The sequence below is a fragment of the Notechis scutatus genome, unplaced genomic scaffold, assembly GCF_049901735.1.
Source record: "Notechis scutatus isolate UNSWTSFEM ecotype Mainland unplaced genomic scaffold, rNotScu1.2 NSCUSCF75, whole genome shotgun sequence".
Taxonomy (NCBI): domain Eukaryota; kingdom Metazoa; phylum Chordata; class Lepidosauria; order Squamata; family Elapidae; genus Notechis; species Notechis scutatus.
In genome coordinates this window covers 45,369-110,927 of record NW_028263175.1, presented here as the reverse complement: position 1 = coordinate 110,927, position 65,559 = coordinate 45,369, and the positions used below count along the sequence as shown (strand labels likewise).

At 45.7% G+C, this 65,559-nt stretch overlaps 1 protein-coding gene across 7 annotated transcripts; it reads left to right on the top strand.

Annotated features, from left to right (window-relative positions):
* Positions 1 to 14,780: 14,780 nt before the first annotated feature.
* On the top strand, positions 14,781 to 45,578 carry LOC148128439 (vomeronasal type-2 receptor 26-like). 7 transcript variants are annotated; one of them, XM_087949092.1, is made up of 7 exons: positions 14,781 to 15,347; positions 15,490 to 15,655; positions 16,167 to 16,455; positions 17,532 to 18,326; positions 28,596 to 28,808; positions 42,917 to 43,043; positions 43,897 to 45,334. In XM_087949092.1, the coding sequence occupies exons 2-7, from the start codon at positions 15,510 to 15,512 to the stop codon at positions 43,989 to 43,991; spliced, it is 1,665 nt and encodes a 554-aa protein (XP_087805218.1). In that variant the 5' UTR covers positions 14,781 to 15,347; positions 15,490 to 15,509; the 3' UTR covers positions 43,992 to 45,334. The 7 variants fall into 7 exon arrangements, 6 of the variants coding, with proteins under 6 accessions (XP_087805218.1, XP_087805216.1, XP_087805217.1 ...); XM_087949090.1 differs by having other exon boundaries at positions 15,490 to 15,731; XM_087949091.1 differs by having other exon boundaries at positions 15,484 to 15,655.
* Positions 45,579 to 65,559: the final 19,981 nt, after the last annotated feature.

The following is a 65,559-nucleotide window of genomic DNA, read 5'->3' as shown; positions in this document are numbered from 1 at the left end:
CTAAAGGGCTTTGAGGTCGGATGACCTGGAGCGGCCGAGATCCGAGTGAGCATTGCACCACAGGTTCACCTGATCGACCACTTCTTTGGTGTTGGCTTTACGGAGTCGCAGCGTGAGGTCTGGGCTGACATGTGACAGCAGTGCCTTTAGCTGTGCTCGCTTGTAAGTGTCCAAATAATCTGGTGAAGACACCGGAGGAGTCACTCAGGTAGACCTCCCCATCCGCAGTCTTCCTCCTGCACAAAAAGGCCATTCCCTGAGCTAAGAAGGCAAGGAGCTGCGCCTCGACTCACCCAATTCCTAGGACTACCCCAAATGGTCGCAATTCGGCACGAGAGGGCAGCTCCCCCTGGCAGTTCCCCTTTCCCTCAGTGCTCTGACTTCCTGTGGCTCGCCTCCAGCCTGAACACCAGGTTGGACCACCAGAAGGCCACTTCCCTGCTTCTCAATGGCGCTCCTGTGCCGGCCACTGCAGGACTCTCCATCTCTTTCCCAAATTCTCCCTCAACTTCGAAATGACGACACCTGTTGCCGACATGGGTACGACTGGGCTGCCGGTCACCTTTACCCCCCACCCCACTTGCCTTTTGCCGCTGCCACCTGGACCCCTAACCCCCAGCAGGTAAGGCCCAGCACCTGCGGTGAATCCCAGCTAAATTTCACTGTACCGGAGGACATGTGGAGAGGCTCATGTTCTCCTGCTGCTGGGAAAGCAAGAGAGTCTTTCCTGGCACAGCGAAAAGTTTGCAACTCCCCTCCAATAGGGAAATGGGTGGCTCTGGGCAGCAGAGAAGTAGCCAGCTTGAATCCTGTTTCTCTCTGCCGCCCGGAGCTGTGCCGGGAAAGACTCTCTTGCTCTCCCAGCAGTAGGAGGACACGAGCCTCTCCACATGTCTTCCAGTACAGCGAAATGTAGCTCGGGTCCCCACCAGTCTGCATCTGGCCCCCCGCCTGGATTCACCACAGATACTGGGCCTTACCTGCTGGGGGTTAGGGCGGTGGGTGGTGGCAGCAAAAAGCAAGTGGGATGGGGGGGGGTAAAGGTGACCGGCAGTGGCAGGTAGGCGACTGGGCCCCAGAGCTTGCAGAGCCTCACTCACCCAGGGAAGATCAGGCAGGGCCACAGCGGAAGGCATGCAGCAATGGCTGGACTGGCGAGTGGGCAAAAGCAGGCTGCAGGCGATGCCGCACATGCACGATAAGGACTGACTGGGAGCGGAGGGGAGGGGCAGGCAGAGAGGGGCGGGGCCAGTTAGTGGTGCAATTTGCTGGTTCTCTGAACTGCGCAGAATCATAACAACTGGTTCTATAGAACTGGACAGAACCAGTAGAATCTCACCACTGGTTCCATCTCTCCAGACTTTTCTATTTAATAAAGTCCTGTTTTTTTTGGGCAATGTGAGATGCCAAAAGCAAAAGAGAGGAACTAAAGGAAAAATCTTCCAGAAGTTATATCTCCAACCATTTGTAATTAGTGAGAGATTTTGTATTTACTTAAGTGAAGACCAGAGGCTAATATCTAATATCTTGTCTTATATCCATTTTTACCTCCATTTTCCATGGACGGAGAGTCCTAACACATTTCCTTTGGCAATCCTATTTTTTTTCTGCTCAGTCCTTTCCTCAATCTGAATGTGTGGAAAGTTGTCGTCCTGGATTTGTCAAGAGGGCTCGAGAAGGAGAGCCAGTTTGCTGTTACGACTGCGTTCCTTGTCCGGACGGGACCTTCTCCGTTCAGAAAGGTCGGTAACACCAGAGTAAAAATGGGAGGCCTGGTGGAACTGGATCCATCGAGAGAATTGTCATGAAAGTGTGAATTAAAACACACTTTTAAGCTTAATTGGTTTCTGGTTTATTTTCAAAATGCCTCATTTCTTATCTAAACAGAAGAGCAAAAAGACTGTGAAGGAAGGGCTGGATAGAGAGAGGTGGCTGTGGCAGATTGGACAAGCTTTACTACTGCCAGAGAAAATATTTCTTCTTTTTACCTTGGATGTGTCCTTCCTTCCACATTTATTTCTCTAGGAACACCTGAGTTCCTTGAAACACGAGGAATGGTTTTAGGTCCACCTCCTGAAAGGAGGATTGCAATGCAGTCTACATGGGTTCCCTTTGAGGAACACTGAAAAGGTGTTGCTGATGTACGAGATACACAATATGGTGGCATGGATAGTTATGCCTGTATGTGTCTGCACCCATATCACCACTGCTCCAATGGCCATTCCAAATTATTTGCAACAGTCACTTGATCTGCCAGCCACCTCTTAGGCAAGTATGACAAGAATTGCCATCTTGCACGTAAGTTTCTCTAGAAAGATTAATCGATTCATTATTTTCCTTTAGTAATGGAGGTTCCTATCAATATTCTGAACATTACAAAGGAAATCTTTCACGTCCAAAGCTTCCCTCAATTTCACAGCCTATCAAAAATATACTGTAGCTATATTTTTTTTAAAAAAAGTGATAATACTTATTTTTTGTCTCTGGAGATATTAAGAAATCCATCCCGGAAAATGCTCCTGATAATCACTTGTTCCCAAAGAATGTACAATATATCTTGAAATGCAAAGGAAAAAGAAATATGGGGTTGGTTGTTTTTTTTCTCAGATACAGAAAAATGCACCAAATGTCCGGATGATAAATTCCCAAATAAAAAAAGAGTCCAATGTATCCCCAAAGTTATAACCTTCCTGTCTTATGAAGAACTTCTGGGCATCATCCTGGTTTCTTTTGCCCTATTCTTGTTCCTAACAACAGGCCTTGTTTTAATCGTCTTCATTAAATACCAAGAAACTCCCCTTGTCAAAGCCAACAACCGGGACCTCTCCTACATCCTCCTGGTCTCCCTCCTGCTTTGCTTCTTCTCTCCTTCTCTCTTCATTGGTCAACCAAGGAAAGCCACCTGCCTTCTCCGACAAACAGTCTTCAGCATCATCTTCTCAGTTGCCGTTTCTTCTCTCTTGGCCAAAACCATCATGGTGGTGCTGGTTTTCCTGGCCACAAAACCAGGAAACCGAGCAAAGAGATGTTTGGGGAAGAGCTTGGCCAACTCCATCATCCTGTCTTCTTCTGGTGTCCAAGTTATCATCTGCTCCATCTGGCTGGGAGTTTCTCCCCCTTCCCTGACTCTGACCTCCTCTCCCAACCTGAAGAGATCATCCTGCAATGCAACCAAGGGGCCGTTGTCATGTTCTACGTCACCCTCAGCTACATGGGCTTCTTGGCTGCCGTCTGCTTCACGGTGGCTTTCCTGGCCAGGAATCTGCCTGGGGCCTTCAACGAAGCCAAACTGATCACCTTCAGCATGCTGGTCTTCTGCAGTGTCTGGGTGACTTTTGTGCCCACCTACCTCAGCACCAAAGGGAAACACATGGTGGCTGTGCAGGTCTTCTCCATCCTGGCCTCCAGTGCTGGCCTGCTGGGCTGCATCTTCATCCCCAAGTGCTACATTATCCTTCTGAGGCCAGAGCTGAACACAAAGGAGCATCTCACAGCCAGAACAAATGTAAAAACATGAGATATAACATCATTATGATAGTGGAAGAATTGTTCATGTTTCTTTTATTTGATTTCCATTTTGATAGTATGCAGGAGTCAAAGAAAATGATATCTATATGTTTCAAAATGGGGAATTGTTGAACGACTGGAATTCTCCCCTTTCAATAAATATTGCTAAAGAGACCGCTGTAAAATTCAGAGGAATTCAGCTGTTCAGCAACAGCTACTGAACACGATACCTTATGAAAAACTATTGACGCACTTGTTCCCACTGACAGCAGCTAAACATGTGGGTGGGTGGTGAGAGAATGTGTAGGAAAAGAGGTCAGGAGGAAGCTGTGGGAACCAAACACCAGCCTGGTTGCCTGATCCTCTCCCTAAAAAGGCCAGAATGATGTGAAATGCCATGCTTGACTGGCTCCCAGCTGAGGAGGGGAATCTTCATCCCTCTTATATGAGTCTTTCTTGATTTCCTGATAAAACCTCCTTTGCAGAAAGAATTCAGCAGAACAGCTGTCTGGGATTTCAGTTTGGGATTGTATATACTTCACAGCAAAAAAAAAAAAGGAAATAAAAAAATGAAGTGTGTAAAGAAATTTCCACTGTATATTTTTTTTTCTTTCATCAACCAGAGAAATAAAATAGCCGTTTTCAGGCTCTTTAATTTTCCACTCTACAATTTGTACCTAAAGCATTCCTCTGCTCCTCCTCCAAGCCTGTCTCATCTGTGAAGGGCTGGAGAAGATGTCCAGAGAAAGGGGACCTTGGGACTCTTCCCAGGAGGAGGTTGCAGGGATCCTGTCTCAAGGCAGCTGCATCATTGACCAGGTCACAAACCTCCAATGCTGCATAATGTTCATCCAGGTCCAAGAAGGGGCTGAATAAGTGGGGGGGACTTCTAGGTTTCTAGGAAGAGGCACCCATGGAAGCTGCTCTGCTCTCCAACCACAGAGATTGCTGATCAATTGGGAATCAATTTTTATGTCCCATAAAGGCTCCTAACTGTGAATAGGATCCCTTTGCAAATTCCATTTTAAGGAGATAAGAAAAGCTCTGGTGGATCAGAAGAAGGTCAGTCTAAGATTCACACAAATCCCTCTGGTTCTTGCTCAAGCAGTAGAAGGAGGCCGAGACTTGTGGCTTTGTGCCACATGGATGAGGGGTTTATCCAGAGGTGGAATTCAGTAGGTTTTGACCAGTTGTGGAGAACCAGTAGTTGAAATTTTGAGTGGTTCGGAAAACTGGCAAATACTGCCTCTGACTGGCCTCACCCCCATCTCTTCTCTGCCTCCCACTGAGTCCCAGCTGATCGGCTGGATTGGTTGCCCTGCACAGGAGAACGGAGCTGGAAAGCAGGTTAGTCGGGAGAGGAAGGAATGGGCTTTTGAAGTAACTTTCCACTGCCATGCCCACAAAGCCCCGCCCACAAAGCCATGCCCACAGAACCAGTAGTAAAAAAATTTGATCCCCACCACAGCGATTATCCCACAATTTCACTTTCCTCCATCACTTCCCACAACATTGGACACTTGGCCATCTCACTCTCTAGGAATCTCCAATTTTAGTATCTCACATTAATCTGAGAAAATGTTTCCAAATTTCCCACCCCAAATTCAATAAGAACTAAGGCAGGACTGGAATTCAAAAGTCTCCTGGTGATCCGCTCAAAGTCCCCCAGGAAGTTTTCCTGCCTGAGGGAGGATTAGAACTCAAAGCCTCCCGAATCTTGGCCGATACAACCAACAAGTTCTAAATCAATTATTGTCAGGAAGCTCACTCAAATTGACCGGCAATTCATGCAAAAATTTAGGCTGTGCGTTTCCCAGAAGATGGGTAGGCTCCATAAACAATGCCATTGTTTCATTTGAGGAATGAAGGCGGAGATGGAAGGCTCTGGAAACGCCATTTTACAGGATGCACCTTCTTTAGGCCCGACTGCCCCTGTTTTTCTTTGTACAACACCTGAGCTAAGGAATCTCTGAAACATTGTCTTGGGTTTAGGTCCAGGGGCCACAGGAGAAGTCTCCCATCCTAAAACGTATCCTGATCCCTTTCTATTTTGAGTACACCATGGTGGGTCTGTCCCCATTCTTGGGAAGGGGACATATTGTGTGGGTGTGTTTGCTGTGTATATTGACAACACGCAAGTTTTAGGGGAACCTTTGAAAGTGAGCTCAATCTGCTCCTAAACTGTGAGCCCTATCTGACCATCACAACACCCGAAGGACATCCAGATATACACAAAGCCTTGTTTTTCTATGCTTCAAGCATGGACCTCAATCTGATCGTCGGTCCACTCATATTTTATCTTTTTGGAATGTGCAGTATGTTTAACACATACTAAATCTCACACGTGGTCATTTTGCCATTCTAGGCCCTTTTTCTTTTTTTCTATCAGCTGCCTGTTGTCTTTCCGCCTTATTCCTTGGATGGCTCCAAAGATCACAAAGCTAGAACTTCTTGGAAAAATCTATCACTTGTTTATACCAAGAACAATCCAAGTTCATTTGCTTAATTTTCATGGTCCAACTCTGCCCTTTTCATCCCAGTTTCATGGTGGGCAACACCCATTCAGCAAGGAGATGGTGTAGCCACTGGATGCAGATGTTTGCTTGTTATGATACAAGAGTGTTGCGCTGGTCTGGCATGAGTGAGCAAAGAGATGGGATTCCCCTGTTTCCCCCCTAAAATATTTTGAAATAAATACTTTTCTTCCTTATCTGCATGATTGGCCTTCAGTGGACATGATTGTAGATGACCAGGGAAGATTTCCAGGTTTATGCAGTAATCCTCAGATGTAGCTTTGCTTTCGCTGTGACCACTTGACTTTAGTGAAAGCATACCTTTTACTAGATGCAACTCGACTGCAAATGGAGATGAGTCTTTCTTTCCTGAAGGTCCAAGCTGGGCCGGTCCTGATAACGGCTCACCCGCTTGGCTTCAATGCCTTCTCTTTGGCTGTGGGTGGTTCTCTTGTGGATGTCCATGCATCTGGGAAGGGTGAGGAGATGGCTGCTGCAGCTTTTGAGCAAAGGGCCATAGGGGACAGGATATCAGAATATCTCGACTGGGCCCAGGAGTTTCTGGACAAAGCCGCTTGCCACTCATTGCCTCTTCCTTCTTCTTCTGAAAACATCGTCAGAAAACTCAAAAGGCCGACTTCCAGTTTGAGCCTCTTTGCGGACAGACCGAAACCATGATTGTGCGCTGCTTCGATCTGTGCTCTCCGCTGGAGCGCCCCAAGCCAGCTGGTTTTGGGGCTGAGCCACCCCGTAGAGATGGTGAAGAGGGGGGAGACTGCCAGCAGGGTTGAGGAGAGCCGCATTTCTCCTCCTCAGCTGGCCATTACTCCCTTTCCTGAAGGCGGTTGCAGTGGTGGTCAGAAATGGCCACCTCAAAGAAGAACTTGACTGGAAAAGAATGTGCAGGAGGAAGATAAGAAGAGAAAGTTTTGGCTAACCGGGTTAAACTGCAAAAGCAACAACTAAGGAACCCTGGAATTTAAACTAAAAAAAAGTAACATTGTTCCCAAAGAAGACCTTGAAGCAGCGAAGGAGAGAGAAAAAGGAAAGGATTTGGGTTTTTTTTTTCTCTCCCTTTCCCTATACTGACAGCTAAGAGATTTAAATCAGAAATCAGAAAAAAAATCCACTTTGACATCAATAGGCATTTAAGCTGAAAATAAAATGTCAAAGGGATAATAAAGATTGCTGGATATTTAAAACCTTTTAGAAGCAGGAAATGAGAGAAAAAAAATAAAAGGCCAGGATCTGGAAAAAAAGAGGAGACTGCCTGGAATTAAAAGGAATTTTGTAGTAAAACCTCAACAAGACTTCTAAAAGATACATTTTAACTGAAACTTGGCAACAAAATAGTAGAACCCCAGGAAGAGAAAGTGGAAAAAAGAAGCATGAAGAAACAGCTTGGGAGTATTTGGATTATTTGGTGATCTCTGGATTTTTGGTTATTGCATTTGAATGACTAAAATCAATTGAGTGGCTGTTTAAAAGTGTTTAAAATGGCACTACATTTAGTTGAACTGAAAATGGAACTTAAAAAGTACAAAGAAGATGCACAAGAAGGGAGAGGTTCTTTTGGCTTCATATTTCAATTCTTAGAAATGGAGATCTGGAACTATGAGAAACAACAAGAAACGCTTGCAGAAGGGACAAAGAAGAAGCCATCTTTAATGAACAAATAATTTTATGTGGGGGGGGGGGAAGGAAAGGGGGGAAAGAGAATGAAAATTTTAAGATTTGAAAAAACGACCAAGAAAAGGAAGAATAGCTTGAAAAATAAGTATAATATTAGAAAGCAACAGAAGAGGGGAATACAGAAGAGAGAATTAGAAGTAGAGAGACAAGGGGGTAAAAAGGGGAGGGAGAAGAAGAGAGGGAAGAATGAAAGGAAAAGAAGTTATAAAGGACCAAAACAACATATGGAGAAACAGGGCCTATTTAGAGATAATGGGTGAAAATTTAATTAAAAAAGGGATTCTGCAAAAGTACATAAGATAGAATTGTTATATTAGAAATAGAAATAATTTTAGAAAATATGAAACAATGTATGATTAAAATGAGGGATAAAATAGTTAGTGTAATCTAGTGAAATGTTTCTTAATAAATAAATGAAATAAAATGAATGAGAAAATTGAATTAGGAAAGGATGGGAACATTTTAATTATTTAATGTCTTATAAAATATAAGGGAAGAGAAATAGGGGAAAACAAAACTAATTACAGAAAGCTTATAAGTGTTCCCAAGGAAGTATGATATTTAATTGAAAAGTAATGTTAAAGATGTTAAGACTTTAATGAATATTAATTATAGAACTGAATTGGAATGGAATGAGTGTTTTAATTACATATATTTATAATCACTTTTTAAGAATATAGTGTGTATTTTAAGAATGTACCAAGCAGAATTCGATTGGAAGTTATGTATTATATTGAATGTTATAACCTCAAGGTATATATTGAAGCTTAACTAAGAGTTGAATGGATAAAATTAAAAGATATAAAGGTGTCATACTCCAATTAGCAACTACAGGAGAAAATTTGTTTAATGAGAAAAGAAAATATGAAATTGAAACAGGACAGACAAAAGTATAATTATAATGATTTGAATTGATATGAGATAATTAAAATAAAATTGAGAAAATTAAGAGAGGAGAAAAACTATGAAGAAAATGTAAAACAGTAATAAGATATGGAATTGAACATAAAAGTGAGCATGAAATTGAGTTTGTGTCTGTATGAAGAAGTGTAAACCGGGACCATGCTATTTTCAAAAAAAGATGTTTTATTTGTATTATGTTTGTTCTTTTTGTGAAAACTCAAATAATTTTTTTTTTTTTAAAAAAAGGAAATTCAAAAGGCCAACAGTAACAATGATTTGGGTCTTATTTACCAGAGCTGGGGAGGAGAGAGATGACTGGAGAATATTGGAGGGCCTCTTCTAGAGGAAAGGATGAAAACAAACAAACAGAAAGAAAAGTGAAAGCTTTCAGGCTTTCTACCACCCACCTCTTCATTTGTGGCCCAAAATGTCTTCATCATCAACGTTTGCTAGGCCAGCCCCTTTTGGCACCCCAGGGACCCCCACAGTTGCATTCAGCAGGCAACTTGAAGAAGAAGAAGAGGGTGTAAGTCCATGAACGGAGATTGGACAGCCACTTGTCTGACATGGTATAGGGCAGGGGTGGGATTCAAATGTGGGTGTGGCTGGGTGGGTGTGGATTCTTTTTTGCAGCACCCCCCTTGTTTTTGGGCCCCCTGGACCTCAGGGAAGCCTCCTGGGGGGCGTTTTTGCTCCCAGAAGTCTTCCCTGGGGCCCAAGAAGGCACAAAACGGAGCACAGGGTGGGGCGCGCAGCATACATACACACCCCACACCCCCTTTTGCCTCCTGGGCCTCAGGGAAGCGTCCTGGGCAAAGCAGTAAGACAGCGAGGGAGATCCCAGCACAGCTGATCATCGGGAAGGGAAAAAGAACCCGAAAAGATTCCTTCAGGAGTGACTGGGTGGGGAAGGACGCAGTCAGTGATGTCGGGCAGGCGCAATAAAGACTGACTGGGAGGGGAGGGTGGAGAGGGGCGGGGCCAGCCAGGGGCACGATTTGCTGGCTCTCCGAACTGTGCAGAATCATAACAACCAGTTCTATAGAACCGGTCCGAACCGGTAGAATCCCACCCCCAGTATAGGGTCTCCTGCTTGAGCAGGGAGTTGGACTAGAAGACCTCCAAGGCCCCTTCCAGCTCTATTCTGATTGGTTAATAAAGGGCCAAGTCCAGCAAAAGGAGCTGGAGACTCACCGAGAATTCCAATCCCATCAAGGAGTGTCCAGAAGACTCCACGGCTTTGATCCCCAACCTGTGTCCCCTGAGCATTGACAGTCTTCCCTCTCCTAAAGATAGGATTTCTCCTCCTCTCTTCTACAACCCAACGCCTGGCTCTTAACACAGCAATGGCAGAGCCAGGAGCAAAAAAGAAAGAAAGAAAGAAAGAAAGAAAGAAAGAAAGAAAGAAAGAAAGAAAGAAAGAAAGAAAGAAAGAAAGAAAGAAAGAAAGAAAGAAAGAAAGAAAGAAAGAAAGAAGAAAGGAAGAAGAAGAAGAAAGAAAGAAGCACAGTCCCACCTAAAAGTCTCAACCAGAATTCCTCTCGTTCCTGAGGTTTTCTTTTGCACAAAATGTTCCCTTTCCTTCCTTCTCTTTATTTATATTTGTATCCCTTTCATTCTACCACAACACACACAACACACAACACACACACACACACACCTCTGTTCTTACCTTCTATTCCCGGGCTTGCTTTTTGCTAGTCATCTTGTACAACTTATGTACTTTCTTGGTGTTAAATTCAGTAAACTTGGAGGCAAATACCCATAGATTCCTGAAAGGAGGTGAACAGCTATTTTAATTTTCTCTTTTTAGGAGCTGGGCCAGAAGCCCAGATTTTTCATGCTGGAGGAAAGAGATGCCCCAAAGAAGCAGTGATAGAGAGATGCTTTCTTCTGGGGCCCAAAAGTTCCCTCTTACACAAAAATGTCTTACTTCAAACTTGAGTGATGAAGACTCCCAAGATAAAGTCTGCAGAGTTTGATGCAAGCATGGCATGACCAGTCTGCTACTTTTCTTGACTACTGCAAATGCCGGTATTGTGGTTTTCTAGGGGTTTGGACTAAAATGTGGATTTTGTTTTTAACACTCATATTTAGCAACATATTTCACACAGGGAATTCAACAATTGGAGACGGCATCTCATTTGAGGCATTGCAGCAGGTATTCAAGGGGAGTTGGACTGTTTGCTTGTGGCTATGTAGAGATTCTAGGCGATTCCTCTTTTAACTCCATCCCCAGGTTCTGCCTCTTCTTCCCCTAGACCTCCAAACTCAAAAAGACTCCTGACTCACAAATCTGACTGCAACATCTGGACAAGAGAGAGGGGGTGGAGGGAGGGAGGAAGAGAGAGAGATTGCAGAATTGGTGGGCAGGCAAATCACCGTCTCCATTCTTCAAGAACTTCCTGTTCAGGGTGGATTTTCAAACATTCAGCCATGTGGTCTCCTACCTTGAGCAGGCAACTCCGACTTTGCTCCAGCTGCTCTTCCTCTCTAATGGCTTTTTTTCTGGCTCATCCAGATGCTTCAGGGACTTCTTCACTGGGCTCATCAGCTCTTTGCACTTGGGAGACAGAAAAAGCAAAGCTCCATGTGAGTCGCACATCAGAAGGAAGGCGAGGAAAGGGAGACCCCGATTGAGGCAACCTTTTGAGGCTAGGGGCCCATTTGAATCTGGGGGAGGGGATCTGCTGTGGGCACCCTCTCAAAATGGCAGCCAGAGGAGTCTTCCCCGTTCCCAAGACAAGTCACCAGGCTACAGAGAGGACAACGTTGAAGTGGGAGGTTCCACTCTTACAAAGCAGACTCTCTCTTTTCATCCCATTCTCAGAAGATCTACAATTCTTCTGTGTTAGAGGTAAACTGGTTGTGGGAAAAGTCCTTTTCCGTTGAGATGAACCTGCCAGGGACCGTGTTTGGCTTTCCAGCATGTCAGCCATCTTAACTGAGAAGGGGAAGAAAGTGAGAGGGCGAAGGAACCTGAGGTGTATCCAGAGAAATACCTGGAGCCACACGGTCTCCAGCCCCAGTTTGCTGGGCAAGTACAAGCAAGCAAAAGCGATCCAGAGTTCAGGATGGGATTTAACGCTCGTCTGGGGAGGGTCCTGCTGCTCTTCCTCTCTAATGGCTTTTTTTCTGGCTCATCCAGATGCTTCAGGGACTTCTTCACTGGGCTCATCAGCTCTGAGGAGGGGAAGAAAGTGAGAGGGCAAAGGAGCCTGAGGTGTATCCAGAGAAACACCTGGAGCCACACGGTCTCAGGCCTCAAATAGCTGTGCAAGACCAAGTGATCCAGAGTTCAGGATGGGATTTAACGCTTGTCTGGGGAGGCCCTAAAATCTTGGAGATCCAAGTTACAACCGCACTGAGAAATGGGACTTAGGACTGTTTTTCACAATTAATGACCTTTGCAGAATCAAATGCAGAGATCAGAATTCAGAATTGGCCACAGTTTCATGTTTATGATGGTACCAGCATCCCAGGGCCATTATGATCCCCTTTTACGACCTTCTGACAAGCAAAGTCAATGGGGAAGCCAAATTCACTTAATGACCGGGTTCCTAACTTATCAACTACAATGATTCACTTAATGACTGTGGAAAGAAAGGCCATCAAATGGGGCAAAACTCACTTGATGGATGTCTCACTTAACAACAGAAATGTTGGGCTCAGTTGTGGCAATAAGTCGAGGACTACCTGCATAGGGGGCCCTTTTCTTCTGGTGAGGACCCTGTTCACACAACACACAGCCCCCCTGAGAGAAGCCAGAAGTCCACGAGGAGCCTCCTCAGGGCCTGTGAGAAACCTTGGATGACCACAGCCCACCCTTCCCTCCTCTGGGGTCTCCCTGGGACAAACCCAGAAGTTGTGGGGGCTCATTCCTGACCCAGGAGGGGCTTCCTCCCCTCTGGGCCTCACCCGGCTTCGGTCAGACATGGCTGGGAACCTCCTGAAGGAGAAGAGAGTCTCATTGCACATCAACCTGGCCCTGAAAAGCCACAGCTTGAACCCGGAGCAACCCAGAGCAGAATCTGAGGGAGGTTCAGGGGGAGAACTTCCAAGCGGTGGACCTGGGATACGGGCCTTCCTCTGCTCCTCTCTGCCAGGGTGGGCCTGCCTGTCCCTTCAGTTCCTCCTCCCACTCAGCCCCCCGGTTCCCCTTCTGGGCCAAGAAGTCCATATTAATGTCTCCCCCAGTGAAGAAACATCCTCCCTGAACAACAGATGCCAATAAACCAGGAACAAAGGAGTTCCAACAGCACCTTTTTGGGGATAGAAAGTCTCAGCCCCAGAAATTCGGAAGGTCAGAGGGGTCCCTCCACCCCCCCCCCGCAATAGAAGATCCCCACAACAGAGGAAGAGCCACCAGATCTCCAGAAATCCTGTCGCTAGAAATCAGGTTGCACCATCCACCACATTGTGGGCATCACCGCCATCTTTGTAGGGTTTCCCTGTGATAAGATGGGTGGCCAGTAAATTGAATGGATGGATGGATGGATGGATGGATGGATGGATAGATAATAGATAGACGATAGATAGATAGATAAATAGATAGATAGATAGATAGATAGATAGATAGATAGATAGATAGATAGATATAGATAGATAGATAGATAGATAGATAGATAGATAGATAGATAGATAGATAGGGATGGATGGATGGATGGATGGATGGATGGATGGATAGATATAGATAGATGATATAGATAGATAGATAGAGATAGATATGGATGGATAAATAGATATATAGAGAAATAGATAGATAGATAGATAGATAGATAGATAGATAGATAGATAGAGTAGATATGGATGGATAAATATAGAGATAGATAGATAGATAGATAGATAGATAGATAGATAGATAGATAGATACCGTGTTTCTCCAACAATACGGCGTCCACCAATAGGAAGGCCCAGCATGATTTCTAAGCAGGAGGTGAAATAAGCCCCACTCTCAAAATTTAGGTCTATTTAAACCATGCGTTTCCCCGCCAATTCTGACATCATTAGTTAGAACTACACGAGGTGAAGAGAAATGGGGGGAAGGGCAGGGGTGGGTGGGAAGAAAACTTGCCTTTAGGAGTGCCCTGCAGGTAGCCTAGGCTAGAATACCCCAATCTACCGATAGAACATCAGCCAACAGAAGCTCCCGAAGGCAGAGTCCCCAGCCCCTTTGGGCGTAGCCTGGCTGCCTATGTCCCTTGCCATTAGGCAGTGTCTTTCAGGTGATGGAAGCCCCGAGGCCGCTTCTACTGGCCAATCGAAGTGGCCGGTGACTACCCTTGGGGAGCTTCCATCACCCGAAAGACATTGCCTAATGGCGAGGGGACACGGGCAGCCATGACTTGCCCGAAGCGGCTGGGAGTCTGCCTTCGGGGAGCTTTTGTCAGCCGATAGAAACAGCCTCATGGAGAGGTACGTGCATATGGGCCGGTCTAGGTGGGGAGGAAATTAAGTCACCCCAAAAACACGGCCTAGTTGTTTTTTCGGGGTTAAAAAATTAAGGCCCAGACTTATTTTGTGAGAAACATGATAGATAGATAGATAGATAGATAGATAGATAGATAGATAGATAGATAGATAGATAGATAGATAGATAGATATCAGATAGATATAGATAGATATCGATGGATGTAGATATAATAGATATAGAGATAGATGGATGGATAAATAGATATAGAGATAGATAGAAGAAAGAAAGAAAGAAAGAAAGAAAGAAAGAAAGAAAGAAAGAAAGAAAGAAAGAAAGAAAGAAAGAAAGAAAGAAAGAAAGAAAAGAAAGAAAGAAGGATGGATAGATCGCACCTGCAGAACTTACAGATCCATTCTTTATTTAAAAAAATACGAAAAATCAATATATAAAGAATCTTGGTGTATTATAGGAACATGGTAAGATAACACAGGAATGACAAGAAAATAAAAATAAAAAATTCCATCCATTCTATATTTTTCTCCCTATTTACCCAATGATCTAGTCCACAAGTTGTCACTTTCCTGCTTCTTAATGAGCTTTTATCTCAGAATTAATATTGCTAGAAAAGATGGGAAATGAAATTTCACTTCAGGCACAAGCAATTTTAAAACCGACTGCAATTAAGATCGATATATGGGATGATCAATATATGGATTATGACATATTGTATGACATAGATCAGATCAGATCAATATATGGGATTATGACATAAAACAGAATTCCAAACAGGGTCTACTCTTAACCTTGGGCAGAGATCAAGGGTGCCGATTGTCATTAGAAGACAGGTAACACTACAGTTAAATGGCATTAACTTAGAAGCGGCACCAAACTCCATTGCTCTGGGTGACCTTCCCCAGCAATCTCTGGAGACAAGAGGCCATGTTGAAGGACAGCAGAAGTCAATTCCCTGGGTGCTGAATTCTCTTCCCCAGCATCACTTTCTGGACTTGCCCTGACTGGGAGGAAGGACCACAACCACAACAAAACAGTGACCCCAGGGGTATATCTGTAATTTTTACTAACATGGTTTATTCCAGCCTCCCCTCTGCAGATGGAGCCCAGAAAAAGTTCAGGATCCCAAGAGGAGAAGTTTCTTCTCATTGTAATTATGACCATCTGGGCCTTTGAGACCTGTGATGCTATATCTCCAGTTTTAGACTTCGATGTAGACATCAGATTGAAGCCACATGAAAAGGATCTTATATCAGAAAAGGATAAATTCCTTGGGTGAAGCTCTCTGGGACCAAGTTTTGGGACAGGTACAGGCTCTGCTCTTGATTGCACCTTTCTCTCCTTTGCAGATGAAACTGAGTGGTTCTCTGTTTAGATCAGGAAAGCCACTGGCACTTCTCAGAGTCTTTGAATTTTTCCAACTGTTTCTGTTGTTTGTGTTAGAAACAGGAATTGGATTGATTAATGCCATGAATGATGGACCTCCTGCTTCTGCTTCTGCTGCTGGTGTCCCCATCAGTCTGTGGGAAGCTGAGAAGGAAATGCCCATTGAGTTTGGAGCACCAGGATGGGAACAATCCATGGAGCTTTTACAGGCCTGGAGACCATCTCATTGGTGTGGTCACAGCTGCAACATATGTGTCGCCTATAATGTGGCATTTCAACAGCCCTCCTTCCATACCTTCTCCTTCGTAAGTCATGCAGGGTGATGGAGTTGCACTCCCTCCATGTGCAATTCTAACACTCTCCTTCTTTTCTTCTTATTTCACTTATTTTTGTACCTCAGGACCTGTCTAATTTCCTGAATGATTTTGATTTCCATGGCTTCCCTTTTTTGCCTTACTTTGTGGAAGAGAGTAAAATCCAAAGATGGAGTTTTTAAAAAACCTGAATGAAATCCAGATGATTTTCCTTTCTCAGTTCATTCCTGAGTTCATCACTTGATTAATGACCTTTGTTTAAGTAGTGACTGAAACAATTGTAGTTGCCTCTCTCATTTGCATAATTGATCATTCGATTTGGATCAATGTTGGCTTAAGGCTTAGTAGGTTTGTGAAGGATTATATATTTTAAAAACATTTGTTTTTGCTATTGAATATAATAACATGAATATTGTTTTTCAATAGGAAGAGTTCTGATCTAACAAATACCCTAATGTTAATTTTTGCTATTCAAATGGTCAGCAAGAATTCCCAGCTCCTGCACAATCTCACACTTGGTTACAACATCCATGACAACTATGGAAGCACCTTCCGCACTTCAGATGCCTTGCTGGACATTCTTTCCACTGGAGAATCCAATGTCCCCAACTACGGCTGTGGGAGGAAGGACAACATCCTGGCTCTGATTGATGCAGCAGGAAGCGACATCTCCATCCAGATGTCAATGTTTGTAGGCACCTACAAAGTCCCACAGGTTTGTGTGTTTTTCTCTATCTGGTAAGGTGAGTGGGGTGGTGGGAATGAACAACAGATCCAATATCTTCATAGAATTCAAGAGCAGCTTTTCAGAATATTAGGGAACATATCAACGATGTTTTAGTCTATTATGTTCATCTTCAAATTGACCATTAAAGGCCTGAAGAGCCATAAGGTCCCTAGAGGATATTCTACTGAATATTCTACTATTGAAAAACTATCCAGGTTTTGAGGTCCTCCATTAGCATGTTCATTTTCACATATCAATAATATCTGCCTTATCCAATTGGAATCAAGTTGGCAATAGTCCTGTCTATGTATAAAAAATATTCAGACCAAGAAGAGTATCTTTGGGATGGATAAAAGGAGTTCAGCTCCTGCCCTCATAGATAATTGTTAATTTACACACTTTCTGCTTTGTATAAATTCAGGGTATATAATTATTGGGTTAAAATTAAAGTGATGAAACAGACATATAATCCCAAAACAGACAAAATTTCATTTAAAGACTTATTGGATTGTACAACTGTCTACGATTGACCTCACCCCTTTCCTAAGAGGTCTGTAGGGGGCATGCATAAGCGCACCAATGTGCCTACCGTCACTGTCCTACTATTTCTTTTTATTTTTCTTATATGTATCCATTTCATGTACTCATAACTTTTCTGTTAGCAGTTGTGCTCTTGTACATCTGAAAAATTGCTTCACAAAGAATTTGGGGTATAGAAGCTGAGAAAGAGGTTTTAGTACTCAGAAATAGCATATAATACAGCCCTATATCTTAGATCCAGACATTTTATCTAACATCTGCAAATTTGAATCTAATTGTTGGAATTGTATGGGTGACACAGAAATTTACTTTGCATTTTTTATTGTTTTTTTTGTTTAATATGATTTTGCGTTCCATTTTTATATACAATCTTGTTAATATTCTGTGTTAAATATTTTAAACCGTGACTAAGGAACAAACTATTCTTATATATTCATCAAAACAAAATTGGGTTTGTCAATAAGTAATATTTTGGAGTTGATCTGGACTACATTATAACACAGCATTCTTCATTACTTTTTCAGATCACTGCTAGAAGTCCTTCAGAGGCTCTGATTGATAAAAGGAGATTCCCTTTTTTCCACCAGATGCTCCCCAAAGAAGGATTCCAAAACCCAGCAATTGTCCAGCTGCTCCTTCATTTCAGATGGACCCTGATTGGCCTCTTTGCTTTAGACACAGAAAAGGGAGAGAATTTCATGAGGACTTTCCCTCCGATGCTTGTCAGGAGTGGAATTTGTGTGGTTATATCACAACGATTCACAACAACTGGACAAACAGCACCCCTCAGGGAGGCCCTCTCTAAGTGGAGACAAGTCAACGTCTTTGTTCACTTCATAGAATTTTTTTCCATCTGGAACAGAATTCTTCCTTTCCATGAAGCACTTATGCATTTGCCAGGACCCATTGAAGGGAAAGTCTGGATCCTCACAAATTTTGCACTGTATACAATAAAGAAGGACATACCTGTCAAATACATCCATAGTATTTTGAATTTTGGTTATCTGTCAAAAATAAGGCCAACAGATGCTGCCTTTGAACTCCATTTCTTTGTGGAAGATCCGTTTCAAGATCATTATTTTCGCTGTTCCCTTTCGAAGCACATCTTTTCTGTCAAAGGCCGCAAAAGATGCACCCAGAAAGCCCCACTGGAGACCCAGGAGAAAAGAAACAGGAAACGTATCATAAATGACCGTCATCGCTACAGTATCATGAAGACTCTGGCCCAGGCCATGAATGCCCCTTATTCATCCAGATCGAGGAGGGGAAGGAAGGAGGGAGAAAAGAGGTTGGGGGCTCCGAGGCTGCAGCCATGGCAGGTATGGGGGGGTCCCGATAGGGATCCATTAATCTGAGATCCTTTGGAGAAGGAACCCAAAGGAGAAGGAGGGGAACATCTCAACCTTCTTGTGCTGCAAAAGGTCAATAGATTTGCAACATCTAATTGCTCCTTTCTGACGCTCCGGAATAACAGGGAGCAGATCTGAAGTTTCTGTCTAGCCTCTGTTGGAAGAAATCTCTCTCTGGGTTCAGTTCCAAGTGGGGAAGAAAGACGCTGGAAACATGGTGACCGCTTGGAAGATGGTTTAATGGTGGACAGGAGCACATGCCTTGGTTGAGGAAAGAAGGGCTGAGATGCTGAGAGTGCAATTGTTTGATGCCCTCTGTTGGGATTTGAATTGGAGCTTGTATTCTGATCGGTTGTCAGGCTCCCATGGGGCCATGCAGGGGCAACTCTGTAGGCTGTCCTGAGTCCCAGGCTTGGTTGAGCCTCGCTGGATGATGGTGATGTAATGAAAGGGCTTTGGGCAATTCCTATATAGCTTTACCTGGAGTAGATCTTTGTTATGTAAAATAAACTGGCCTAGGCCAGAGTAATGGTCCATTAGCAAAGGTGGGAGGGGGGCGGAGTTTCAGCCTCTCTGAGTTTCTACTTTTCTTTTTAGGGGAAATATATTCTCCCTTTTTAGTATATCCTAAAATATTTCATTTTCCTAGGAGTGGGGAGGGTTTTAACTACTCCCAAAACCTCTTTTAGTCCTTGGAAGAGTGTTGAATCCTCCCTTGTCCAACTGAGAGATTTTGTAAGTTGGAGAAGCTGCTCTCATAATCTCCTCCTTGTCTTCTCTCAAGATTCAGTTCCAGGTTGCAGTCAAGTACGATTTTGAGATTGTTTTCTTAAACATATATTTATTTACACATAACTCAAGATGGCAAATGTCTCCAACACAGCTTCCTCCTTCATCCAGTCCACTTTTATTACAGTGAGAGACCAGCATTACAATAAATAATAATAATAATAATGGAGAAAAATAAAAATAAACGACAGTCAATGGGCAGTTAGAGTCTGCCTAATGCTGAGTCATGTGCGAATATGTGGCAACATAAATGTCCTAAATAAATAAATACATAATTTTGCGTTACGGCAGAACAGAATTTGGCCCCATTCAGAGAAACTCCTTCCTACTGATCTGATAACTGCAGTTGCACGTAAAAGAGTTCCGAATTTCCCGGATATTTTATTAGGAGAGGCATCACAAAGTGAATCCCTGAGTCCTGATAGGAGATGCCGCATAGCAGGCTGTGAACTCACTGGTGGGATTCAAATTTTTTTACTACTGGTTCTGTGGGCGTGGCTTGAATTTCTGGGTGTGGCTTGGTGGTCACGTGACCAGATGGGCGTGGCTTGGTGGCCACGTGACTGAGTGGGCTTGGCCAGGGGGCCATGTGACTGGCAAACCAAATACAATTGGTCCTCACTTCATGGCCGGTTACTTAGCAAGTGTTCTAATTTATGACTGATCTCCCCAGAGCTACTTGTCCTGTTTTTGGAGTTTTGACAACCATAAACACAAACACACAAACACACATGCAACACACACACACACACACACACACACACACAGAGCTTTCTAACCCTGCTATTCTTTGATTCTGTAAGGATCTCCTGCTGGAGCAGGGGGTTGGACTAGATGACCTCCGAGGTTCGTTGCATGCCAGCCCTAGATTGCTGTGCTGATTCAAAAAGTCTTCTGAAGCCCGGGTTTGTGTCCTAACTTCCTCTCCTTTTTTTCTCCCTCCCTCCCTCCCTCCCTCCCTCCCTCCCTCCTTCCATGTATTTATCTATCCATCCATATATCTCATTCACTTTATCCTCCCTCCATCTCTTTCTTTCTTTTTCTTTCTTTGTCCCGTCCTTCCATCTCTCCCTTTCTTTGTCTATCCATTTTCCTCCTTTTGCTTCCTTTCTCTCTTTTATTTTTTTCTTTCCTTTCTTGTCTCTCTCTTCCTCTTCTCTCATTCCCTCTATTTCACTCTTTCCCTCTCTTTTTCTTTCTTTCCTCCTCTCTGTATCTCTCTGTATCTCTCTCTCATTCTGCCTCTTTCCCTGTTTTCCCCTCCTCCCCCCCTTTGTGTGTGTGTGTGTGTGTGTGTGTGTGTGTGTGTGTGTGTGTAAAAGAGAGGCATGGATAAGTCTGACCAGGTCGGGTCTCTTTAAGAACCTCCCCAACTATGAACCGGCCATTTCAGGGGACACTTTTCTTCTCTTGCCCCCCCCATTCTATTTTTATTTATTTTTATTTATTTGATTTGCCAATTGTTTACAAGATAATAAGTATAAGTGTATACATAGTTGTGAATACATGAAATGGGTACATATAAGAAAAATAAAAGAAGAATAAGAGAAACAATAGGACAGGGACGGTAGGCACGTTGGTGCGCTTATGCACGCCCCCTACAGACCTCTTAGGAAGGGTGTGAGGTCAATAGTAGACAGTCTAAGGTTAAAGTTTTTGGGGTTTGGGGAAGAAACTACAGAGTCGGGTAGAGTATTCCAGACATTGACCACTCTATTGCTGAAGTCTATTCTCTCTCTCTCTCTCTCTCTCTCTCTCTCTCACACACACACACACACAGACACAGAGAGTGGGGGAGAGAGAGGGGAAGATAGGGACCCGGCCTCTTCGCTATCCCCCACCGTCCCCCTTACCTTCTCAGGCCAGGTGAGGGAGGGGAGGGTGAGGGGCAGGGCCAGCTGCTTCAGGCAAGTTGAAGAGGCGTCGACCAAGCACGGGAGTGTAGAAGCCTGGGAATGGCGGCTCCCGGCTCAGCTAGCCTGAGGGGCTCTTGCAGGCATATCGTGACAAGGGGGGGCGAGAAGCCCCGGGACAACTGTGCACCCACCTGCTGGCTGGCCGGGCCGGGCTGGGCTGGAAGAGGCGCATCCGCTGGGAGAAGTAAGAAAACGTAATCTGGGAGGGCGGGCAGGTAGGCAGATGTCCCAGGGCTGCTCCACGTGCGCACTGCATCAGTATCACACGCACGGCTGCACACACAGTGCGCGTGTGCAACAGCCCTGGGACATCTGCCCGATCTGCGCCACAGCCACCACGTGGTAGGGAAAGCTAGGGGAGCGACTGGGACAAGCGGGCGACCCGGTTCGGGGGTGTGGCCAATGAGGGGTGACTACCGGTTCACCTGAGCTGGTGAGAACCGGTTGAATACCACCTCTGCGTGAGCTGCAGTTCGAGTGGCCCCTTGTCCTCAGGGCCCCAGTCTCAGCTCAGGTGCTCTTTCTTTGTATCGGCCCCCTGAAACGGCTCTGGGAACTCCGTTGCAGCTCTCGGAGGTTAATTCCCTTTGGACTTTTGGCAGGGTAATTCGATATAAATATCTCGTTGCTCTAAAGGCTGCTCAAATAAACATTCTTGGGAAGAGCAGCCCCATCTTGTTGGATTTCCAGATCTTTGAGACCTTGTTTGAGTTCACTAAGTGCACTAACTCATCCCCCATCCTTAAAAGCCCTTCCCTGCAGAAGCCACGGGGCTGAGTACCAATGAGTAGTTGTGTGTTCATTTTCCCCACAACAACAACCCTGTGAGTTGAGTTGGGCTGAGAGACTGGCCCCAAATACCCCACCCTGCTTCATGACCAAGGCGGGACTTGAACTCACAGCCTCTTGCTTTCTACTTTGGACGCTTAATCAGTAGAGCAAACTGGCTCCCTTACATACTTATCAAGCTTGGCACAATCCTTCCTCCATTGCATCATTAATGTTCTTATATGAGATACTATAATTTATCAAATGCTAAAATCCAGATAGTTTTCTATTGCTTTTTAGTCATACAGTTGTTTCTAGGAGGAAATCATAAATATTTTTCTGGAAAGTTGGTAATGTTTAAATAACATAAAAGTATATTTGCCTGAGAATTGTTATAAATCTTGTATAATAGCAATTTATCAACCCTATTATATTAATGACAACATAGAAAAATTGATGACTTAACGACAAAATGTTGTATCTTCCCACTTTCATGACAAAAATTAAAAAAGTAAAGATTATTTGAGTACCATTTTTAAATCAGTTTTTATCCACTTAATTATCATACCATCCACCCCTCACTTAACTGGGTTTCTGATCACATCACAAAATTCTTTATTACTCTTTCCTGAGATCGAGTTATATCAGCATAATATATTTAGGAAATGAAATAATATGTGAGGATGACTTGCATATGTGGGAAGTGTATCTATTTTGTGACTCAAAACTCAAGATGAAAAAGGGAGGTTTTCCTTTTGAAGTAACTAAATGCAGTATCAAACACTGATTAGAATGTTGACTGATCTTGGAATGTTTTTGAAGTGCTGGGAACTATCACACATTTTGGAATGCTTTTGAAATGCTAGATACCGGATAAAGAAGTGTCTGTTACGAGCTAGGCACCATGAAAGATAATAAAATGTAACTTGTATCCTGAAAGATAGATTGTAAATCAAGCCATTTGTATACTGGGGGGGGGAGTAGTAGGGGGTAGTTTTGGGTATAAAAGTAGAGCCTTTAAGCTTTGCCTTTTGTTCCTCCCACCTGCCAGGGCAGGAACCCGTTTCTGCAGAAATGTTACAATAAAGCCTTTTTCCTTGGATCAACTTTGAATCCTGGTGGTTTTTCTTAGCCACAATCTCACAATTTGGGGGCTCGTCCGGGATCCTCGACGGCGCCGACTGGAAAACGGGGACCAGGTAAGAGAGTGGCCACTACCTCCCATTGAGAGGCACCTCTCCCCGAATTCGGTCAGACTCCTGAGGTGACTGGGAAATCCAGACGATCCTTGGAAAAAGAACTGAGAAGAAATGCCGGCTGAGAGTGTGTGAGATTGATCTGAGTTGGGGACGCCCACACATCCTTTGACTGACTGCGGAAAGTCCAGGAGTGATCAGATCAGGTAAACTTTGTTTCCTTTCATTTGTAGCCAAAAGAGAGAGGTCCTTAAACTCCCTGGGGGAATCCAGCATCTGCTGGAGGGCTGGGCTTAGAAGTCTGAGAGAGAGGGGTCCTTAAACTCCCTGGGGGAATCCAGCGTCTGCTGGAGGACAGGACTGGTGAGTCAGGGCTCTGGGAGCCTGGAAGAATAGAGATGGGAAAGGGACAAAGCAAGGCTCTGGGAGTCTGAAAGAGTAGAAGATGGAGAAGGGACAAAGCAAGGCTCTGGGAGCCTGGAAGAAGCCTGTCTGGGACAGGGAAAATCTGACAATGGCAGAAAACCAATTCCGGTAGATTCGCCTTTGGGACAGCTACTCCAGCAGTGGTTTTCCCCGAATTTAAAGGAATTCACCAGACATCTCGAAAAGAAAAACATGATTTATCTTTGTCGAGATCGATGGCCAAAATACTCTTTGATTGATCCTAAATTCCCATATCACTGGAGTCCTGAGGGGGAAACCAGTAGCTATTGGATGACCAAATTGCGGGACTATATTCTCCAACACAAAATGACTACTCAAATTGCATACATAGATGTATGGTTTCATGTGAAATTTGAAAGTCCCATCCCTCCAATTGAGGGTTAATACATGTCTCAACAGAAAAAGCAATGAGAGTGAGATGGATGATTGGCTGCAGAATCCGCCGCCCGCAAATCCTAATTTGAATAACGCGCCCGCCAATGTTCCTATGGCACCACTGCCATTGCCGGTGGCATAACCCCCTCCTCAGCCACCCCTTTACCCGCGGCTGAGAAAAGAAGTAGAAGAATTAAAGAGAAGTGTTCAGGATTTTCCATTCAGAGAAAAACCTGAAGTGGATGCATTTCCTCTTAGGGAAGTCCCTAATGGGATCAATGCTGCAGGCAACCCGGTGACAGTCTTTGTGGCTGTCCCCATAAAACCAGCCGAGTTGCGATCGGGAGTTGATGTATATCCTGGGGACTATTGTAATAGGCTTCGGGACAGCCTAGTTAAATATTCTGGTGTGGATCCAACCACACCTGCTTTTGAATCCATGTGGAGAAAATGCAGTTTGTGACTGGGGCTTGGCCAGATATTCAAAAGAAAATTCAGAAAATGGATAATTGGGGAGCTGTGGGAATTGTTGATCTCCTGAAAGCAGCCCAACAAGTTTTTGTGAACAGACACTGTAAAAACCAGACAGAAGTCACAAATGATGCTTGCAGCTATGCAGGCTGCAATGAAAAATGAGATGAAGAAAAGTGAGAATTTTGGGAAAGGTTCGACTGGAGAAAGGAGAGAGAATTTTGGGGGATACAATCAGGGAAGTTTTCAGGGCAGAGGAAGAGGCATGGGAATGAGACAACCTGGAATGGATAGGAGTTGCTTCAGGTGTGGGAAGGAAGGTCACTTTGCGCGTGAGTGTCCTACCAACCGGGAGGAAAGGAGTTATGCATTGTATGAAGAAAGTAATAAAAATAGTTGGGGTGAGTGGAAAATCACAGGATGTGAGTGTGTTTGAAAAAATCAGACTGGAGATGAATGGGGTGGTGATTGAAGCTGAAGGGAGTATTCCTGATTCTGAATTTATTGGGAAGAGATCTGTTGCCTGTGTTTGGTATCCAGCTGTGGGATACCGGGAAGGGAGTAAGGATGTGGAAAATGACTGTGGAAGATGAGAGAGCAATTTCAGATGAGGTCTGGGCAGGAGGGGAGAAGCCCAGTGATCTTGGGATGAATCCCTCCCAAAGACAAATGGTTTACTGTGATAGATCTGAAGGATGCCTTCTGGGCATGCCCCCTTGAGGAGGGGAGTAGAGACCTGTTTGCATTTGAATGGGAAGATCCTTAGAGTGGAAGAAAATAGCAGTTTTCTTTGTTGTTTGGACAGGCTTTGAAAAGTTAGTGTCTTTTGAGAAAAGGAAGGGGATTATGTTGATTCAGTATGTGGATGATTCGTTGCTGAAGGAAAAGAGAAAGAGGGGGAGGTTAGAGCGGCATCCGTGGCTTTGCTAAATTGGCTGAAGGAGCAAGGATTGACAGTTTCAAGGGAAAAGATCCAGTTTGTGGAAAAGAAGGTGAAATATTTAGGGCATTATATTCAGCAGGGGGTGAGGTCCTTGGATCCTGAAAGGGTGAAAGGGATCATGAGCCTGGCTTCCCCCAGAAATAAGACAGAAGTCAGGAAAGCGCTTGGATTGTTGGGGTATTGCAGAGCTTGGGTGGATCAATACACTGTGTTAGCTCAATTTTTGCACAGGAAGCTGGTAGGAAAAGGAGAGAGTATAGAATGATTAAAGGGAGATGATGAGAGATGGAAAGTTTTAAAGAAGGCATTGTCATCCGCACTGGTTTTGGCTTTGCCCAATTTGAAGCTCCCATTTCATCTGTATGTGTCAGCAGCACAGGGAACGGCACTAGGAGTATTGGCACAGAAGAGGGGGGGTAATACCAGCCCATCGCTTTTCTGAGCAAAACTCTGGAGCCGATGGTGAGAGGATGGCCAGTGTGTGTGTAAGCTGTGGCTGCTACAGCTATGTTGGTGGTAGAGAGCAGGAAGTTAACCTTTGGGGGGGGCTTGTTGTGCATTCACCCCACCAGGTTACTTCTGTGCTAAGTCAGTTGGCAACAACTTGGATGACAGAAGGGCAGATTCTCAAATATGAAACCATTTTGAGAACCAGCCCAGATGTGGTGATTGGGACAGATAGGAATTTGAATCCAGCAGAATTCCTAGAAGGAAGAAGACAGGAGTGGGAAGCTGAGGACCATGATTGTTTATTGCAAGTAGATTTGATGACAAAGGTGAGGGAGGATTTGGAAGAGACTTCTCTGAAGGAAGGGGAAAGATGGTTTGTGGATGGATCAAGTAGGGTTGAGGAAGGAAAGAGGAAATCAGGATTCGCAGTTGTGACAATCTGGACTGATTCCAAATACGCCTGGGGTGTGAAACACCCCAGAGGTAGTTGGGAACAGGTAGGCAGACAAGTGGGCAAAAGAAGCTGCAGGGGAGATAGAGCTGGTGATGGTATCAATTCCCTTGCTAGAAGTGGAAGAGGATGAGGAATGGAAACCTGAGGGAAAAGAGAAAGATGATTTGGAAAGAGAAGAGTGTACATTAACTGAGGATGGGTGGAGAACCTCAGAGGGGGTGAGGGTGGTCTCTGTGAATGCAATGAGGGGAATTCTGGAAAAGGTACATGAGGGAGGGCGACCTCTAGTGGGCTGGCCTTTCCAAAGAGCACATATTGATTTCATTGAATTACCAGAGAAGGGGGGGGGGGTTGGAAATACTTGCTTGTGAACTTATCTTTGGCACTGCTCAGAATCAGAACATGTCCAAGGAAAGACACTGGAGTCTCTCCATTCAAGATGCTACTGGGGCGACCCTACTTGGCGAAAATAGGGAATCCAATTCCTGAATTTAAAGATTTATTTTTGAGAAAATATTTGCAGATACTGTCCAGGTTTTTTTTGCTTTTTCTGTATAAACAGAGACTGTTGGTGCAACGACCACCTCTTGCTGGGAGCCAACATCCCTTTGAGACTGGAGATTGGGTTCTGACAAAGACTTGGAAAGGCGAGAAGCTGCAGCCTAGCTGGGAAGGCCCGTACCAGGTGCTGTTGACAACTGAATCTGCAGTTCGCACTGGGAAGGAGGCTGGACACAATTACAGCAGAGTCAAGAAGGCACCGGAACCTGAGAAACCTTGGAGGGCAGTTCCAGTGGATGGTCAGCCGCTGAAGCTCACTTTGAAAAGATGAAGAAGTCTGAACCCTGGACTGAGCTAATTGTCTTTATTCTAGGACTGGGACTGGGAACTTCCTGGGGAAGCGAGGATTCACATCAACCCCAGAATGTTACTTGGGTTGTACTTGATTCCCATTCAGATATAGTCAATTGGACTAGCGGAAAGAGGCCTCCCAATACTTGGTTTCCAGAACTGCAATTTGATTTGGGAAGGGTCCTCTTGTCCACCACCGATGACACGTTCATAAAGAAACATCATTTTTACGTCTGCCCTGGACATAAAACTGAAAGAAGCTACAAAAAGAATTGTGGAGGGGCTGATCAGTTTTGTTGTGCAGCCTGGAGTTGTGTGTCTACGGGACACATCTGGTGGGACCCTCTGTTCAAAGGTGATCTGATACAGATCATTCTGGGATAGTACAGGACTCCATAAAAACTGAGGGAAGGACTGAACCAAAGAAAAAGAGAAAGGGATGACCACCCTAATCTCCACTCTAATAGGATCCTTAATTTTGTTATTATTAATCTTCACCTTTGGTCCATGTATCTTGAACAAATTAATGTGAGTTTGAGTCAAAGATGGAACAAGAACAGGGGGATTGTGGGAAGTGTATCTATTTTGTGACTCAAAACTCAAGATGAAAAAGGGAGGTTTTCCTTTTGAAGTAAGGAAATGCAGTATCAAACACTGATTAGAATGTTGACTGATCTTGGAATGTTTTTGAAGTGCTGGGAACTATCACACATTTTGGAATGCTTTTGAAATGCTAGATACTGGATAAAGAAGTGTCTGTTACGAGCTAGGCACCATGAAAGATAATAAAATGTAACTTGTATCCTGAAAGATAGATTGTAAATCAAGCCATTTGTATACTGGGGGGGAGTAGTAGAGGGTAGTTTTGGGTATAAAAGTAGAGCCTTTAAGCTTTGCCTTTTGTTCCTCCCACCTGCCAGGGCAGGAACCCGTTTCTGCAGAAATGTTACAATAAAGCCTGTTTCCTTGGATCAACTTTGAATCCTGGTGGTTTTTCTTAGCCACAATCTCACACATAGAGCACGTAAATTATATCCCCCCCTTTCCCACGATCCATTTAGAAAGGGCAGTGATAGGAGGGAATGACTTTTGGGGGTGGAGGAGAGATTCTGTCTGGGGAAGAAGCAGATAAGAGGAGGACACCTACAGTTGCTTAAAAAAGGGTCGGTGGGAGATTTGTACTTTCTGGCTCCCCCAATCCTGTCAGTGCAGCATTACAGCGAAGTGGGCCTAGCTCAGGTTTCCTGTCTGGGCTTCCTGGGAGAGGATTACCCTGACAATTTTCTTCTTCAGAAATCCGTGTTTCTGATAACCAACCTGTTGCTTTCAGGGAGTTCATAAATCTCCTTTTTTCTGTTTGTTCAACTATGTTTTGTCAAAATTTATATTGTCAAAATATGATCGACAAATTTTGTGAACTTTTTCCCTTCACTTGTAAGATAGTGGTAACACCCATTTTCCTAATGAAGCATGTCTGTAAATTAGACAACTACAGAAGAAAGATTAAATATTGAAAAAGCGTCTGGGATAAGAAACAAAGTTTTCTGCTTTAAAAATTGCTGCATGTTCCCATTCTAGTTCCATCCTTTCCTGGAGAAGAATGAGTTTGTCAATATTTCGGACATTGAATTGTACAAGGACCCAAATGGAGAGGTAGCAGCAGATCTGCTCATTTCGGGCTTCTTCGTTCTTCCCAGGGATGATCCCAGCAAAGAGCATCTGGCGTATTTTGAAAGACAGAGACTTTCTATCAGGCAAAATGTTCTTTCACGGCTAAAGTTGCTCAACAAGGTAGGAGAAACTTTGGAGTCCTTCCTCTGTTTTCCAAAGCCTGAGGTCCCATTTCAAGAGGGCTGATGCTATTCCCCAAAGGTGGTTGACCTTCAGCGAGAATTGAATCTGGGCAGTAGAAACTGGATTTTTTCCCTTAGGCAGCTTGGGAGGCATCGGTACTGTTCCATTTTGTGGACCACGTACAATTAAGGGTCTCCATCAAACGGGTGAGAAACCCACAAGGGCTGGGGAATGTGTCCCTAGTAGCTTCTGGTTGTTTGCTCCTTGTGCCCAGAAGAGCAACGAAGGCAGCAATTCTGCTGACCGGGGCCTGAATCCAGGTTTGGACCATATCGGATGGGGTTGAATTGTGAGTGGACGGAGGTCCTTTTTGGTCCCATTGGGAGGAAAGAAGCTTCTTCTCGTCCTGCTTGGGAAAAGTGTCCCCTGAAGGGGCAGCTCCATAATCTGGGAGGCTCTTAAGGAGGCCAGACCTGGCCAGAGCTCTCCATGCCTCCCTTTCACCCTCCCTGGGATGGAGCAATGGGCCTTCTGCTCCTAGGAAGCAGCTCCAAGGCTTTCAGTTCACGTGAAATTATCCAGATTGTTCTGATATCACACCTTAAAATTAAGGGTGTAAGAAGAGGGGAGAAATGCGTGTTAATGGGGTCATGAGAAGGAACTGGCTGGTTATCACTTAATGCTGAAATCTTTTCTCAGTTCCATCCAGGGGTGGGATTCAAATTTTGTAACAATCGGTTCTGTGGGTGTGGCTTAATTTGTGGGCATGGCTTGGTGGTCACGTGACCATATGGGCATGGCCTGGTGGCCATGTGACTGGAAAACCAAATACAATTGGTCCTCGCTTAATGGCCAGTTGCTTAGCAATTGTTCTAATTTATGACTGACCTCCCCAGAGCTCCTTGACCTGGTTTTGGAGTTTTGACAACCATAAACACAAACACACAAACACACACGCGCACACAGCCTTCTGATCCTGCTATTCTTTGATTCTGTAAGAATCTCCTGCTGGAGCAGGGGGTTGGACTAGATGACCTCCGAGATCCCTTGCAGCCCAGCCCTAGATTGCTATGCTGCTTCAAAGAGTCTTCTGAAGCCAGGGTTTGTGTCCTTCCTTCCTCTCCTTTTTTTTCTCTCTCTCTCCCTCCCTCCTTCCATGTACTTATCTATCCATCCATATATCTCATTCACTTTCTCCTCCCTCCATCTCTTCCTTTTTTTTTTTTCTTTGTCCCGTCCTTCCATCTCTCCCTTTCTTTGTCTATCCCTTTCCTTCCTTTTGCTTCCTTTCTCTTTTCTTTCTTTCTCTTTCTGTTTTCTTTCTTGTCTCTCTTTCCTCTCTCATTCCCTCTTTTCTCTCTCTCTTTTTCTCTTCTCCCTCTCTGTATCATTTCTCTGTGTCTCTCTCTCTCTCTGCCTCTTTCTCTATCTTCCCCTCCCCCCACTTTGTGTGTGTGTGTGTGTGTGTGTGTGTGTGTGTGTGTAAAAGAGAGGCATGGATAAGTCTGACCAGGTCGGGTCTCTTTAAGAACCTCCCCAACTATGAACTGGCCCTTTCAGGGACACTTTTCCCCAAGCAGGATGAAGCTTCTCTCCCAATGGGACCAAAAGGACCTCCACCCAATCATGATTCAAATTCATCTGAATTCAGGCCCTGGTCAACAGAATTCCCTTTTTCTTTGCTAGTTTGGGCACAAGGAGCAAACAAACCTGAAGCTCTTAGTGACACATTCCCCAGCCCTTGTGGGATTCTCACCAGTTTGAAGGAGATACTAAACCATAGGTGGTTCACAAAATGGAGCAGTGCGAGAAGGTAAGGGTGACGGTGGGGGATAGCGAAGTGGCCGGGTCCCTATCTTCCCCTCTCTCTCCCCACTCTGTGTGTGTGTGTTTGTGTGTGTGTATCTGTGAATGTGAATGTGTGTGTGTCTCCCTGAAAGCGTGGCATGGCCAAGCCAGCAAGCTCTTCTTGGCGCTCTTCGCTACTTCTTTCATTTCTTCTTTTTCAAATCCAGACTGGCTAAACAACGATTGCCAGACTGCAGTGGAAGCATCCATTCGGGTGACCCTCCTCCTCCTCCTCTTCCTCCTCCTCTTGCACCCGGCAGCTGTGGATGGATCAGGAGGGTGCAGTTGTGTGGGGAGATGCTCGCTCCTCAAGTGAGCATCCACCCGCCCCGTACTTGGTTTTGCTGTGCTTTGGCATTTGCTTGAGGAGCATCTCCCCGTGCGCATGCACCCTCCCAGCCCTGCCACAATGGCCGGTTATGTGAGGAGGAGGAGAAGGAGGAGGAGGAGGAGGAGGAGGAGGAGGAGAGGAGGAGGAGGAGGAGGAGGAGGAGGAGGAGGAGGAGGAGGAGGAGGAGGAGGAGGATCGCCCGAAGGGCGCTTCCACCAGCGGTCTGGCAATTGTTCAGCCAGTCTGGATTCCAAAAAGAAGAAATGAAGGAAGTAGCGAAGAGCGCTAAGGAGAGCTTGCTGGCTTGGCCATGCCACGGCTTTCAGGGAGACACACACATACAGAGTGGGAGAGAGAATCAGGAAGATAGGGACCCGGCTGCTTCACTATCCCCGCCGTCACCCTCACCTTCTTAGGCCAGGTGAGGGAGGGCAGGGCCAGCTGCTTCAGCAAGGTGAAGAGGAGCGACCAAGCACAGGCGAGTAGAAACCTGGGAACGGCGGCTCCTAAAGGGCTTTGAGGTCGGATGACCTGGAGCGGCCGAGATCCGAGTGAGCATTGCACCACAGGTTCATCTGATTGCCCACTTCTTTGGTGTTGGCTTTATGGAGCCGCAGCGTGAGGTCTGGGCTGACATGTGACAGCAGTGCCTTTAGCTGTGCTTGCTTGTAAGTGTCCAAATAATCTGGTGAAGACGGCGGAGGAGTCACTCAGGTAGACCTCCCCATCCGCAGTCCTCCTCCTGCAGAAAAAGGCCATTCCCTGAGCTAAGAAGGCAAGGAGCTGCGGCTCGACTCACCCAATTCCTAGGACTACCCCCAAATGGTCTCAATTCGGCACGGAGAGGGGTAGCTCCCCTGGCAGTTCCCTTTCCCTCAGTGCTCTGACTTCCTGTGGCTCGCCTCCAGCCTGAACACCAGGTTGGACTGTAGCAGCAAATCATATATCGAAGACAGGACTCAAGACCACGGAAAAGGTGGAGGAAATCAGGTTTATTGCGCAACACGTTCAGAGCATTAGCATGACAAATTCTGAACACCCAGCTGCATCTGGGGTGGTTTCTTTATACCCAGAATGACCTCAGCATAGGTCTGGGCGTTTACCTTTAACACTTTCACAAATTACGGTCAACTGATTAAACACGCATCTTAGGACAGATAAATGCAATATCCTGTGTTACGGCAGGAACACAAAAGAGGATATGTTTTTCTTGCTTATTCTGTTATCTTACACCAACAGTAATTTTCCATTCCCATCCTTAGTTGCAAGAGAAGCAGAGCTTTACTTCGTTAAAATATAAGTTCCTTATTTTTGCAACAAACAAAATACAGAAGTAAATGTGACCCTGAGTTGGTTCTAACCTATGACCTAGATTTCTATAATGTCCATATTTTATATGCCTTAATTGGTCCTGCTTCATTCCCCCTTTGAAACTACACCCACATCAAGAGATTTTGTGTGCAGTTTCATATTCATCCAAATTTTGAGTAGTGGGATAAAGAGGAAGAAGTTCCTCATATGTTCCCGAGGGTCATGGGCCCATAAGGCCATTACCTTTTCATTTGTTTTCTTCGACAAGAAGTGAGAGGCTGCTGGAAATGGTGCGCACAAAGATAGGAAGAATACAAGGTAAGATTACACATCCAGCAGCAATCATCCCAACAAGTGCCACAATGGCCTGTAGGCCAGGCAACTTAGGGAACCAAGAACCAAAAACCTCACCAAAATCAAAACCCTTCCATTTTTGAACAGGGACATGAGCAAGAGTCATAATGCGTTTTGGCGCGTTGTTCAATGATTTCTCCTATATCATCAAATTCCAAACAGCAGTTGGTAAAATTGAATTTCCCACAGACCCCACCTTCAGCAGCCAAAAGATAGTCTAAGGCCAAGCGATTCTGATAGATAGCATCCCTGAACTTTCTTTGTTGTTCTGCCAAGGTAACCAGAGACTGCACAGTTTCATTAGCTATTAACTCAAGCACCGCCTGGAGCCTAATAATGCGGTTTAACATATAAATAGGGGGTACGGTATCCCCAAGACCCGTCAGCTGCCCTCATACTTGGGTTGTAATACTGAACAATTCTCTCTGGGGGCCAGTCTCCGTCACTCCAGTCCCCAATTTGGTAAGGCCTAGCAGCCTGCAATATTCTGCCCTGCCATAAATTAGCATTCAATGCCTGGGGTATGTCTAGTGGCATCATAAAGAAAGAAGGATTAATAATCCCTAAGGTGCAAGTCCCTCTCCAGTCAGTGGGTAGAGAGCTATAGGCCACATCCCGCATATCCAATGTACACCGGAGGGGCTTCAGAAGCGTTTTCAAAGGAATACTTATCTGCCCAATAGGTGTTGGTCCTGTTAGGCCAATAATGCCAGACCTTTGTGGAGTGGTTCCATTCATGTACTTCCAAACACTCAGTGTCCCCAACAGATGGACCTTTTCCTTGTGTATTGGCCAGGCACCAGTGAGCAACAATGGGGTTGGACAATTCCCATCTCGAGAGGGGCTGGTGTGGAGGCATAGCCGAAAGATTATAGGGTATAGAATAGTTCCACTCCTGGGCTGCCCATGGCCACTGATCCCCTATTTTAGTTCCCCCACATATGTAACAGTTAGTAACATTAAAGGTATGAGCTATAGTGGAAGCTAGCTCCAAGAATAGATTCCGTGCCTCATGGGAGGGCTGAAATTCTATATCTACCTCCTGCCAAAATTCTGAGAAATATCTAGAGTTGGAATTAGATGCAATATTCCTAGTCTCTATGGACAAGTGTATAATCCCCCTGGGTCTGTTCCCTTTGCATATAACCTAATTCCCAACGTTGGTCCATATTTCGCAATCCAGTCCTGGGGATTAGGAATGGTGATATTAACCCAATTACAGTTATACAGGGAGCAGTCTTTAGACTCCAAAGCCCGTGAGATTTGCAAGTTAATCCCCTTCCCGAGGAGATGTACGTGGCCCACAGAGCACAGCTCCAATATGGGCAGTACCTCTCAGCCACATTTCCACTGCAATCCCACCTCCCCTCGCAGTAGGATTCTGGTAGGGGCATATATATATATATCGGCATGAGAATATGTCCTATGCCAGGACAAGGATGTTCCACATGAAGTGGGCCATTGGGACACCTTACATACATCAAACAAAAAGTTGCTGGGCTAGTAGGTGTCAGAATCCGAGTTTGAGCAATGATTGGACCGTGGCTATCCCCCTGACTCCTAACCACCAACCACGTTTGGGCAGGTTGTACCTTGGGATCAAAGCATTCATTCCTTTGTGGGCAAATAGAGTACCAGGTTCCATTGAAACAACAGGGGTGGGAGCCAACGTGCAGGTGTAGTGGGTATGGTATATCAAGGTAGTGCGAATCTCCCTTCCCCTTAATACCGTTTTGAGGCATGCAGTGCAATTGTTGGGACATAAGGGGTCCCGATCTAATGTAGGAGGGATCTTGCTAGCCTCGCTTTCACCCTGGGGTTTAGGAAATTTGGGCTTTGGTGCGGGGCGTGGTATCTAGGATTTCTCCAATAAGGAGTGGGTACGATTCCACTATCCCTATAACACACAAGTCCCTGGTTTCCCATACATCGTTTTAAAGAGGCTTCCACTCGGAAGATGCCTGTGCATTTTTTTCCGATACAACCTGTAGGGGGCTCCAGGTATCATAGATGCATTGGGGTAGACTAAAGTCTGTGCAGGTTGCGGTGTTCCTATAGTATATCTGAGGCCACCCCTTCCATCCTTACATTCAGGGTGCATCTCACATTTCTGTCCCTCAGAGAAAGCGGTGGAGCTATCCCTAGGGGCTGCTGTGTAGCACTTCTCCCCAAAATTTCCAGCACACCTTAACACTAATGTGTTCTGCATCTGGCCGTTTTCCATGGGTAACATATAAAAACAATTGGAGGTAATATTGAAAATTGTGCAAGTAGGCGGAGTCCCAACATACGCTGTCAATATCCCTGTTTATCAACACAGCCATCACACGCTGGGTCATGTTTGTACGATGCTAACTGATAAGCAGAATTACGGGGTAGTCGGGTATGTTTCACCGAAACCCATGGGGATCGTAGATAGTAGCACCTTATCGTGTTATTTTTCATACATTGCCAATACTTAGTCCCTTGATATTCGCACTGGGGAAGATTTGTAATACGACAGTTAGGGGGTCTATATTCAGTATAAGTTAAATGTTTACCTGTAGGTCTTAGCAAATAGCAATCCAGACATGTTTTAATTTCCTAGCATTAACCATTGGTGGGGTTCATCCTCGAAAGGGTCTGGTGAGTACCACTCTTCCATTATGTCATCGTCTAGGAGCAACGGCTCCTCTGATACCACCTTTTCTGCCTCAGTGTTGAATATAGGTATAGTGAATTGATTGCAACACTTAGCACTAGCAGAATGGTCACAATCCAGACAGACGGCATAAGCCCTCTGCGGATGCACGCGGTTTTCCTTAACCTCTGACTAGCTTCCATTTCCCTTTATTCCCCCTTTTTCCACAGCCTAGAACTAGGTACGGGAAACTCTAGACCTCAGGCGCCAAGGGAGACCCGTGCGATGGGCGTCAGCTTCCGGAGTAACGCCAGCAGGGGTGCGATGGTCTTCGCCTCCCGTAGGTAGAGGGACAGCTTCCGGTGTGTCACCACTAGGGAGAGCAAATCCTCTTCGTCTCCGTAGGTAGAGGGACAGCTTCCGGTGTGTCACCACTAGGGAGATATCCTTCTTCGCCCTTTTCAGGATAACCTTAAGTGGAGAACCCGGGCAGGTTTCCACTTTCCAATAAGTAGGTGCAGCCAATTTAACACGGGACCAATGGATCCACGATCTTATTTCAGCTACCTTAACAGCAAGGGAGAACACATGACCACAGTATAGGGCCCCCTCCATTTCGGACCTAATGTTTCCCTTTTCCAATCCTTAACCCAGACTTCCTGGCCCGGATGTATATCATGTGGGAAGTCACCAACACGTGGGGCTTACACGTGAGGACATAATGTTGTAATTTATGGACAATGGTATTGAGGGCTCTAAGTTGCTGTAACCGAATAGTATCCGAGATCTTGGTGTCGCCATTGGCATTAATCTTGACCAGATTGGGGATCCGGCCGTATAACAATTCAAAAGGCGAGACCGAGATATCCTTCCGTGGGGCACATCGAACAGCCACCAGGGCCAAACTCAAAGCATCAGTCCACTTAAGATGGGTTTCCTGACATATTTTAGCGAGTTTGTCCTTGATTGTTTGATTAACTCTCTCCACCCTGCCTCCCGAAGGAGCATGGAAGCTACAGTGCAGTTTCCAGGTAATACCTAAAACCCTGGCTAATTATTGGGTCGCTTTGTGGATGAATTCCGGACCATTGTCCGAAGAAATTCGAGAGGGCAACCCGTATCTAGGGATTATAATATGGAGTAATGCCCTCGCGACCTCGGTGGCCTTCTTCGTGCGTGTAGGTATACACTCTGGCCACCCAGTATACGTGCACACAATAACGAGAAGCGCTATATGGACCACAACGGGCATATCAGTAAAATCAATCATCAATGAATCAAAAGGGTAACAACCTCTTGGTTGGTGGCCCGGGGTGGTTGCGGGCCTTGCCTAGGATTGTTAGCCGCACATATTTCACATCGGGCACGTACGTTAGCTGCAATGCTACTAACTTTATCTATGTACAATTCTCTCCTTAGTGCCTTCGTTAAAGCAGTTTTCCCCATGTGCAGTTGCTGATGTACCTGGCGTACAATATCCCATGCCATGTGTGCTGGAATATACACCTATTGTCTGGTAGGACCCACTGAGGGCCCTCCGGGCGTGCCTCAAGTGCTTCCAGCCTAGCCATGTCATCTCCCGAATAATGGGGTCGTGGGTGGTTATCAGGCACCCATACAGCAAGGTTCCGTTCTATTGGGGTGAAGACGATCATGGCAGCTTCACGTGCGAATTTATCGGCACGCTCATTGCCCCTGTGTATGTCCGTTACTACCCTCTGGTGTCCACGGCAATGTATGACTGCCACCTTGCTCGGGGCCCACACACTGTCTAGGAGACGTAATATCTGTGGACCATATTTAATATCTTTACCCCCTGCCGTAATAAGTCCCCTTTCCTTATACAGAGCTCCGTGAACTTGGACGGTAAGAAAGGCATACTTTGAGTCTGTATATATGTTAACAGCCAAACCATCAGCTAGTTCAAGGGCTCGTGTGAGCGCATGCAATTCAGCTAGTTGGGCACTGGTGCCCGGGGGCAGTGGTGCAGCTTCCCATACCTCATCTAGAGTGACCACAGCATACCCTGCTTTCCTAATCCCCTCGTGTAAGTAACTAGTCCCATCTGTGAATAAGGTGTAGTCAGGAGCAGAGAGGGGCACATCCTTCATGTCAGGGCGACTAGCATACGTTTCCTCAATTGTGTGGATGCAGTCATGAACTAATTCTGTGTCAGGCTCGGGCAAGAGTGTGGCAGGGTTCAAGGAGGTGGATTGGGTAATGGTTACCATGGGGTTGTGAGTGAGGAGTGCTTGGTACTTGAGCATTCGGGGTTGGTCAACCACAAGTGTCCCTTCATTTCCAAAACCGATCTAAGGGCATGGGGGTTCGAATATCCAATTGCTGACGAAAGGTCAATTTACTGGCCTCTTGGGTCAGGAGGGCTGTCCCAGCCACAGCCTTAAGACAAGTGGGCCACCCTTGGCAACATTGTCAAGTTGTTTAGACAGGTATGCCACAGGGCGGTGCCAAGTGCCAATGACCTGGGTGAGGACGCCCACTGCAACATTCCGTTTAGTGTCCACAAATAGCTGGAATGGCTTTTCCAAATCTGGGAGGCCTAAACTAGGAGCTTGCAATAGAGCCTGTTTGAGTAAGAGGAAGCTGGCTTCCTCCTCACCGGCCCACTGGAGTGGGTCTTTATCGGCCCCTTTGTGGCCTCATAGAGAGGTTGTGCAATGAGGCTAAAGTTGGGAATCCATATACGACAGAACCCTGCCGCTCCCAGAAATCCCCTCAAGTCTTTTCTGCTAGTTGGCCTAGGAAGTTGACAGATAGCCTCCTTGCCGCATGGCCTAGTGTCCTCTTCCCTTGTTCAATGTCATAACCCAAATACCTGACCTTCTGTAAAACTAATTGTGCTTTGTTCCTAGAGGCTTTATATCCTAAACTCTGCAAGAGGGAAAGTAAGTTTCTGGTATTGTCCCAGCAGAGTTCCTCATTGAGTCCTGTCACTAGGAGATCATCTACATATTGCAACACCACGTCAGGGGCTGGGGTGTGCAATGCTTCTAGATCCCTGGCCAGAGCTGCCCCAAAGAGAGTTGGTGAATTTTTAAACCCCTGAGGCAGCCTTGTCCAAGTGTACTGCTGTTTTCGTCCTGTGACGGGATTCTCCCATTCAAAAGCAAACAAGTGTTGGCTATGTTCATGGATGGGTATGGTGAAAAAGGCATCCTTCAAATCTATGACCGAGAACCACTGAGCGGCCTGGGGAATTAGGCCTAGTATCACATATGGATTGGGCACCACCGGATGGATGGTCACCGTGGCCAAATTAACAGGCCTGAGATCCTGCACCGCCTAAAGCGGCCATCCCCTTCGGGATGGGCAATATTGGGGTATTCCAAGGAGACTCAGTTGGCACTAGAATATTATGTTCCAAATATATGTCAATAATATCCTGAATAGCCTGCATAATGTGGCGTGGATACGCCCTCTGGCGAATCCTCACGGGGTTTTCATCGGCACTTCCTCTACCAGAATGGGTGGATGATGAGCTGCAAAGCCGGGGGTTATCTTCTGCTCACAAATGAGGAACTTGGAACTGTCTCCACGTTTCCTCTTTCCTGTTGCTGAGATCTCTAGCGACCATAAGCCGCCAGGATTCCTCTAAGGGTACAGACAAATTCAACTTCCCATAACCCAGGTGCATGGAGCCGTCTTCTTTGAAGGATATTTGTGCTCGTAATTTACAAAGTAAGTCTCTTCCTAATAATGGGATAGGGCAATCGGGCATGTAGACAAACTGATGAGTAATAGCTTGGCCCTTTACTGTACACTCAAGGGGTTCTAAGAAGGGGCGTTGGGATGTACTCCCCGTTGCCCCTTGGATATTAATAGTCTGCCGAGAGGCTTGGGCCAAAGGCTGAGTTAGGACGGATCGGGTGGCTCCAGTATCTACCAAAAATGTGACAGGCTTGCCTCCCACTTTCAGGCTGACCATGGGTTCTGGGAGGCTTTCTGAACCCGGTCGGTTTCATTCCCAATCCTCAACCTGAGCCAAGCCCACAAGGGGAAGTCTTCCTAGACCCCTTCTCCCCTCCTGTCTTCCCCTGCCTCTCTCCACTGGCCTCCTATGGCCATCTTCCACCACAAAGGAGAGATTCCGTGGGGGCCCATTCTGTCTCCAGGCCTGTCCCTATTATTCTTTTCAGGGCACTCCCTTTCCAATGGCCTTGCCTTTTACAGAAGGCACACTGATTAGGCCTATTTCCCATCTTCCCCCCTTTGCAGACTGTTGCCCCTAGTCTGTAGGCCTGGCCCTGCACCTCGTGGGACATAGGCCTTCCCTCTTGTAGGGCCTGCAATGGCTGCCGCGAGTAACTCGGCCTTCCGTTGCATTTTTTGATCTTTCTTTTTATTTTCTTCTTTGTCCCTATTGGCAAATACCTTGCGGCCACTTCCATCAGCTCGCTCATGGGCTTTCCCAGGGCACCCTCAAGACGTTGCAATTTACGTCGTATGTCCAAGGCACTCTGGGAAATGAATGCCATAGTCATCATACGCGCGTTCTCAGGGGCTGAGGGGTCTATAGGGGTGTACATATGGTATGTCTCTACCAGCCGGGTATAAAATGCTTCTGGGCTCTCGGTGGGTTCCTGCAATACTAAAGCTGGCTTTGACATATTAATGACAGGCTTTCCTGCAAGGCGAATGGCTCGGACTACAAGGGACTGGTAATCCCTCAATCGTGTTTTCCCTTCATCAGTGTAAAGATCCCAGTCTGGGTTATTAGATGGGTATTTCTTATCCATGAGATCAATTAAAGAATGATTCAGTGTAACATCAGGTTTTAATATTTCACTGATTGCATTCCTAATTTTCTCCCTTTCCTCGGGGCTGAACAATGTCCCCATGAGTTGTTGGACATCTAGCCAATTGGGATTATGGGCATCCATTATTGTTTTCACTAAGTCTGCCACTTCCATAGGTTTTTCACTGAATGGGCCGTAATGTAACTTCCAATTTAACAGGTCTGAGGAAGTGAAAGGTACATGCTGGAATAATGAGAGTGTGACTGACTCAGAGGGATTCCTAGGGTTAATGGCCAGTTGATCTACCTGCGCATTTTTAGTACTCTTAACCAAGGTGGGGGGTGATTCAATAGGTCCAGCCACACATCAATGTATGGTGCCTGATCTGGATGTCCTAGAGTAGGGTGGAAGACCAAGCGGTGCACCTGTACTGCAGTGGGGATGTCAAATGTACCTATAGTGGGCCACCCAAACCCAAATGTGGGCCACTCTGTCTCACAAAACTTTCGTAATTTTAATCTACTCCACTTATACCCGTAATCTTGTGATTGGTATGCCTCTTTGAAATGTTTTAACATAACCTCCAAGGGAGTGACAGGAGTGCTTTCCTTACCACCCATAAGCCACCCTATTAACCAGACAAGACAGTTTGAGGGAAAGGGTTGAAGAGGGGTTGAAGTAGGGGTCTCTCCTTCTCCGGACACACCAAGGAGTCACATCCACACACACCGACCCAAGGAGCCGGATGCACACGGTCTCCAATGGGAACTGCGGGCACCACTCGCTTACTGACCCACGGTGCTGGACACTCACAGTCACCAATGGGAACTGCAGTAGTCTTTCTTCACAATCAGGTCTGACAATTCCACCCACCTTACCTTTTAAGAGAGGGTGATCAGTCCTCTCCTCCGTCCCTGCTTATAGGGAGGGATTATTTTCCCAGTGCAATACTTGCCTGCAGGCGTCTTCCTTTTTCACAGCTGGCCAGCCCCAGTCCTGTTCCTCTCACCCTTCAGTAGTGGTTCTTGGAGGTGCTGATCGCCGATGCCAGGGAACAGAGGTCTAAGGAAGTCCCTCGGATTCAAATGTCTGATGGCGCCTGGGATGTTCCCCACAACTCACCGATACTCTGGCAGTCGGGATGGACCCCTCCAGAGGGCCTCAGGGCCCCTAGAGTCCCGGCGGAGTCGCCATTAAATGTAGCAGCAAATCATATATCGAAGACAGGACTCAAGACCACGGAAAAGGTGGAGGAAATCAGGTTTATTGCGCAACACGTTCAGAGCATTAGCATGACAAATTCTGAACACCCAGCTGCATCTGGGGTGGTTTCTTTATATCCAGAATGACCTCAGCATAGGTCTGGGCGTTTACCTTTAACACTTTCACAAATTACGGTCAACTGATTATACATGCATCTTAGGACAGATAAATGCAATATCCTGTGTTACGGCAGGAACACAAAAGAGGATATGTTTTTCTTGCTTATTCTGTTATCTTACACCAACAGTAATTTTCCATTCCCATCCGTAGTTGCAAGAGAAGCAGAGCTTTACTTCCTTAAAATATAAGTTCCTTATTTTCGCAACAAACAAAATACAGAAGTAAATGTGACCCTGAGTTGGTTCTAACCTATGACCTAGATTTCTATAATGTCCATATTTTATATGCCTTAATTGGTCCTGCTTCAGGACCACCAGAAGGCCACTTCCCCGCTTCTCAACGGCGTTCCTGTGCCGACCAATGCAGGACTCTCCATCTCTTTCTCCAAATTCTCCCTCAACTTCGAAATGACGACACCTGTTGCCGACATGGGTACGACTGGGCTGCCGGTCACCTTTACCCCCCACCCCACTTGCCTTTTGCTGCTGCCACCTGGACCCCTAACCCCCAGCAGGTAAGGCCCAGCACCTGCGGTGAATCCCAGCTAAATTTCACTGTACCGGAGGACAGGTGGAGAGGCTCATGTTCTCCTGCTGCTGGGAAAGCAAGAGAGTCTTTCCCGGCACAGCGAAAAGTTTGCAACTTCCCCTCCAATAGGGAAATGGGTGGCTCTGGGCAGCAGAGAAGCAGCCCGCTTGAATCCAATTTATCTCTGCCGCCCAGAGCTGTGCCGGGAAAGACTCTCTTGCTCTCCCAGCAGTAGGAGAACATGAGCCTCTCCACATGTCTTCCAGTACAGCGAAATGTAGCTCGGGTCCCCACCAGTCTGCATCTCGCCCCCCGCCTGGAGTCACTGCAGCTGCTGGGCCTTATCTGCTGGGGGTTAGGGTGGCAGGTGGCAGCAGCAAAAGGCAAGTGGGGTGGCGGGTAAAGGTGATTGGTAGTGGCAGGTAGGCGTCTGGGCCCCGGAGCTTGCAGAGCCTCACTCACCCAGGGAAATCAGGCAGGGCCACAGCGGAAGGCATGCAGCAATGGCTGGCCTGGCAAGTGGGCAAAAGCAAACTGCAGGCGATGCTGTGCATGCACGATAAAGACTGACTGGGAGCGGAGGGGAGGGGCGGGCAGAGAGGGGCGGGGCCAGTCAGTGGTGCAATTTGCTGGTTCTCTGAACTGCGCAGAATCATAACAACTGGTTCTATGGAACTGGACAGAACCAGTAGAATCCCACCACTGGTTCCATCTCTCCAGACTTTTCTATTTAATAAAGGCCTTTTTTTTGGCAATGTGAGATGCCAAAAGCAAAAGAGAGGAACTAAAGGAGAAATCTTCCAGAACTTATATCTCCAACCATTTGTAATTAGTGAGAGGTTTTGTATTTACTTAAGTGAAGACCAGAGGCTAATATCTAATATCTTGTCTTATATCCATTTTTACCTCCATTTTCCATGGACGGAGAGTCCTAACACATTTCCTTTGGCAATCCTATTTTTTTTCTGCTCAGTCCTTTCCTCAATCTGAATGTGTGGAAAGTTGTCATCCTGGATTTGTCAAGAGGGCTCGAGAAGGAGAGCCAGTTTGCTGCTACGACTGTGTTCCTTGTCCGGAGGGGACCTTCTCCACTCAGAAAGGTGGGTGACACCAGAGGAAAATGGGAGGACTGGTGGAACTGGATCCATCGAGAGAATTGTCATGAAAGTGTGAATTAAAAAACACTGTGAAGCTGAATTGGTTTCTGGTTTATTTCCGAAATGCCCCGTTTCTTATCTAAACAGAAGAGCAAAAAGACTGTGAAGGAAGGGCTGGATAGAGAGAGGTGGCTGTGGCAGATTGGGCAAGTTTTACTACTGCCAGAGAAAATATTTCTTCTTTTTAGCTTGGATGTGTCCTTCCTTCCACATTGACTTCTCCAGGAACACCTGAGTTCCTTGAAACACGAGGAATGGTTTTAGGTCCACCTCCTGAAAGGAGGATTGCAATGCAGTCTACATGGGTTCCCTTTGAGGAACACTGAAAAGGTGTTGCTGATATACGAGATACACAATATGGTGGCATGGATAGTTATGCCTGTATGTGTCTGCACCTGTATCACCACTGCTCCAATGGCCATTCCAAATTATTTGCAACAGTCACTTGATCTGCCAGCCACCTCTTAGGCAAGTATGACAATAATTGCCATCTTGCATTCTCTAGAAAGATTAATTGATTCATTATTTTCCTTTAGTAATGGAGGTTCCTATCAATATTCTGAACATTACAAAGGAAATCTTTCAAGTCCAAAGCTTCCCTCAATTTCACAGCCTATCAAAAATATACTGTAGCTATATTTTTTTTTGAAAAAGTGATAAACTTATTTTTTGTCTCTGGAGATATTAAGAAATCCATCCCGGAAAATGCTCCTGATAATCACTTGTTCCCAAAGAATGTATAATATATCTTGAAATGCAAAGGACAAAGAAATATGGGGTTGTTTTTTTTTCTCAGATACAGAAAAATGCACCAAATGTCTGGATGATAAATTCCCAAATAAAAAAAAGAGTCCAATGTATCCCCAAAGTTATAACCTTCCTGTCTTATGAAGAACTTCTGGGCATCATCCTGGTTTCTTTTGCCCTATTCTTGTTCCTAACCACAGGCCTTGTTTTAATCGTCTTCATTAAATACCGAGAAACTCCCCTTGTCAAAGCCAACAACCGGGACCTCTCCTACATCCTCCTGGTCTCCCTCCTGCTTTGCTTCTTGTCTCCTCTCTCTTCATTGGTCAACCAAGGAAAGCCACCTGCCTTCTCCGACAAACGGTCTTCAGCATCATCTTCTCAGTTGCCGTTTCTTCTCTCTTGGCCAAAACCATCATGGTGGTGCTGGCTTTCCTGGCCACAAAACCAGGAAACCGAGCAAAGAAATGGTTGGGGAAGAGCTTGGCCAACTCCATCATCCTGTCTTCTTCTGGTGTCCAAGTTATCATCTGCTCCATCTGGCTGGGAGTTTCTCCCCCCCTTCCCTGACTCTGACCTCCTCTCCCAGCCTGGAGAGATCATCCTGCAATGCAACCAAGGGGCCGTTGTCATGTTCTACACCACCCTCAGCTACATGGGCTTCCTGGCTGCCGTCTGCTTCACGGTGGCTTTCCTGGCCAGGAATCTGCCTGGGGCCTTCAATGAAGCCAAGTTGATCACCTTCAGCATGCTGGTCTTCTGCAGTGTCTGGGTGACTTTTGTGCCCACCTACCTGAGCACCAAAGGGAAACACATGGTGGCTGTGCAGGTCTTCTCCATCCTGGCCTCCAGTGCTGGTCTGCTGGGCTGCATCTTCATCCCCAAGTGCTACATTATCCTTCTGAGGCCAGACCTGAACACAAAGGAGCATCTCACAGCCAGAACAAATGTAAAAACATGAGATATAACATCATTATGATAGTGGAAGAATTGTTAATGTTTCTTTTATTTGATTTCCATTTTGATAGTATGCAGGAGTCAAAGAAAATGATATCTATATGTTTCAAAATGGGGAATTGTTGAACGACTGGAATTCTCCCTTTCAATAAATATTGCTAAAGAGACCGCTGTAAAATTCAGAGGAATTCAGCTGTTCAGCAACAGCTACTGAACATGATACCTTATAAAAAACGATTGACGCACTTGTTCCCACTGACAGCAGCTAAACATGTGGGTGGGTGGTGAGAGAATGTGTAGGAAAAGAGGTCAGGAGGAAGCTGTGGGAACCAAACACCAGCCTGGTTGCCTGATCCTCTCCCTAAAAATGCCAGAATGATGTGAAATGCCATGCTTGACTGGCTCCCAGCTGAGGAGGGAAATCTTCATCCCTCTTATATGAGTCTTTCTTGATTTCCTGATAAAACCCCCTTTGCAGAAAGAATTCAGCAGAACAGCTGTCTGGGATTTCAGTTTGGGATTGTATGTACTTCACAGCAAAAAAAAAGTAAATAAAAAAATTAAGTGTGTAAATTTTTTGTGCAACTATTTCATAGTCTCAATTACAGTTACATTGCATAATAACTCATACAAATAACTTTGTAAACCAACCGACACACTGCTTGTACACTTATGAAAGAAAGTTGGATGTTTTTATGTTTGTTTGTTTTTGTTTGTCTTTAAAAACCAATAAAACTTGTTTATAAAAAAAAATTAAGTGTGTAAAGAAATTTCCACTGTATATTTTTTTTCTTTCATCAACCAGAGAAATAAAATAGCCATTTTCAGGCTCTTTAATTTTCCACTCTACAATTTGTACCTAAAGCATTTCTCTGCTCCTCCTCCAAGCCTGTCTCGTCTGTGAAGGGCTGGAGAAGATGTCCAGAGAAAGGGGACCTTGGGACTCTTCCCAGGAGGAGGTTGCAGGGATCCTGTCTCAAGGCAGCCGCATCATTGACCAGGTCACAAACCTCCAATGCTGCATAATGTTCATCCAGGTCCAAGAAGGGGCTGAATAAGTGGGAGGGACTTCTAGGTTTCTAGGAAGAGGCACCCATGGAAGCTGCTCTGCTCTTCAACCACAGATTGCTGGTCAATTGGGAATCCATTTTTATGTCTCATAAAGGCTCCTAACTGCGAATACGATCCCTTTGCAAATTCCATTTGAAGGAGATAAGAAAAGCTCTGGTGGATCAGAAGAAGGTCAGTCTAAGATTCACACAAATCCCTCTGGTTTTCGCACAAGCAGTAGAAGAAGGCCGAGATTTGTGGCTTTGTGCCACATGGATGAGGGGTTTATCCAGAGGTGGAATTCAATAGGTTTTGACCAGTTGTGGAGAACTGGTACTGGAAATTTTGAGTGGTTCGGAGAACTGGCAAATACCGCCTCTGACTGGCCTTGCCCCCATCTCTTCTCTGCCTCCCACTGAGTCCCAGCTGATCGGCTGGATTGGTTGCCCTGCACAGGAGAACGGAGCTGGAAAGCAGGTTAGTCGGGAGAGGAAGGAATGGGCTTTTGAAGTAACTTTCCACTGCCACGCCCACAAAGCCCCGCCCACAAAGCCATGCCCACAGAACCAGTAGTAAAAAAAAATGATCCCCACCACAGCGATTATCCCACAATTTCACTTTCCTCCATCACTACCCACAACATTGGACACTCGGCCATCTCACACTCTAGGAATCTCCAATTTTAGTATCTCACATTAATCTGAGAAAATGTTTCCAAATTTCCCACCCCAAATTCAATAAGAACTAAGGCAGGACTGGAATTCAAAAGTCTCCTGGTGATCCGCTCAAAGTCCCCCAGGAAGTTTTCCTGCCTGAGGGAGGATTAGAACTCAAAGCCTCCCGAATCTTGGCCGAAACAACCAACAAGTTCTAAATCAATTATTGTCAGGAAGCTCACTCAAATTGACCGGCAATTCATGCAAAAAAATTAGGCTGTGCGTTTCCCAGAAGATGGGTAGGCTCCATAAACAATGCCATTGTTTCATTTGAGGAATGAAGGCGGAGATGGAAGGTTCTGGAAACGCCATTTTACAGGATGCACCTTCTTTAGGCCCGACTGCCCCTGTTTTTCTTTGTACAACACCTGAGCTAAGGAATCTCTGAAACATTGTCTTGGGTTTAGGTCCAGGGGCCACAGGAGAAGTCTCCCATCCTAAAACGTATCCTGATCCCTTTCTATTTTGAGTGCACCATGATGGGTCTGTCCCCATTCTTGGGAAGGGGACATATTGTGTGGGTGTGTTTGCTGTGTATATTGACAACATGCAATTTTTAGGGGAACCTTTGAAAGTGAGCTCAGTCTTCTCCTAAACTGTGAGCCCTATCTGACCATCACAACACCCGAAGGACATCCAGATATACACAAAGCCTTGTTTTTCTATGCTTCAAGCATGGACATCAATCTGATCATCAGTCCACTCATATTTTATCTTTTTGGAATGTGCAGTAAGTTTAACACATACTAAATCTCACACGTGGTCATTTTGCCATTCTAGGACCGTTTGCTTTTTTTCTATCAGCTGCCTGTTGTCTTTCCGCCTTATTCCTTGGATGGCTCTAAAGACCACAAAGCTAGAACTTCTTGGAAAAATCCATCACTTGTTTATACCAAGAACAATCCAAGTTCATTTGCTTAATTTTCATGGTCCAACTCTGCCCTTTTCATCCCAGTTTCACGGTGGGCAACACCCATTCATCAAGGAGATGTAATGGTGTAGCCACTGGATGCAGATATTTGCTTGTTATGATACAAGAGTGTTGCGTTGGTCTGGCATGAGTGAGCAAAGAGATGGGATTCCCCTGCTTCCTCCTTAAAATATTTTAAAATAAATACTTTTCTTCCTTATCTGCATGATTGGCCTTCAGTGGACATGATTGTAGATGACCAGGAAGAAAAAAAGGGAAGATTACCGAGTTTATGCAGTAATCCTCAGATCTAGCTTTGCTTTCGCTGTGACTGCTTGGCTTTAGTGAAAGCATACCTTTTACTAGATGCAACTCGACTGCAAATGGAGATGAGTCTTTCTTTCCTGAAGGTCCAATCTGGGCTGGGCCTGATAACGGCTCACCTGCTTGGCTTCAGTGCCTTCTCTTTGGCTGCGGGTGGTTCTCTTGAGGATGTCCATGCATCTGGGAAGGGTGAGGAGATGGCTGCTGCAGCTTTTGAGCAAAAGGCCATAGGGGACAGGAGATATCGGAATAACTCAACTGGGCCCAGGAGTTCCTGGACGAAGCCGCTTGCCACTCTTTGCCTCTTCCTTCTTCTTCTGAAAACATCACCAGAAAATTCAAAAGGTGAACAGTAACAATGATTTGGGTCTTATTAACCAGAGCTGGGGAGGAGAGAGATGACTGGAGAATATTGGATGGCCTCTTCTAGAGGAAGGGATGAAAACAAACAAACAGAAAGAAAAGTGAAAGCTTTCAGGCTTTCTACTGCCCACCTCCTCATTTGTGGCCCAAAATGTCTTCATCATCAACGTTTGCTAGGCCAGCCCCTTTTGGCACCCCAGGGACCCCCACAGTTGCATTCAGCAGGCAACTTGAAGAAGAAGAGGGTGTAAGTCCATCAATGGGGATTGGACAGCCACTTGTCTGACATGGTATAGGGCAGGGGTGGGATTCAATTGTTTTAACAACCAGTTCTGTGGGCGTGGCTGGGTGGGCATGGCTTCTTCTTTTTTGCAGCACCCCCCTTGTTTTTGGGCCTCCTGGACCTCAGGGAAGCCTCCTGGGGGGCGTTTTTGTTTCCAGAAGTCTTCCCTGGGGCCCAAGAAGGCACAAAACAGAGCACAGGGTGGGGCGCGCAGCATACATACACATCCCACACCCCCTTTTGCCTCCTGGGCCTCAGGGAAGTGTTCTTGTCAGATTCCTGCCGCCGCCGCAGCCTTGCAAACTGGAAGTCAAAAGGCGCCTTTTCTTTTGAGCGTCTCATCCAATCACAGCGCTCCTTGTTCCTTTGGGTTTGTGGTAGAACGAAGAGAATAACAGTTATAATGACGGCGCCCCATCTTAGTCTCTTCCAAAGAGGCTCCGTTGTACAATGAGGAGAATAACGGTCATAATCAGGGTGTAAAATATGATGGATATTTTAAAAAAAGACCCGACACAGACATTGCACTGTCGCTGTAGAAATGGAACTTGATGTACGACAAAGGAATAAAATAATTTTTAAAATCCATGCAAGTTCATAGCCTCCAGCATGTCTTATAATGGATTCCATAGTAAATGTTTTGCTGTGTGGAAAAAGCACAAAAAGCCACAAACACAATTCCCTAAATAATAGGGGGGGGCTGCTGAATCCCCCGGGGGAGCCTCTTCCTCAGCGGCGGGGCTGCTCTGGAAAAGGGGCGCCAGGCCAAACCCCTTATAAAGGATTGCCGCGGCTCCTAGGACATGCACTGAACTATATCTAAATAAAGAGCTGAACGTTACCAAATGGTCTCGCGTCTCATTGAGAACCGATCTGCCCCGATCTAACACTGGCGACGAGGATGGGATCATGAGACAAAAGACCAACCAAGCACGTGGTGAAGCGGCACAGCACAACCGGCAGCATGGCCAGCAGTACCTCGCCACCCGCACCCTTCAACCCTGCTGCTGAGGATTGGGAATCTTACACCGATAGATTCCAAATGTTCCTAGAATGCAGCAACCTCAAGGATGCCAATGGCCAGGAAAAAAAGGGCCGTCTTCCTGACACACTGCGGGCCTGTTCAAATGGCCAAAGCCCTGGCCAAACCAGCTGATGTCAAAGAAATGGATTGGGACGATCTCGAGCCCAAACAAAGAACCATTATGACCCTGCCGTGCCCATCCTCACCTGGAGGCACGACTTCTACCGGCGGGACCAGCACGAGAGCGAGGGCCTCAGCGATTTTGTGGTGGCGCTGAGGTACCTCGGGGGCCTATGTGACTTCACTGACCTCGACGAGGCCTTGCGAGACCGCGTCGTCCTAGGACTCCAGGACCCCGTCCTACAGAGCTGACTCATGGCAAAGGGCGACATCTCCCTCGCTGATGCCCTCGCCGAGGCAGCTGCCGCCAAAGCAACCCAAAAATCGGCACCCCGGATGCGGCAGGCGAACATGGCTGACCGGCCAGCAGCCATCGAGACGGCCCCAGCACCAGAGAAACGCACAGAAACCGGACATCGGGAAACTGTCACCACCCACTATGGTGATGTCGACTCCTTCTCGGATACTGAGGAAGAAGAGGAGGAGATCCACCGACTCCAGACAGCGCGAGATCGGCGGGAACCGAGGGGACGTAAGTTGAGGTTCCAGTGTGCCGGCTGCAGAGGCTATCACCCCTGCTCGGAATGCCGTTTTCTCGATGCCTTCTGCCGGCATTGCGAAAAGCGGGGGCACATTGCCAAGGTGTGCTGGAACAAACGGAACTACAGCCCACGACGACGATAGGACAGCCCCAGACGGCGAGACGGCACGCCCCCCAAGGCCGCCACACAGAGAGCCGGGATGGCCGGAGCAAGTGACTCAGCGAGGCGAGATGGAGGAGGAGACACATCAAACAGTCGTTATTGGCCATTCCTCAACCATCGACGCCTTTCCTGGCACACAATCAAGCGCCTGGTGCCTACCATCCGCCGCCGCGAGCTGGAAAGCCAGAAGCTAACCCTCAAGGACTACCAGGGAAACCGTATCCCTGTAGTCAGAGTCAGACATTTTAAAATCACATTCAAGTGGCGTACGGAAGTGTTGCCACTCACCATCGTCGACCAAGACCGCCCGAGCCTCGTGAGGGACTTCCAAGAGGTCTTCGACAACAGCCTAGGCAAGTACCGGGGGTCCCCAATTTCATTTAATCTAGACCCTAGCATCGCCCCAATCCGCCTTAAACCACGGCGAGTGCCATTCGCACTCAAACCCAAGATAGATGAGCAACTAGATAAGCTCATCGTGCAAGGATTGTTGGAACCAATTGATCACGCCCGGTGGGAGACCCCCATAGTCACAACCATGAAGCCAGATGGGTCCGTGAGAATCTGCGGTGACTACAAGGCCACCCTCAACCATGCGCTCCAACAGAGTGCCTACCCCGTCCCAGTGGTACAGCACCTTCTGCACTCACTGGGGTGAGGTCAGGTCTTCACGAAACTCGACCTGGCACAAGCCTACCAGCAACTGCCGGTCGATGCCGCAACTGCAGAAGCTCAGACCATTGTGACCCACCGAGGGGCTTTCCGGTGTAACCGACTCCAATTCGGGGTCAGCGTGGCGCCAGGGGTTTTTCAGAGCCTAATGGAGAGGCTACTGCAAGGCATAAAAGGGGTGGTGCCCTATTTTGATGATGTGTTAGTGGCCGCTATGAACAAGAAACAATTGGAAGCCCGACTAAGGGAGGTACTAAAAAGACTCAAAGACTCAGGACTAAAGGTTAAGAAAGAGAAATGCCAGTTGCGGGCGGAAAGGGTCGAATTCCTGGGGTACCTCCTAGACAGACACGGGATCCACCCCACAGAAAAAAATCTCAGAGCCATCAAGGAAGCCCCCAGACCAAGAAACAAAACCGAACTGCAGGCTTTTCTAGGGCTCATTAACTTTTACAATGTTTTCCTGCCCCAAAAGGCGACCGTGGCGCAACCGTTGCATAGGCTGTTGGACAAAACAGCCACCTGGACCTGGTGGAAGCGGGAAGAAAACGCTTTCACATACAAAAAAAACCTACTAACATCCGATGCAGTTCTCATCCAGTATAGCGAGACCCTGCCGCTGACTGTGACATGCGACACGTCAGCCTTTGGCGTCGGAGCCATCCTCAGCCACAAACTACCGGACAGGAAGGAAGCACCCATCGCCTTCTTCTCGAGGACACTTTCCAAACCGAAATGAAACTACAGTCAGCTGGACAAGGAGGCCCTAGCAGTCATCACCGGCATCAAAAGATTCCATGAGTACCTTTATGGTAGGACTTTTTCCATCGTCACCGACCACAAGCCACTGCTAGGGATCCTGGCAGGGAACAAGGCCACCCCGAACATCCTATCACTGAGGATGACAAGGTGGTCCGAGTTCCTTGCCGCCTACAATTACCAGCTGACACATCGACCCGGCAAGGACATCTCCCACGCAGACACATTGAGCCGTTCCCCCTTGCCAGACCTAGAGGACGACCCGGCACCCACAACGACAACCCTGCAAATAGAGACTTTGCCCAACCCACTCCTGACAGCGCCAGACATTGCCAGAGAAACCAATAAAGACAAACGGCTGGCGCGGGTCTTGAGCTGGGTGGGAAAAGGGTGTCCGGAAGATGACAGAGACGAACAATTCAAACCCTTCCAGAACCAACAAACTGAACTCTTTACCCAGAAGGGCTGCATACTTTGGGGGGACAGAGTTGTAATTCCAGAGACTTTGCAGAAAAGGGTTTTGTCAATGTTGCATGAGGGGCACCCAGGTATGGTTAAAATGAAAAGCCTGGCCAGGAGCTACGCCTGGTGGCCAGGAATGGACAAACAAATAGAAAACTGGGTAGCCACATGCAAAAAATGCCAGGAGACTAGACCAAGTCCCGCCTCCGCCCCGATCTGAGAATGGGAGACTCCAAGGGGGCCCTGGTCTAGAATCCACATAGACTTCACGGGGCCGACCAAGGGACACATGTTCCTGATCACTGTCGATGCTTACTCCAACTGGTTGGAGGTAAGCACCATGGAATCAACAACCACAGAAGCCGTCATTAAGAAACTGAGCAAACTCTTTGCCACAGACGGCCTGCCAGATGTGCTAGTGTCGGATAACGGGCCACAGTTTACTGCACTAGCATTCGAAAAGTTCCTGGCAGAGCAGGGGATACGCCATGCATTAACCGCGCCCGCTCATCCGGCGGCGAACGGGCGGGCGGAACGCATGGTTCAATACACTAAAAATACCATCCAAAAAATTGAAACCGGCAACATACAAGAAAAAATAAATAAAATGCTGTTCATCACACATCACACCCAGCTCAACCACAAACAAAAGCCCAGCAGAGTTACTAATGGGCAGAAAACTAAGATCCCCATTAGACAAAATGCACCCCACGTATAACCCTGAGAAACCCCCGGACTCATCCAGCAAATACAGAACATTCAACATTCTGCCTGCCTTCGTTTCGGAGCAGCTTCGGCTGCTAAAAAGAGGCGAATAGTTATTATTCTCAGCTGAAGCTGCTCCCAAACAACCAGACAGGCAGGCAGGCAGAACGGAGCACTGAATTGAAGCGCACGCGGGCAGGCGGGGTGGGGGTAAACGGGCGCTTCGGAGGAGCTGCGGCGACAGGAAAAGCCACCCCCCCCCCGGCTTCTTTGAAGCAGTTTCTTCCTGGGCTGGTGGAGCAGCGAGAGAGCAACTGAGAGAGGAACGAGGCGGGAGGAAACCGGCTGCTGAGCCAGAGAGCAGGACAGGCTTCGGTTGCTTCCTCCCTCCCCTTCTTTCATTTGTGTCCTTGATCCCCGATCTCAGCAGCATTCACCGAAGGCAAAGAAAGCCGCCATATTTTTTTCTTTGCGGCCTGGTACAGAGTGCTCCACGGACCGGTACCGGTCCGCGGCCTGGTGGTTGAGGACCCCTGCTTTATGTCATTGCTTTCATCCAGTGCCAAAGAATATAATGTAAATGAATCCGCTTTTTTGTTTAGCTTGCTAGTTAAGTGTTCGTCAATTACTTCAACACGGCGAGTCACTGACCTGCGTGATAAGCTAATTTTTTCAAATTTGTTCTTGCTCTCGGGACATAAAATACTTGCTGTCTCTCCCATGCATTCTTTAAGAAACTCCCCTTCAGAGAAAGGCTTGCTGGCTTTTGCTAGTTTGAATGCCAGTAAATAACTTGTCTTCGTGCTTGCTTCTTGGATGGAAGTTGCTCGGATAAAGGTGTTTTGCTGAGCCTGCAAGCTAGCTACCAACCTATGAGCGGTAGCCGTACGTTCTGCGTTGAAAGGTTGCTGGCGTAATTAGCATGCTTGGTGGAAAAGTGACGCCTGATGTTGTATTCTTTTAAAACCGCAACGGTTTCTTGGCAAATAAGACATACAGCCTTTGACCGGACTTCAGTAAAAAGTATTTAGGCGTCCATTCTTTATTAAACACCCGGCACTCACTGTCGACTTTTCTTTTCTTTGACATTGCTGCAGATGGGTTCTGATCTGACCAGTAGAAGAAGAGCGATAATTGAAATGGCTCGGGCTCCGCAAAAAAAGTCACTGCGCCTAATGCGCAGACATGATATTCTTCCGATTAAAATCGAATTCCGATTTTTTGGGGAATCGCCCCCTTTCCCCTTCTTCTCCTCTTCCCCTCCCTCGGAGGCCCCCTGAGTCAGGAGTTGCTACCGCCGGTGCGGCTCGCGCGGCTCCAGTCCCGCGTTGCCTCAGGAAGGGAAAGGCAAAAAGGAAGAGCGCCGCGGCGCTTTGCAACGGCAGCAGCTGCACCGGAGGCTCAGGCTCAGCGGCTCCTGGTTTTGCCTTTCCTTCCCAAGGCAACGCGGGACTGGAGCCGCGTGGAGCTGCGCCGGCGTTAGCAACTCCTGACAGCCCCAGCCGGATACCTGAGTGGAGCCCGGGCGGAACTGCCTGTTGCTGCTGCGGGCGCTGCTGCGGGCGTCTGGCTGCCCAAGTAAAGAACCACACCAGCTCAGGGCAACTGTGAGGAGCAAGAGGGGAAGCCAAGGTGCTCATTTCATAGCACTCAACTTCACTCTCTTTTGCTCCAGTTAGGTGCTCCCGGCATGCACAAGGAGCATGAAGGGAGGCAAACACCGCACGGATGCATTTTAAAAGTCAGAGAACTTTGCCCAAGACTTCTCGTGTATTCAGGGGCTACACCTCTCCCAACGATGAGTTGGTGGTGATCTAACAAAACGTCTTCCAGCTCTTAAAGATTGATTTTAAGAGCGCCCCAATGGAAGAAGCCAAGAACGAGAACAAAAGTAGAGGCAGCGGGGGCAACAAGGGCATGTGATGGGTCCCTCCACGGTCCCTCCCAGGTGACAGCCAGGGCTTTGGCACCTACTTTTTTCCTGAGAGGTGCGGTGTCTGCCTCCCTTCATACTCCTTGTGGAGGGACACACATGCCCCGTCACCCCTGCCGCCACTACATTTGCTGGGCTTCTTCCATGGGGGCACTCTTAAAGTCGACCTTTAAGTGGTCCCGGAACATCCACCCACCTGCCCGGCACCCACCCTCCTGGAGCACGCTTTCTTCCTTCTCCTGGAGAACGTGCCTCTTCCAGCCCGGCCTGGCCTGGCTAGCCAGAAGTTGACCACATGTCCTGGGGCTTGTCTTGAGATGCCTGCAGCATGCTCTGTTCTATGTGTCAGGCCCAGCAAGTCCGAGCAGCTGGCGCATAGAACAGCGTCGTGCCGGACCATTGGAGAAGCGGAGCAAAGCCAGAGATTAGTAGCTGCCTCTTTCGGTGCAGAAAGCTTCCCCCAACCAGTCGGCTGGTCTCCTCCTCCTCAGCCATACAGAACAAACAGGCAGAGAAGGAGGAGAGCAGCTGGCCAGTTGGGGGTGGCTTCTTGTGCTGCAAAAGAGGCAGCTAATGATCTCCGGCTCCGCTCTGCTTCTCCAACATCCGCGCCACCCTGTTCTATGTGTCAGGCCCAGCAAGTCCGAGCAGCCAGCACATAGAACAGGGTGGTGCCGGACCATTGAAGAAGCGGAGCAAAGCCGGAGATTAGTAGCTGCCTCTTTCGGCGCAGAAAGCTTACCCCAACCAGCCGGCTGGTCTCCTCCTTCTCTGCCTGTTTGTTCTGTATGGCCGAGGAGGAGGAGACCAGCCGAGAAGAGCGCTGCCAGGCGGGGGCCATGTGGCACAGGGCAACACGCCACCACCCGGCCCTGGTGAGGGAAAGCAATGGGCGTTCCCTGGGCGGCCGCCTCGGCCCCGCCACCAGGGAAGCGGCTGCCCAGCTCCGAAGCTGATCCACACCTGACTGGCTGGAAAGGAAGGGTGTGTAGCGTTGGCGTTGTGTGTGCGATTTTTTGGCACACGGTGCGGGATCTCTTTTGGCCAGCCCCGATTTTTTTTTCAGAGAAAAATATTTTTTTTTCAGAGGCGAGCCAGATTAAAAAGACCAATGGGTCGGATGTGGCCCGTGGGCCATAGTTTGCCCACCCCTGGTCTAGATAGAGCATACGCCATGAAGTTCCTCCCCCTGGAATGTACTTCAATGAGAAATTAAACTGCTTAAAGTACTGGGCCCAGCGAACATGTTTAGGGGACAGCTTCCGAGGCGTTTTTAAGGCCTCCAAATTCTTATGATCAGTCCATACCTCAAACGGGTGTTTTGCTCCTTCAAAGAAATGTCTCCAAGTCAGTAGAGCCGAGCAAACTGCAAAAGCTTCTTTTTCCCAGACGGCCCACCTTCTTTTGGTTTCAGATAGTTTACGGGAGGTATAGGCACAGGGTTGTAAAGTCCCTTTCTCATTGATTTGAAGTAAAACCGCTCCAACGGCCACATCACTCGCATCGGCTTGGATCACGAAAGGAGCATCCATGTCCGGGTGCTTTAGCACTGGTTCTGCAGCAAACAGTCGTTTCAGCTTTTCAAAGGCTGCTTGGCACTCCATGGACCACTCCAACGGTTTGCTAGGCCTTGGCTTCGCCTCACCTTTAGTTTTTAAGAGATTGGTGATAGGCATTGCTATCTTAGCAAAAGCCGGGATAAATTGCCGGTAAAAATTAGCGAATCCCAAGAAACTCTGAAGTTGTTTTCTGATGTGTGGGGGGGCCCATTCCAACACGGCACGCACCTTCCCTGGATCCATTTCTATGCCCTCATGTGAGATGCGATACCCCAAATAGTTGATTTTCTCTTGATGGAACTCACATTTGGACAGTTTAGCATACAACTTAGCGGCTCGGAGTTTGTCTAGAACTGACCGCACTAGTTTCACGTGTTCATCCCAAGTTTCCGTGTAGATAAGGATGTCATCAAGTAAACCAAAAACCCCTTGTATAAATGTTCATGTAACACCTGATTGATCATCTGCAAGAATACGGCTGAGGCCCCCTGTAGGCCAAATGGGAGAACGTTGAATTGGAAACAACCCATCGGGCAGTTAAAAGCGGTTTTCAATTCATCTCCTTCCTTAATTGGAACTCGGTAGTACGCTTCTCTCAAGTCTAGCTTTGTAAAAATTTTTCCCTTGGCCAGGTGGGCCAGCATGTCCTTCATCAGGGGGAGGGGTACACGTTTTCCACGGAAATGGCATTCAGATTTCTATAGTCAACCACCAAGCGCATGGAGCCATCTTTCTTTTCACGGAACAATACTGGGGCCGCTACCTGGGGTCTAGCGGGTTGGATGAAACCACGTTCCAAATTTTTATCGATAAATGATCGCAGCTCTTCTAATTCCCGTGGTGTCATCGAATATAACTTCGGTTTCGGGAGCTTCACCCCAGGTAAAATTTCAATACTACAATCTGTTGACCGATGAGGGGGAAGCTCATCTGAGGCCTTCTCACTGAACACTTCCTTTAAATCCCAATATTCCTCCGGAATTTTCTCCTCCCCTTCAAGTTCTCAGTACCTGTGGAGGCTACCTCAACCGGATTCTGAAGTTTTGGCGGAGATAGCCCCTCCCTTTCCAGCCACTGGTTGGTATGTATGCTAACAACCCTTCCTCCAGTTGACGTGGGGTTCCACTTCCGGAGCCAGGGTAATCCCAGTATTAGTGATTGCTCCATCCCAGGGGCCACAATAAAACACAGGGTCTCTTTATGCTGTCCCATGGTCATTTCTATGGGTTCCATTATGAAGCGTGCAGGGCAGCCCCCGCCACTGATCCATCCAATTGGCAAAAGGCTATAGGCATTTTTAAAGGGCTTAGTCTTAAGCCCATTTTCTCTACTACTCGGGTTGATTACACACCTCGTGCACCCAGAGTCTAGCAAGGCTAGCATTTCCCCTTCGGCCCCGATGTGGGTACCCTTAACTTCACTGGAATGGTCATAGGGCCCTTGTTTGGACTTACCAGGGAGTCATCTTCCAAATCGGGTTCACTCTCTTCAGAGGAGGTCGGAGGTCCCAGCTCCTCTCCTTCCGGAGGGGCGACCTCTACAACCTCCCGTTTTGCGAGGCTTCACTGGGGTTTTTTCAGGCTTCTTCCCTCCTCTTGGTGCCCCCTTTGGTTCCAACTTGGCTCGGCAGTCCGCAGGCCGGTGACCTTCCGTCCCACAACGGAAGCAGGCAGTGGGTTTGGGTCTTGCCGCCATCCCTCCCTTTTGGGGCTTGAGGACTTCTTGAGGATGTGAGGAGGAGGGTTTTCTCCAACCAGAGCCTCCCCAGCATCTGTTTCGGGTTCGGTCAATTTCCACCTCTTCTGCCAGCAAGTACCACATCTGCAAATCATTTGGGTCCCTTCTGGCAATGCATCTCTGATATACATCTTCATTTAATCCATCTTTAAACGCTTCTATCAGGGCTCCCTGGGACCAGCCTCGGATATGACACGCCAGCTCTCTAAATTCCTGGGTGTAGTCAGCCACTGATCTCCGCCCCTGATTTATGGTCTTCATCCTGATCCTGGCCTTACGCTCCGCCAGTGGGTCCTCAAACCTTGCCCGCAGCGCAGTCATGAACAGGTCATAATTCAACAGCTGGGGAGCATTATCGTTATGCAAAGTCACCATCCACTTTGCAGCTGTTCCCTCTAGAGCCCTGGTAACACATCTCACTTTGGCTGCTTCTGAGGAAAAATCCCCTCCGTATTCTTCCATATAGCTCCAAACTTGTGCTAGGAAAACCCCCAACTCTTTGGGATCTCCCCCATATTTTACTTCCAACGGAGGCAACTTGGGAGCTCTATGCCTTCTAGGAATTACACCTCCCGCTGGGGGCCCCGGGGCTGCTGCTGGCTGTTGCGCTGGCCCAGGTTGATTTATGGGGGGCTGCTTGGCTTCTTCTGGCTGGGGCTGCCTCCCCCTCTCCCTCATACCTTTGTGCAGCGTGAGGTTCTCCAAAGGCCTCATTGAGGAGGTACCTGGCTTGGTTCAATAAAAAGTCTTTCCCTCTCTTGCCATGGCTCCTCTCTTCCACGCCGGCGGGTGGTGGTGACTCCTGGGGGAGGGGGGCTCCTCTGGATCCTTCCAGCCATCTCCCAATGACCATTTGGGCTTCACAGCTGGGTTCTCTTCCAGATTGAGCTCTGCTAGTAATTCAGCTTCCCGTGCCTCCTCTAGTAGCAAAGGATCTTGCCCTCCAATGCCGCCCAGGTCTTCTTGGTCACTAGTTGGAGATGACATGATATTCAGACCCCCTCGGAAGAAATTGGATTATTTCTCCAGGTGGGCTGGTAGAGTGAGATTCAGAATAATGTCTGGCAGTGCTCCATCCAAAATCCAAGAAAGAAATATTTAGACTCTTTTAATTAGAGTAAAGATATCTTTTACTGGAAATGAAGTGGTAGCAACAATAGAATTCTGAATCTGAGGAATTAGGCGCATAAATCACATACACAAAGTGATGGAAATGTTCCCACCCCCAATAGTTCAATTGATTCTTCCAATTAAAAGTTGTGAATATGATCATGTGGACATCTTCAGGTGGTGATGAGGCCTCTGTCCATTGACCTTGGCATACTTTGATAAAGATTTGCAGCTGCGCAGAGAAAAGAAAGCTAAGCAAGAAATAGAAACCTAAGCAAGAATGTACTCTCCCCCCTCCTCATTTTATACAACACTAGAATGTAACACCTCCAGCTCGCTTCCCATACTTTTCCCCCCTCTTCCCCCCGTTACTTATGGCAGCCGAAAGTTGCAAAGCAATAGTAGAAGATCTTGAAGGCTGACACAACCATTGATAAAACAAATCCCATATCATATGAAATTGTTTATCTTTATCTTGTTCTCTAATTTCAAATGTCAATTTACTCATTTCAGCACAGTCCATAATTTTCTTAGTAACTTCCTCCTGCATAGATTTTTTTTTCATTTTTCCAGTTCTTCGCAAATACAATTCTAGCTGCTGTTAAGACATTTACAATCAAATATTTCAGTTCTTTATTGTATATGTCTGGTATGACTCCCAATAAAAAGATCTCTGGTTTAAAGTCTATATCATTTTATCATTTTTTCCAACCATGTGTGGATTTTAGTCCAATATTTGCGTCTGAACATGTCCATCACATATGGTAATATGAACCAGGTATCTGATGACATTTCCAACATTTATCTGATTTGTTCTTAAACATTCTCGCAATTCTCGTCGGGGGTAGATGCCACCTGTGAAACATCTTATACAAATTTTCTTTATATGCAGTTGACATTGTCATTTTATAATTTTGAGACCACAATTTTTGCCATTTCTCTAAATCAATCCCATATCCAAAATTTTCCCCCAAGCAATCATCATTTCTTTAACTTGTTCTTCCTCCAATTCTAATAAATGCCCATAAAAATTTTAATTATCTTTTCATCAGTACCCATCAGAATTTTAACTAAATCAGTCAACTTATCACAGACACCTTCTGTTTTAAAATCTTTATCAAATCTAGATTGTATTTGCAAATATGAAAACCAATTCATTTTTACACCTTGTTCTTCCAACGCTTGCATAGATTTCAGTTCATCCTTTTCATTCAGTATTTCACCATATCTAACTGTTTGTTCTTTTTTTATATATTATTGGATAAGAAAAAGCTTCAATGGTAGATATCCATAATGGAATCTTTAAATAATATTGTCTTTTTATCTTCTCCCAGTTTAAAAACAATGCCTCTCGAATGTAATGTCTTCTAAAATACCCTTGTGTTTTAGTTCCCTTATACCAGAGGAAAGCATGCCATCCCAGCAGCAAGTCATGGCCTTCTAAAGTCAATAATCTACTATTCCTTAACACTATCCATTGCTTTACCCACATCAAACTTGACACTTGATAATATAATTCCCAGTTGGGCAAGGCAAACCCTCCTCTTGTTCTTGCATCTTGTAACAGTTTAAGTTTTATTCTCGCTTTCTTACCCTGCCAGATGTATTTCAACACAATTTTATTTAAGTCTTTGAAAAACTCTTTCCCTAATCGAATTGGAATTGTTTGGAATAAGTATAAAATTCTAGACAATACATTCATCTTAATTGTAAATATTCTCTCAATCAATGATAATTGTAAGTTTTCCCATTTTGTCAAATCTGTTGCAATCTGCTGTTTGAGTTTAAAAATAATTATCCTCCTTCAATGTGCTACATCTTGATGTAATATATATCCCTAAATACTTAACCTTATTTGTGACCTGTATTTCTAAAACTTCTTCCAACTCTTTCTTTCGTCTTGCTAGCATGTTTTTGTTAATATCTTTGTTTTATCTTTATTTATTTTCAAACCTGCTACTTTTCCATATTCTTCTATCTTTTCTATTAATTTAGGTGCTGTTTCCAATGGGTCCTCTAATATAATTACCAGGTCATCTGCAAAGGCTTGCAATTTATACTCTTCCTTTTTTATTTCTATTCCTTTTATTTCTTTTTCTTCTCTAATATTCCTATTCAACACTTCCAATGTTAACACAAACAGCACAGGCGACAGTGGACAACCTTGTCTAGTCCCTTTTCTTATATCTATGGATTCTGTTAATTCTCCATTTATCATAACCTTTGCAGTTTGTTTATGATATATCGTTTCAATGGCTTGAATATTTTTTTTTACCAAAGCCCATTGGTACCAATTGCAATAACATGAATCACCAGCTCACATTATCAAAGGCTTTTTGTGCATTTAAAAACATCAAGGCCATTTGCTTTTCAGGATGTGCCTTATAGTATTCCAAAGCATCCAGAATTATTCTCACATTGTCTTTGATTTGTCTCTTTGGCAGAAATCCATTTTGATCAGCATGAATAAAATTATTTAAGTATCTTTTCAGTCTTTCTGCCAAGATTGAAACAAAAATTTTATAGTCTGAATTTAATTGGGATATAGGTCTATAATTTTTAACTTGTTGCGGGTCTGTGTCTCCCTTCGGTATAAGTGTAATATATGCTTCTGACCATGTTTTGGGTATTCTCTTCTTTGACATAACTTCATTCATGACTTCTAATAGTTGAAGATTCAGTATTTCCTGGAAAGTCTTGTAAAATTCCTCTGGCAATCCATCTGGACCTGGTGCTTTTCCAACATTCTGTTTTTTAAAGGCTTCTGTTAATTCCATCATTGAAATGTTCCCTTTTAACATTGCTTCAGTGTCTTTGGGTATCTGGGGTAATTTCATTTTCTGTAAATATTCTTAACTTTTTCTTCTTGAATATTCTCTTGATAATACAGTTTTCCATAATAATCTTGTATAATTTTTTTTCTTCTCCTCATTTCCATAGCAAACATATCCTTCTTCATTTATTAAGGCTAATCCTTCTTGATTCTCTTTCCTTTCTCAATTTATAGGCTAACCATCTGCCTGGTTTCTTTGCATCTTCAAAGTAATTCTGTTTAGCATTTTTAATTTTTTGTGCTAATTCCTCTTTTTCCATTAGTCCCATTTTATGTTTTGTTATGTCCATTTTAATTTTAATGTCTTTTTTTGCAGAAACTTCTGTAATTCTTTTTCCAATCTCTTATAGTCATCTTTTGAAAGTCTTTTTCTGTTTTATATTTCTTTTCCTTGTATAGTCTATTATCAAGCCTCTTGTGTAGGCCTTCATTGTGTCCCAGAGATTCTGTAAAAATGTATCCTCTTTTTTATTTTCTTTAAAAAAGAAAACCAATTCTTTCTCTGTTTTCTGTTTGAAGTCTTTTTCCTTTACTATCGTATTATTTAAGGTCAATCTAGATCTCCTCTTATATCCTTTCCAAATGACTGTCATTGAGTTGTGATCTGCCCAAGTGCTTGCTTCTATTTCAATTTCTCATATATTAGCAAGTAATTGTTCTGACATCCATATCATATCTATTCTAGACCATGATGCATGTCTGTTTGAATAAAAGGTATTGCTTATTTTCCACATTTCTCTCTCTCCATGCATCTTTTAAGTTTGCTTCTTTTATCATTCGAAAGAAAGATTTTGGTAGTGTCTTTCTAGTTTTCTTTGTTGATTTCTGCATTTTATAATCCAATTGATCATTAATTATTCCATTGAAATCTCCCATCATACAAATATTAGCATAGTCCAGTTCAATTATTTTCATATGTAATTTCCTGTAAAATTCTTCTTGATTGTCATTTGGAGCATAAATTGTGATTTAAAATGTTTTTACATTATTGTCCATTATTTCCACCATCAAAATCCTTCCATCATCATCTGTATAAATTGGTTCTGCTGGAATTGTATCTCTAATATATAAGACCACACCTCTTTTTTTACATTGTGTCAACGATGTAAATAATTTCCCTACTTTTTTTTTTGTTTCAATATATATTCATGTTGTTTTTTAATATGTACTTCTTGTAGGCAGATTATATCAAACTTTAATTTCTCTAATTTACTTTTCTTCTTTTAGTAGCTAAATTAAGTCCATTTATGTTAATTGTAATAAATTTTCTTTCATCCATATTAGGCTTTGTAAGAGGGTTTTATTGCTCTAGTAGATCTTAGTTCTCGTTGCTCTCTGGGTACATCACCTACTGCACCTTCTTTTTCTTTTTCAATTACTGCAGTACGCTCCTCTTGAAATTCGATTAGTGACTCTTCTTTCCTTGTATCTTCCTTCTTTCCTCTAAGATATTCTAAATAGAATAGCTCAGCTTTTTTGACTGTGTCAATTCTGTGTCTTTGTTCCTGCCAGGTGAACAAGAGACCTTCTGGTAAAGGTCATCTGTAATTTACTCCTCTTTTAAGTAACTCTTTAAGTAACTCTTTAGTCAAAAATAAATATTCTCTTCTCATCTCTCTTACTCTTCTTGGTACCTGTTTCAGCACCACAATTTCTTTGTCTTCGTAGTTTAATGTTTTCTTTCTTGCCACATGCAGTATCTGAGTTTTAATAATGTTCTTAGTAAATCTGATGTGAACTTCTCTTGCATATCTTGTATAGACACGGAACACTTCATCCATCTCATCCATCATCTTCTCTTTGGTTATCTCTAACACTTCTGCCAATATTTCTGTCATTATTTCAGCAAGGTTTTCACCTTTTTCTTTTTTTACATTTTGAAATCTCAGGTAAAATCCTTATCTATCGATTTCCCATCCTAATGGTCCACTCCTGCCCTTTTCAACTTCATTCAATCGAATATCAATATCTCCAATTTTCTTATCTCTTTGTATATCTTCTTCTTCAGTTTTCTTAAATCTGTCCTCATATTTCATCATCATTGGTTGAATATTCTCTATTTTCTCATCTGTCTTTTCAGTTCTTTGCTCAATATTCTTTGTTCTCCTTTCAATCTTCTGGATTCCTTGCAAAATCATCTGCAACGTCACTTCCTTCTCTTTCTCCTGTTGTAACATTGTCTGCATTGATCGTTCTCCTTCATATGGTGAAGAGGAGGCTATTGGTATTGAAGAAGCTGGGGCTGTTGTCTTTTTGCTCATCTTGTAATACTTAGCTATAAGAAGAGAGAGAGAGAGAGAAAAAAAAAAAGGAAAGAAAAGAAAGCAAAAGCAAGCAGCTGCCACTCCAAAAAATAAAAAAAGAGGAGAAAAATCTTAAGGCACTTGTATCCCTTAATCCAATTGGTTCCAGTAATATGCAAAAAGAAAAGGGAGGATGTGGAAAAAAGGATAAAAAGGATTTTTAAAAAAGAGGATAAGGGGAAGGAGGAAAAAAAATAAAAAATGATACTCTATGTATTTATCTTAATAAAAAAAGAAGCAAAAGAAAAATTATATTCTAGTTCCTGGCTTAAAGGCTAAAATCCAGACATACAAATCCAACCAGAGGGGAAGTAAAATAAAGAAAATAAGAAATAACAAACAATTCTAACAAAAAGCAAAAGACCCTGGAGGTCTTTTGAAGGGTCCTTCAGGGAGTGGCAGGTGGAATGCAGCCTGGAGGGGCCTTCCCTTCCCTTCCCTTCCCTTCCCTTCCCTCCTTCCCTTCCCTTCCCTTCCGAAGATGCTCCTGCCGGGAAAGCCTCCCTCCTCCCTGAGCTTGTGGCCTGGCCCTCGTTTCTGCCCCACCTCAAGGGGAGACATCTCCTTCAAGGTATTACTGACTTTGCTTCCTTTCTCTAAAGAAATAAATTATTATTATTATTTGTCCTAGTGGAGAAAAAAGTTGGTAAGAAATAAAATATTGTCACCTCATTCCCCTCCCCCCCCCCAATGTGATGAGCCAGGGTGTGGCACAAAGGCAACATAGTCAGATAATCAATAAGAGTCCCTTTAATAGCGCCAACGTTGCCCCCAATGTCCAGGTTACCTTCTGGCTGGAGAAAAACTCCCCCAGGAACAGCCTTTAACTGCAGGGAATCAAGTCCAAAACATGGTCAATAAAAGCTGTAACTTTAAGTCCAATCAAGCCAAACTGAGGTAATTAGTTTGGCAGGGCAGGATCAAGAATTCCAAATGTGAAGGCACAGCAAAACTCAAATAGCCAGGAACACAGACAAGCAAAGACAACACAGGATAAAGTCACGTTTGCTCCCAGCAGCTGCTGCAGTCAGCATGCATTTCTTTTAAACTCTCTTCCCAGGTGTGGCTAATGAAGGGAATCAGGGCCCTTTCCTCCCCGTAAGCCATGCAACCCATGTTGCTCTCTTCTCCGTTCCTCCCTGCGTGCCCTAAGATGAAGAAGGGGTGGGCCTGGGTCTTCCTTTGAAC

Bases quoted from the DNA above. Each gene is read 5' to 3' on its own strand.
- LOC148128439 (XM_087949090.1), top strand. From the start codon at position 15,514: ATGATGGACCTCCTGCTTCTGCTTCTGCTGCTGGTGTCCCCATCAGTC. The intron at 18,327-28,595 runs GTATGGGGGGGT...TTCCCATTCTAG, and splicing joins CGAGGCTGCAGCCATGGCAG to TTCCATCCTTTCCTGGAGAA. The intron at 28,809-42,916 runs GTAGGAGAAACT...TTTTCTGCTCAG, and splicing joins GGCTAAAGTTGCTCAACAAG to TCCTTTCCTCAATCTGAATG.